This window comes from Falco rusticolus, chromosome 1 (genome assembly GCF_015220075.1).
Source record: "Falco rusticolus isolate bFalRus1 chromosome 1, bFalRus1.pri, whole genome shotgun sequence".
Classification (NCBI taxonomy): Eukaryota; Metazoa; Chordata; class Aves; order Falconiformes; family Falconidae; genus Falco; species Falco rusticolus.
The window spans coordinates 3193257-3263248 of NC_051187.1; the positions used below are offsets into that span (position 1 = coordinate 3193257).

Here is a 69992-nt window from a genome sequence, read left to right on the forward strand (position 1 = left end):
CTCAATTTTTTTCTGCTTTTTTTTTCTAACAATAATTTAGAAAAAGAAATGACTGAGCAAACTGAGATGGGTTTAGCACAAGGCAATGTCACTTTGCGTCAGCTGGAAGGACCTTCAAAATCTGCAATGAGTATCAGTGTTCACACCATAGACAGACAACGGCCCCACATGGAGATAAATTCCACATTAATTATTCCATATGGCCTTACAAAAAAAGAAAAAAAAAAGCAAAGCATTTCTCACAGGAGAACAAGATGTGGTATAAAATTAATATACTCATCCAAGAAGCACATCCTGGTGGTCTTGATACAGATGTGGAAGCCAGTCATTCCTGAGCTCTAGTCCAAGTTTTAAAACTAGGTGATCTTTGCGGTCTTGACACAGCTCTCATCTCATCTTCAGAAATGTGGAACACTGCTGAGTTTCTACAAGTCCTCTCAGAACAGTAGTTTTCAGTGAATGAAAATCCTATCAAAGTTTCTCCTTTTGTGCTTCTTGTCTGCAAAGTGAAACTGGTAAAAGCACTTTTGCATTCCTTCAAAAAGGTTAAAGTTCTTGCTAAGGGAAAGTGAACATTTATTGCCTCTTAGTGAAGGAGAAAGTTAAAAACAAAGGAACAAAACATAGAAACAATACTGGTTGCTTACTTTTTGAGAAGCTAATTAACACCTACCAGCGAAGTATAACCAAAAAAACACGTGCCATAAGCAGTAGAAGCAGATTAAGAAAATCATAGCTGCGCAGCAGGGAAGATAACAAACAGCCAAGCTTGCACAAGGGTGGCACGAGTCCTTGCCTTCCAGGCCAGCAGCAAGATGCACCTAAAACCTGGACTACAACAATAAAGGATGAATGAATGAAGAGTAAAAGCTGTTTTCTGGTGTCTGGCAACAGCAGCATCACCTTCCTAACCCAAGGCATCTCTTGCCAGAGGCCAGAGCTGGTGACGAACAGGCTTGTCCTAGGGCTACCTGTGCTTCTGACTCTGGTTGGCCTCCCTGGTAGTCTCAGTTTTGCCCTTTTCCTGCCTCTTTTTCCTCTTTTCACTTCGCTTTTCCCCATGGACTTGCCTACCTGGTGACTTTGCTAAAGCCTCCCTTTGTTCTGGCCTCTCCCTCCAGCTGCCCTGCGTAACCATCACACTCCAGTCATCGGCTTCCTGCTGTCCCTCTTGGCACAGGTCCCTCCACTCCTGCCTGCTGCCACCCTGCTCTCTCAAATTTGTCACCTTATTCTCTAATACTGTCATTCCACCTACCCAGCTGCCCAAGTCACCCGAGTCTTGGGTAGCTCCCAGCCTCTTCCCTCCTCTCCACATTCCCATTGTCTGGGGAGCCCTCCAAAACCTCCTAGGTATGCCATTCCCATCTCCTGGCACAGGAGCATGGCTCTCAGCTGCTGCAGAGGGGAAAGGGCTATTCCTGCCTGAGGATGGTGGTGTTCCCTGGAGAGGACACTGAAGTGGGCTCAGCGTCACTCAGCTCAGCAGCGGAAGCCAAATAGCTCAGTCCTGAGTCAGGTGTTAACCCAGCTGCATCCTCTTACCCCAGCAGCCAGGCTTCATCTCTAAGGCAGGGTGCATAAGGTCTTTCTCTGTTTTGCTTTTTTCCTTCCTCTTTGCCACTTCTTTCCTAAGCTTTCCTGTCCCTGGAAAGTCCAGGAGTGATGGGAAGCAAATGTTGCCCATTTGCGCTCACAGCTCTTCCCATGTGGCTGCTAAGGAAGCATCTCATTTTGACTGCTGTGCCCTACCACCCTACCAGACAGGACAATGGACTCTGGAGATACTGCTTTAACTATTGCCTTGCTGGGAGACCTGAGAGTAAGTCATATCTCTCTCTCTGTGCCACGGTTTGCCCTCTTTTTGTTCTGGTGGTGGGGTATTGTTTCTTTGTTTGGGGTTTTTTTTTTGGTAAACTACTTTGAAATCTTCCTGGAAGGAACTGTGTACTGAAATTCAGCCTCCGCTTGCCACGCTTGCAGTACCATTCTTGTTGCTTCACTTATGCTACCCCCTTCCTTCCCCTCAGGGCTGTCCCCAGTTTCCTTAGATAGAAAGGTAGTTTACTCACCGCATGCCTCTTTTGTTGTATGATTCAACTTCTGATGTGTGAAGGAGGGGCAACCGCGTAGGAAACGTGATCTTTAAAAAACGGGGGGATTCCCTCTGCAGTGCGTTCCACAAGAGGAACTGCTGAGAATTGCAAGCGGGCCTGTTGAGAGCAATCACAGCTTATGGAGGCTTCACAAGGAGAAGAGGGAGACAAAATTCACCTCTTGCCAGACCTTTCCCCACCTGGGACACGTCCTGTGGCCTCAGGTGCAGGTTTAGAGGAATCTGTGGGCCCTGGAGAGCGTGCGGGTGTGCACTGTTGCCCTGTGACACATTGACCACATGTGTATTTTCACTATAGCGTCACATACCGCCTGCATAGCGTATGAACATCCATGTAAACTTTCAGTTACATAAATAGCGCTGCATTTACTGTAAAAAGCAGGCACTGGGAGGCAAAGTGGACTCTGCAGGAAATGTCTTTCTTCGTTATCTGGGGTGCAAAAAAGCCAGAACTTGGGTAGCCAGAAATCAGCAGGGAGACTGCACCACTGCTGCCGGTGCTGTCTGCCACTGTTCCCCACTGTGCAAGTCCCTTGCTTTCTTGACCGACAAATTCACACAGAAAATGGCCAGACTGGGTCAGGGACTAGAATTGTTTGCTTTCCACAAGTGCAAGCCCTGGAGTGTCTAGCCTTCACAAGCTTGTATAATCTGATTTAAATGCCTCGTGCTTCACGTGGCAGATCTGCTGTAGAGCGTTAGCTGCTGGGGCAGTTCACCTGGGCAGCAAGTGAAATGCGGTTCGTCTCTGATTTTGTGCTAGGTGGTTTGGATCATGTACAGATGTTAACAAAGCTGAATTTACATGGGACATCTTCTAGAGCAAAGACACAAAGTAGCTTTGTCACAGAAAGAGAAATATCCATATTCTTTATTTTAGCTTGTCAGAGAAGACTAGAAATGGAGAAAAATCCATGCCTGATCTACAAGGAAGTGTCTGTGGTGGGCTGGCAGGATTTAAAATTACTGGGAGCTTTGGAGTTCAGCAAGGTTGAAGAGCTCATACCTTAGCTTGAGCTCTTCAGAACTATTTCTCCTGGATCTCCTGCAAGAAAATTTTATTCTTTCTGAATTCATTTTAGACCCAGTTTTCAAATGTTTTTCATGGATAAGACACCTATATTCCTCACTGGAACTTTTAAAGTCAGTATTTTGGGATGAAACGACCATTTTTATTCCTTTAAGTATGTGGGGCACAGAGCTGGCAGTGATTGATCCTTTACTCAGGCCAGTGTCTGCACCTCACCTAGAGCAGTTCCGAGTCCTTCCACCACCTGGGAGGGAGAAGGAAAACGGCTGTTCAGAGGAACTATCTGTAGTTTATAACAAGTTTTGCTGGTTTGCTTACCAAACTAAGAAACTGAGATGAGCTACATCTTTTTGCGTGCTATTTACCCTGACATTACGTCCGAAAGGATTACTTCCACGTATAGAGGTTGCATTCTCCTGCCAGTATCGGTCTCTCTCAGAAATGGAAGCGCTTTTATTAGCTGGCATTTTCAAAATGCCTGCATGTCTTCACTGTCCTTTCCCTTGCTTCCTCTGACTCCACTCTGAATTCCCTCTCTCTTGCTGTTTGCCTCCAGAACCGCCCGTTCTACTGGAGTTTCTGTCACCTCTGCCATTTCAGAGGGCCACTGGGATCTGAGCTTGGTTTCAGAGAACAAAACAGCACCTCAGCACTTGAAATTATGAGATGCTGCAAATGCGTGAAGAACTCTCCCCCTGCTCCTTCTGGCTGTCAGCTGATACCTTGAAGCATAAGGTATGATAACTTTGATACTAACATGTGGAATGACAGAGATTACTCATAATGATTAAATCACCTAGCAGCATGGAGCAGAGAAGAGTGGAAAAGCCTTCTGGAAAGCATGGAGCATCTGATCCAGCAGCTGCTGTGACTCACAGGGGGATTTCACATGGGAATGACTGAGCAGACACAGGAGAAGGGCCTTCCAAAGCACTGGCTTGCACAGATACTGTATAGAGTGGAGACAAAGATAAAACACTTCCATAAGGGCAGCAAAGCAACCGGGAAAGCAGCCCGTGCCTTCAGGGTATTGCTATGAATGGAAAAAGCACTCCGCTCCAAGTTCAGAGCCAACATGCTTTCCTCAAACGTGCAAACCACTGATCGTAACACCAGAACAGTCACAAACACTGTGGTGGGGAAGGCATTGCCCTGAGAAACAGCTGTGCACGTGTGTAGGAAGCGTGGGTGCTCCCTGTGACTTGGAAACACAGATGTGTAGTATGTTATATACACATCGATGGGGCTATAAATGTGCCTGTATGTCCAGGGGACACACAGGAGCATGACGGCAGCATTGGGTGGGATCTGCTCCTGGAGAGTGTGGTGTGGTGAGTGCCTGCTCAGTATGTGTACACATAGCACTGTGCACGCCGAGGTGTGAGCACATGCTCCCACGTGCATTCCGTGCAGTGTGCAGGGAGGTTTGCACACACCACGTGTAGGTGCCTGTCATGCAAAAGGGCAACACACCCACGTGGCTGGCAGGAATTCCTGGGAATGCCTCCTAGGAGCCTTGGCGCAATTAGATTCTGCATGAGTGGGGACCCAACCCTCTCCCCCTGCCCGGCTGGGCTGTGCTGGCAGGCCGAGCCCTGGGCAGCTGGGGGAAACGCCACCATTTTCTGAAGAAACCAGAAAAAATGGAGCTCTGTTCCTAGCACTGCCAGCTGGGTACCGCTCCTCCTGGCATGAACATGAGCCAGCTCCATTGCGAGGAAGCACTCTGTAACCCACTGCCTTCCTCTCTGTCACCATTTCCATGCATGGCAAAGCCACCAACCCCCCCCCAAACCCACCCGGTGGGCTGCTGCACCCACAGCTGAGCTGAGCTAATCAAGAGCTCGACCAAGGCTGGTGGCATTCAAGAAGCAGACGCCTGAAGCACTGCTCACCTCCCGCACCAGCGCCACACGCCATTGCAGCAGCTGGCTCCGGTGCCCTGGTCGTTCCCTAGCTTGTACCCTGGCTCTCTACATAGAGACCAGCAGCGCTGGGGGGCGCCACCAGCTCCTGCCCTGCGCAAACACTCCCCTTTGTAAGGGCCGTTTGCAGTGCGACCCCCGGGCTGCGCGCACGCGGGCAGGGGCAGGGGCAGGGGCAGGGGCCGGCGGCCGGCACCCTCCGCCGCGCGCTCCCGCTAGCGCCCCGAGGCGGCAACCGCGCCGCCCCGCGCCTTCATGTAAATGAGCGTGGGGCGGCGGGTGGTGATTGGCTGCGGCGCGCAGCGCTGGCGCCGCCCCCGGTAGGGAGAGGAGGCGGCGGCGGCGGCGGGTGGCGGGCGGCCGCAGCCAGGTGCGCCCGGGGGCTGCCGCTCCGCCAGTGCGCTGCGCCCGCCGCGCTGCCCGGCCCGCCACCATGACCGTCGCACGGCTCGACCAGGGGCAGCGCCACCGGCCGCGGATGGCCTTCCTGAAAAAGGTGAGGGCTGAGCAGTGCGGGCACAGCCGCACCGCTGTGGGCATCGGCACCGGCGGGCACGTTGGGGGCCGCGTCCGGGCGGGGCGGAGCGGTGCCCGGGGCAGCGCTGAGTGGTGCTCCGGGCGGGGGGACCCGTGTCCATAGCATCCTGCCCGGCCGCGGCTCCCCGCCGCCCCCAGGGTGTGCGGGGTCCGAGGGGTGACAGCCCCATCCCTGGGGGTTTGGGGCCGTGGCCTGTTGTGGAGCCCCGTGGATCTAGGGTTCAGTCTTGGGGGGCAGAGAGGCAACGTGTGCTGATGTCACGGAGGAAATAAAACTGTAATTTTGTTTATTTTTGTAGCTTAGACTCAGCTAAATTCGCCTGACACGTTTCCTTCCTCGCCCATTTCTTCCACAAAGACCCTCAAAACCGTGTCGTTTCCCAGGGAAAACCCATCATCTATGGTGCCAGGCTGCTCAGTTAAGCTCTGGGCCACAGTCAGTCCAGTGTGTGCATTCCCAGTGCTTCCAGTTTGCTTTCAGAGGACGTATCACGGCCAACTGTCTGCTCTCTGTCTCTTTCCACTTTTTCAAAAATGAGCGTATTTGTGACCAAAAACAGTTGAAAGAGTGGGAAGATGTAGCCTACACTTTTGGATGCGATGCATAATTTTGGAAAGCATTTGGTGTTCTTTTTTTTTACAGCATTCATTCAAAAGTGTAGCCAGTTCTAGTATAACTGGTATCTGCAGATTTTAAAAAGCAGAGTCTTTTCTCCCACACACCTCTCCTGCCCGTGGCTTATCTTGTTGAGAGGAATTAACTGAATTTCCAGTGACAAATACAGCCAGCTAGTTGCTGTTTGAGTTGCACTTAGCTCTCCTACAACACCCACGACCTAAGGAGGATTCTGAGGGGAAAAAGGAGGGAATGTGAGGCTATTCCATGCTAAGGTACAAGCTTGGCAATACAAGCACCATATTTTTTAATACTGGAGGAAGTAAAGAAGGTATTTTCTTTGGTTCTGTGTCTTTCAAGGTAAATTTGGCTGGGGAGCCCTGCCAGAGGAAATAATCTGGGCCAAATTCTGCACTGAGTAATACTCCATGGAGTTGGATGCGGGGGTGCAGAAGAGAAGCTGTGTTCTTTGAGAAAACAACCACCAGCAGCTGTGCTTTAGCTGCTTCCTAGGAGCATAGCAGTCTTTGCAAAGTGCTCAGAGTTCCTCAGGTGGGAAGATCTGTTAAAATGCAGTGTATTGCTGTTACAGAGCACGCACCTCTCGCACTGTGAGCAGCAAGAGGGTTTGAGTAGTTCTAGTGCTTTGCAAGTCTAAGACCTGTTAGCACTCGGAAGAGAAGCTCCCAGATGGTCAGCAGAAGGGCTTTGGCTCTCATTGCTGCCTTCATTCCTCCTCTCTTTTTTTCCGAAGCTGGGTATGGAGCCTGGGCTGTTACATGGCATTGTGGTCTGTATGCAGCCAGCCATGTCCTCAGAGCTGAAATACTGAGCACCTTTACTGGTTGCCTGTGTGGTGGGAGCTGAGGATGCTCAGCATGCATCCAACAAGTACCTTTGCAGGCTTGGATCTGTGAGGAGCTAAAATCCTAGAGAAGCTTTCTTAATTGCTTAAGTCTGTGCTCAAGCTTTGCCACCAGCTGGCACATATGCTGTAACCTTGGGTTTGCTCCAGCCACACGAAGGGATTCCTGCTGTGCTGTCAGGCTGCTGGCCTTGTTCTGCCTTTGCAGCTGTGATTCATCTCCATGCGCTGGTTCTCCAGCAAGCAGCTTGCGACTGCAGCAATCCTGCCCTCGGACAGGGGGAGAAGAAAGGGGGTAGCTTTAGGGGTGGTGGGCAGTGCTGTGTACGTGCTGTGATGCTGCTCTTGCATGACTTGGACTGGATGTAGAGCTTGGTCTTCATGGCTAAACCATGGGGGAATTGGAGAGCCTCCTCTGAGGCTCTGCAGTGCCTGCTAGGCCATGAAATACTCATGACTAAAACTTAGGTTGTTTTATTCTATTTTTTTTCCCCTCCTAAACTGCCTTGGCAGGAAGAATATTGGCACAAAAGTCTGTCGGGATGGGGAGGAAGCCTCTGAAATGCATTTTGGCTGTATGCGCTTGGCCAGATGCTGGGAGAGCTTGAATCAGCTCGAGTTCTTGGTACCTCTGCACCCCCCAGCAGCCAGGGTCTGGCCTCCACTGGGCATGAGCTGGGAAAGCAGGAGACAGCGCCGGGCAGGGCTGTGCTCTCCAGCGGCTGCTGGGCTGTGTATTTTTCCTTGCTGTGCTACATGAGCTGCATTGTGACTCATACCTTGTGGGTAGGTCTGATGGATGCCACCCGCCTTTCTTCTCTGCCTCCTCCTTACTCTGGTTCCTAATGGCTCTTCCTGAGGCAGCGCTGCAACCGGGGAAGGACCAGCCTGAGGTCTGCAGCATGGCTGGAGTCTTCTCCAGCCTGGCTTCGATTCTTCAGGCTTAGACTCTCCAGCAGCTGCTGGCCCTCATCTGCCTGGGCATTTCTTGAGGTGTGCGAGCATCTGAATTGTGCTTTTGCTGGAAGGAGCTATCAATCAGACTCCTGCTCTCTGTTTGAGTGAGGCCCTGGATGTGGCTAAAGCTGAGCCTGAGGCCAGGCTGAGCCTCATTCCATCCTCCCTTTCCCCATCCCAGGCAGGGAGATGCTGGTGCTATGCGTTTCTGTGGAGCACTGCACTGAGCATGACATGCTCCAAGCAGCCCTGATGAAAGGCAGCGTGCTTGGCCCCACAGGACTGTACTTTGGTAAAAAAAAGCAGGAAATTTTAGGTGGTTAACTATTGATTTTTTTTTTTTAATTTCTTCTTTTTTCCAATCATCCATGCATGTGCAAAGCAGGATTGTTAGTTGTAGACCTAGAAAACAATTGAATTAGCCTTCTGAGACCAGAGTCATGATTAAGATTTCCAAGATCACTACCTCAGAAATCAGAGCAGGGAGGGATGACCTTTGCAAACAGTACCAGGCAGTGAGCAGGGCTAGAACTGGGCAAATACTTGCGATGGAGAAAGCAGCAGATTTTAAACATAGCATGAGGTGTGTGCTGTGAGCTGGAGCCTGCTGGAAAAATTTGTCTTTCTTACATCTGAAGCAAAGATGCCTCTGACTTGATGCTGAAAGGGGCTGAACTTCTCACCTTGGAAGTGTTTTGCTGTTGCATGGCAGAGTCTCAGCACCCGGAGCCTGACACTTCTGTGATGTGGATGCTCTGACCCTGGGGAGCTGATGGGTCCCCCAAGGGTACAGCTCAGAGAGATGCACCCAGGGTAACTTACCCAAGCAACACATCATCAGTCATCTGCCCCCACTGCTCCCTCCCATGGGAGAGCATCTGTGCTGGATCCATCCTCTTCTTCCAGAGCCATGGGTACCCCATGGCTGATCATTGCAGAGAGGACCCTCACCTGCCCTGAGGCTTCCCACGTGCTTCTGAAATGCGGTGATGTTTTTTGTTATCATTTGCAAGTTTGAGTTTTGCTGTGCACTCAGTGAACTGGTAACTTCTTGCAATCAGATGGGGAGCAAACAGTTTTCCTGTTGTCTCCTCTGTGTCTTTTGGGGTGAGGTCATCTCCGTGCAGAGTCTAGCTGATGTGAAGGGAGACCTCAGTGCGCTCATGCCTCATGGTGGCTCTGTGCTTGAGGTGAGCTCAGTCTAGAGCCTGACTCTTTTAGCAGTCCTCCTGCTGATACTTACCTCTGCGTGCATCTCCACCCATCAACCAGAGTCAGGAAGTGGCTTCTGGCTCTACAAAATTCAAACCAGACAGCGTTTCCCTGGCTGAAAGCGTGACAAAATGTGTTAGAGCCCTTAGCAAAGCAAGTAAATGTTCCCACTGTATTTTAACCAGCCCTCCTGGCCTCTTGCCGGCAGCCTGGTGTTGATAGCAACTCCTGATCAGCAGTGTTCCCTTAGGAGAAAAGGAGGAGACAGGCTGAGTTTTGATCAGCAAAGTGCATGGTTTGCAGCCAGAGAAGTAGGCACCCCCCAACAGCAGCTCCCTGGCTCATCTCACTTGTTTCTTTTTAATATATATTATTTCTCCAATGATGAGTGGAAGCCCGGCAGGGTATGAACACAAGAGTCTGGAGCTCTTTGCTGGTTGAAGAAAGGGAACACGCTGTGCTGGGAGGCGGTGTGGGTTTCTGAGTCAATTCCTCATTCTTGGCTGGTAAAGACCCATCTCTTGAGCCCACTGGGGAGCAAACAGCAGCCCCTTGCTGGGGCAGGGTGTGCTGTACTGCTTGCAGGGAACTTGCTTGTGCCTGGTGGTACCTGCCTGGTGGTCGTAGTACTGCAGCACGGTGGTGATGAGCGGTGCTGTGTTCCCCCCAGTATCCCTGATGCTGAAAAAGTGCTGTCCATGGAGCAGCCATGCCTCTACGGAGAGAGTAAGTGACTTCCCCAAGATACCAATGTTTGTTTAGAGGGAACTGAATCTGAGTTTCCTAAATTAGTGCCCTGCCTGCTGGGCCATCCTGCCCCACCTCATCTCACACAGCTACACGGGCATCTCTCCATGCCCAACTCTGAACTTGCTGAGGCTGAAATTGGGGGTTCAGTTAAAATGTCTAAAAGAGTCTTCATATTCCATTGCTTTGGTTGTGTTTTTCTATTTTAATATATTTTATGTAAGTATTTTTACAAATATTAGTGTGAAATAATACCAGGCTTCTCCATTTTAGTATTAATTTGACACTGGCTTTATAAACCGTTGAAAATCCATTTTTACTGTCAAGCCCAGAGTGCATCCTGTCACTACAGGCTTAAATTCTCACTGAACTTGGCAAGACTTAGGACCAAAGTCACTGTGGTGCCTGTGAAGACAATACCCTTTATTATGCATGAGTGTCATCAAGTCACACTCGTTAAATCCTCTAATCCTAGTTAAAAAGCTACAGCCTCACCCAAAATGAATGTGTGGAGAGACCAAATTGGTCCTATTGGACCAGTTTTGATTTAATATCTCTGGAAGCAGAAGACAAAGAGAAGAGCATTATTCACAAAGCCAATGCTGTTGTGATACTCAGATAATTTAAAACGAGGAGATGAGGTGCGTGCTCCAACTCCACCCATCCGAGCAGAGGATCCCAAGTGAAGCAGGAGGCTGTTGTGCTTCTGGGATGATGCTAGTAGGAAGTCAAATATAAGAGGAGGAAAATATGTTTTAAAATCTTCATCTTAAAAAAAAAAGATAATTGGGAACCAGAAATAAAAGAAGTCTGGCCCTGAGGGTGAGACTCGTCCTCTTTAACATGGTCTGTTAAAAACAAGTTATCAGCATCCCTCAGGGCTCAAAGGCAGGAGATGCTGCCAGATAGGAGGGTGAGTTGCTCCTGGTGGTGTGTCTCTGCCATGTCCCTGGAGGGACTGAGCTTTCTGCCCACAGGTGGGGCTAAGAACCCAAGGTGGGTGAGTGCAGCCGTCCACAGGAACAGCCAGAGTCCCTTGTACACCTCCTTCCTATAGCTGGGCTCTGTTTCTGCGTTTGCAGTCTGCTTTCCCACATGTGAATTCTGGTCCCTGCTGTAACCGGTCCTTGGCCAGCTTCTTAGAGCCTTGGCTCTGGTGGTGGCTGTGCTTTCTCTAAGGACGAGCCGTTCTTATCTCCCCTGGGGACTGAGCTTCTTGCTCAGTGCTGGAGCAAAGTGGTGTGCTTTTCCTGTTGCTCTTCTAAAGTCCTGTCTGGTTATTATCTGCAGACCAGAGACAGAACCTTTGCTGTTTGGTCTCCAGCCAAAATATTGCTTATTTGCTTGGTGCGTGGTGCAATATCTACAAGTCTGTACACATCTGGGACATTTGTGTAAAAGAAACACAGGTTTTATTTCCTCCCCTTTTTTCTTTCTTATTGCCCCAACAAACAGCCCACTGAGCCAGAGAAGAACGTTTATGGTTAGCAGAGACTTTGTTTTCTTGTTTTTTGTTTGGATTTTTTTTTTTTAAATCTCAGCTGTCATGGAGTGGTTACATCCTGTCCCTCCTCTGCTAACCCTGGCTGTGAGTGTCTTCTGTAGGAAGGAGTGACGCTGTGAGTCACTGTGAGAGCTGACGGGGTTTAGAGGTGGCATCTCTAATGGCAAGAGGAGGTTCCTTCCTGTGGCACCACTGCACGCTCCTCTGGGATGCTGCCCAGAGCTGTGGTGGTCCTGAGGCTCCCTCCTGTCCGCTCCTGTAATACGTCCCATCCCTGTCATGCTTTGCAGATCGAAGCACTTATGATGGAGATGCAAAATCCAGACACAGGCATCAAGATGCAGACACAAAGGGTGATGATCACGAGCATCCCACATGCTGTGGCAGGTAAGAGCTTCACTGAGGGAAGGGACTGGGCCAAGGAAGTTCATAAAAGAAAACTGTGTGTGGACGCCATGGCCACCCCGGGGTTACTACTGCCTGGCTGCATGCTGGAGCCTGTATGCCCAATAAATATTTGCTGTGCATCCTTTGAGATGTACCTACGCCCTTTATCTCATTCTCACTTGTGTCTCTTTTCAGTCCTAGCTCTTTGAATGAGAGACACTGTGACTGATAATCACGTGCTTTTAGCTGTCTCGTGTCAGTTTAACTCAAGTGACCTCCTCTTAGCATAGAGGTGAGTAGGTGCTTCAGCCTCCAGATCTGTTGTAGTCCTAGTGAGGCTAGATCGCAAGTAAAGATAAATGTTAAAATCTGATTAAAACGGGCAGCCTGGCGTCTGACTGAAAGATGGTACTTCAGAAATGAGCCATAAACAATTAGTCTCACTTTAATGTTTTCTGCTAATAATAATTTTTCTTCAGTATGCAGGAAAAGAACAAATATTCAGCCCACTTCTCTGCCTCTAAGTGGCAACTTTTCCTCCTTCAAGCAGGCTGAAGGAGAAACAGATGGGAAGCTGTGCTGTGTCGCGTGCAGCGTTACAGGCAGCTCTTATCGCAGTCTCCTTTGTGCCTGCTAGCTCCTTTCACGGGGCGCTGTCAGTACCTCTGCTTCCCTCTTCTCCAAGCCTCCACAAAAGCTCTTGTGAAGGATCCTCCGTTATAAATATTCACACATACTGTACCAGAGTTTCCCCCTCCTGCTTTGGTCTTTCTGCAGCCCTTTGAAATTCAGAACAAAACCTCCTGCTGAAACCAGAGAGCTTGCTTCAGGCAACTCAGGAGACAACTTAGCCAAATAGATTAATTTTTCCAGGCTGTATTTGCAAAGCCCGGTAGGCCCTGTGTGTTGTTTGCCCCAATTTTTTTTCTTCTTTTCTAATCAGAAAGCAGAGGCACTGAGATGAAGTCACTTGCCCATGGGCACAGTCAGTCAGTGAAAAAGGGTAAGGAGAACTTCGATGACATCTGAAGCTCATTCTCAGCAGCACCCTCCATGCATTACAGTACAAACCATATCCCAGCTTACACAGCTATTCTGCAGCTGAATTTGGTGGAGTGCTTTGCATCTATCTGCAAAGGAGCTGGCCTTGCCCCCCCTAGCTGTTAGTAAATAGTTAAGGCAGCGCTGCAGAAAAGATTTTCCTGTACTGAAGATAACGTGCCACCTAGATTAAGTGCAGGGGGAACAAGTACTTCTCTTGATGTCTGACCAATGTAAAATACCACTTCCCAAAAGTCCATGGCTAGATGGTGTGGAGAGAGGATGTCCATTGACACTCATCCTCTTTGCATGCTGTCTGCTTTATTTTTGGTTCATTCCCCAAAACTGCTACAAGTTCCCTCTTGCATGTCAGAAATTTTAGTCAACTTCTGATAGGCAAGTGAGTTGCAGTCTTCTTGCATGACAGTCATCACTCCCTGAACCATGATATTTTTCGTGCTGTACAAGTTGCGTATATATTGATTGGCTTCTGCATGTTGCAAAAGAGACTGATTTGTGTTTATTGAGGGAATGGTGAAGATGTCAGAGCAGTGGACACAGACCCACTGAAGAGAGCTTGGCTCTTCACATGCAGGAAGCTAACTAGTTAAATTCAGTGTCAGTAAAATGGCTCACAACAGAAAAGGCAAATAAACCTCCATGTTAAATGTGTACCTTTGGGGGAAAATGCTTACCGAGAGAGCTGTCTAGAAATGAATGATGAGATAATCCTTTAATTTCATCTATTTCAGGAAGCAGGCAGTAGGATAAGAGCTCTGAGCCCCTATTAGAAAGTTAAGTCATCACTGCAATGTCAAGAAAGGTCAACACCTCAATCTGCAATCCTAGGAGGAAAAGACCAATAATTGATCAGGGAATGAGTGCATTTTTGTGCTGTTTAGGTGGAAGGAGGTTCATGAGATTTTCCCCTCGGAACATAAAACTAAAACTGCTGGAGGTTTATGCTGACTATGGCTGGTCACACTCCAACAAAAGAACTGGGAGGGGTGAAGTGTTTGTGAATGTAGAAATCTTGTTTCCCTTTGAAATGTGCTGTTACTACTACAACTACAGCTTGGATCTGAGACTCGGGGAAGCTGTGACTCTTAAAAGGACTCGAGGGGACCAGTCACTCGTCTCTTACTAAAACTGAGACGGGACTGTGCTCTGTGAATCTGGAGATACTTTGCAGTGAATCTTTCAAGACAAGATGGTGCAAAACAAGGGGCACTTCCCCTTCCCTGGCTGTGGAAGCTGTTGCATTGCTTAAGTCCTTTCTAAACCAGTTATGAGGGTTTAAGTGTTGCTCAGGCCGCATGTGCTTCTGCGTTCTCACACTGTGCCATGCTGAGGTTGCTGCCTGCCTCAGGCTCACTCTGCCAGGGACTGATGCCTGCTTGGTCAGGAGAAAGCTGGAACGACAGCATGGCCAGTGAGGTACTGGCAGTGCATTTTATCTCTGTTTCTCTTGTGTGGTGCATTTGAAAGCACATTCGCAAGAAGGGGTCTTTGCGCGCGGTGTGATCCAGAGCACAGTGAGGGGTGAGGACTGGAGAGGTCTTGTTTTTGCCCATGGATTTGGGCACACTCCTAATTTCAAGCACCTGACATTTTCTTTGCTTTACAGGTAATGATATATTGCAGTGGATTCTCCAACGCTTGCAGATCACTCAGGAAGGTGGGTAAAAATGTAAAAACTGAGGCTTTTTCAGATTAGAGTTGTAAAACTTTAAGGTCTCCATAGACAAAACCTCTTAGATGAATTCTGTCCTGAGTAGCAGCTCACCTTTGCAGTGTTTTGGTGCACTCAGAATGTTTGCCTTCTCCATTTTCAGAGGCACTGCACCTGGGGGACCTGTTTGTCAAATATGGATACATCTACCCTCTTCAGGAGCCAAAGAATCTCACCCTTAAGACAGATGGCAGCCTGTACAGGTTTCAAGTGAGTTACACCTTCTTTAAATCCACTGAGAGGGAGTTCAGCACTAGTTTTTAGAACAGGCAACTGGGGCAGTTGCCCAGGAGCTGTAGTCATGGAGGCTATGCTGTCTAGCCGTGCTAGTAGTTCAGCATGCAGGAGGAAGGGATCCACAGAGAAGCCTCAGGCCAGTTCCTCCAGTTCCATGTGTCAGATTACAGTTTATAGGGAAACTAAATTGTTGTACTTTGTTCAACTTCAAAATAGCTGTGCTTTGTTCCAAATGTGTGTGCCTTCCAGGTCTTAAAGTAGCAAATGGAGTCGCTGGTTGAAAATAGAATGATTTGGGGAGACTGAATAATGAATATACAAAAGGCACAGTAATAATGGGATGTTATCAAGGTTTGTGGTTGGACTGTTTCCACTACGACGGGAAATGAGGGTACCCTTGTTGGTACTTTGAAAGAGGAGTCTGGTTCCCGCACTATGCCAAATCAGGCTCCAGCATCTCAGTCTGAATGCTCAGGCAGCAGTGAAAGGTTGTCCATATTAACCGACTGCAGAGCAGGAGTGGATTTGATTTGGCAGTCTCCTGACCTCAGTTCTCCTGCTGTAACTGGCCCGCACCACTGTGCAAGCTGACACACAGCTAAGGAGCTGAGGCTCTGAGTATAGCAGAGGAGAATTTTCCTCTCCCTCCAGTGTGCATGGTGCTTGCGTGCCTTTTGGCATGAGTTCGAGGCTATTGTGCACTAACAAAAGGGTTGTTTTTCTGCAGACCCCCTATTTCTGGCCTGTGCAGAGCTGGCCTGCTGATGACACAGACTATGGTAAGTGGTAGCGTTGTGCGTGTTTAGGAGGTGTAGTGCAACCCCATGTGTGTTTGCATACAGTCCTGCACTGTGTTTGCTGTTCATCTCTTTGTGTTGTGTCCACATGCGATGACCAGCCCTCGCATTTTCTTTCATACTGTTTTGTGAATAATTCTCAGTAATGCTGAACTGAGGGAATGCTCTGGATGTGACCACTTTGTGGTGGCCTTGGTGAGAGAAAGTGCTTAAGCTTCTCTTATGTTCCACTAAGATCCATCAGACTGGAACTCATCTGAAATACCCTGCTGGGTAGGGAAGTCTTTAAACACAAGGTTAGATTTCCCTGAGTAGTTAAGTGTATTCCTGGATCTGAGCCCAAGACTGTCTTCCTGTAGATTTGGATCAAGCCCTGCACTCGGAGATGGTACTTTCTTTACATAATGCACAGTGGCTTCCAGTATTTCCTGATGTCTCTTTCCATATCAATTTTTTGTTGCCTTTATAGTGCTTTTTATTATAGGACTGGTCATGAATTTGCTCCTGTGGGCTGTGCAGTTCACAGACTGATTTGTTTATACCAAGAGTGTCTTCTGTGGCTTTTATCTACATATCTGTATATCTTCTGGGGAAATAAAAAAGCCCGTTTTAGATTGGAATGTTTTTAATAGAACTTTGAGCAAAACATTAGCCTATGTTCAGAAAACTTGGAGGTCAAACTGTGAAGAACCTCAGCGTCTTAACGATTTGGTCCAGTATCCTTTGACCTGTGAAACCCTGGCGGAGTTCCCAAAGGAGGAGTGACTGCTGGCAGAAGGCACGTGCTGCCCATTCTGTGTGGCTGTTCCCAGCCTGGGCACTGGCTTGTGAAGCATCAGTGACAAAGCGAAGCCACCAAGTTCATTTTTCTTCAGTGAGCTTGGAGCTCGTGCCTGGGGAGATATTGTAGAAGACAAAGATTTCTGTGTTTGCCATGTGGGTAAATTTTTAATTATTCTTGATTTGTTGATCTGAGTGTAACTGAAAGCTTATTTGCTTCTCCCTCCACAGCAATTTACTTAGCAAAGAAGAACATTAAGAGGAAAGGGATTTTAGAAGAATATGAAAAGGTAAAGATGTTGCCCTTGTTCCATTGCAAGCCCCTCATTTGCTACAGCTTTAGCCCTCTGTTGCAAATGAATGGAGCATGGCAAAAAATTACCTCTTCAACTGCATGAAATATTACTCCAGCAGTGTCAAAAGCCAAAATTTTGGAAGTGAAAAAGTGGCCAGTACAGGAAAATACTCTGAAGTCAATGATAATTTTAGCAGGGGTAATTGCTCTCCTTGCAGTGGTATTTTTGAACTGTTGCAATTCCTGTAATTACATTCAGAACAATCCAGATTTCTTGGCTTCGTTGCTGGCCTGGCCTAGCTGAGCTATGGAGAGTCAAGAAAACCCTAGCATGGGAGTGCCTTGTCCAGAATTTTCACACTAACTGCTTTTTTATTTTTATTCCAGGAACATTACAACATGCTCAATCAAAAAATAAACTACAAGTGGGATTTTGTTATTATGCAGGCCAAGGAGCAGTATAAGTGAGTTGACTTGTGTTCCCTTATTTGCATCATTGGGGAGGGTATGAGTAGGCAGAGTGTCACTGTCTTGGTACACAGTTAAATTACAGTTTTAAAACATAAACTACAGCTTTAAAGTAACTTGCAAGTGCCCATCAAGATCGTGAAACAAACCTGCCTTGGTCAGCTTGGGTTTTTTTCATATAACAAGGAAACTTGGTTCGCTTCACAAGCTGTGAGTGAAGGAGTTCAGATGTTTCCAAATGACTGGATGCCCATTTGCAAAGCCTCACCCTCGCCCACTGCACCTGAGTTTCTCTCTATACCTGTGTTTGTCCACCAAAGATGTGCAATCGGTGTGGTTTGTGAGAGCACAGGCGGGGGTGGGTGCCTTCCCTGCTGACACAGTCGCATGCCTCTTTGCAAATGGTTTTTGCACATGCGTAAGTGTGCAAGGGGAGGTTTTGATTTTTGCACCTTATGCGACACCCTGAAGAAGCCAGAGTCTGATGCTGCAGCGTGCAAGCCCTCATTAGAGGCGGCTTCTTTTATCTCAGGGCTGTCCATGAGCATTTGTGGATCACGCTACTGGGCTTAGGACCTGTTATTGGTCTGGTTCAATTATTACTTGCACATGTCTCACAGCTGAACTGAATGGCCTGAATCAAGAAGCCATAAATGTTCCCAGCAGAGACTTCTGGAGAAAACTCTGAAGTGCATACTTAGGCACCCAGCCAAAATTATTTGATTTTTAGAAGCAGAATCCTTTACATTCCCAGGAAAGTTTAGTGAACGTGAGATGGGATTACTCCTTTGGAGATAGGATCTTTCCTACTTCTGGTGATTTCTTTTACCTTTTTTTACCTCCCAGCATGGCAGGCACTGCCTCTGCTGTTCAGCAGTGTTTCTGTCTTCACTGGGATGGTAGCCAAGTCATCAGAATACAGCTCATCAGATAACTGTCTCATTAAACACGAGACTGTTGTTCTTGTAAATGGAGGTCAGACTTTGGCTAAGGGATGCCAAATGCATTTTTAAAGTTAGATACTGAGACTGTCTGAACTAGTAAATTAAACACGTCTGAGGCTGTTTGATGATGGTGCTGGGGCAGACTGGTGCAGAACAGCCTGCATCCACCCTGTTAACCACAGCAGGGTGGCCACATGCAAACAGCCTTTTGGGAATGCTCCTTTGCCCATGCTAAATCCCAAACTGTGCTTAGGACTTTTCTGGGAAAGGATTAGTTGGTCCAAGCCCAAACCATGCTAGTGCCTCTTCCATTTAATAAAGAGGTGATTTCGGTTTTAGTGCCTGGGAACACTGCTTGGTACCATTTCCAAATCATTTCTGTGAGAAGCGCCCTCCTTTACTGTGAGACAGAGGTGAGACGTGTCCAAGGATGTACCTCTGCATGGCAGTCCTCAGATACTGCCTCGGGACATTGCAGATGGATAAGTATGAGGCAGCAGAAGTGACCACAAGTAGCAGGCTGTTAGTATAAAACTACCAAAGGGCTGTCTGTCTAATCAAAAGAGGATGTGTCTGCTCCCAGCTGAGCTCAGGAAGATGATGATTTCTCAAAAGCTACAGTCATGTGTGGCCATGTGAACAGCGTGATCTGCAGTCCAGAATTAGCTGGGGTAAGATGTGGTCAGGAGGCTGCATCAGAGCATCACGTAGTCAGGCTGGGACCCATGGGGCAGGGGAGACTGGAGGTGTGCCTCCTTTCTCATCCCACTGGTTTTAGGAGAGTAAAACGAATGAATTCCCCTGGTAGAATCAAATCCTGTTCTTGGCTTTGCAGGGCAGGGAAGGAGCGGAAGAAGGCGGACAGGTATGCCCTGGACTGCCAAGAGAGAGCCTACTGGCTTGTGAACCGAACTCCTGTAAGTAGAGGATGACAGTGTGTGGCGTTAGTGCCTTAGCGATGCCCTCCCTGCAGCCACCTGGGACAAACTCCTCCACACTAAGAGGACGGCTGTGGGCAGGGCCGTCAGGCTGTGCCTCCTGTCGCTTCTCGTCAGGGAAGGGGCCAGCCCAGGCCTGCCCTGGATCCACACTACCTTTCTTGGTTGCTCTCAAAGGTGTCAGCAGGGGCTCCAAAGAGGTGCTCTCAAAGGGAGGGAGGTCTGGCTGCAGCACCTGTGCTCAGAGCGGGGTGTTCCCAGATTCAGCAGGCAGAGCTCCCCCAGGGCACTGCTGCCCAGGAGCCCTTTGGGGCTCAGGGGTCTCCTCATGCATTTGCACGAACCACAGACTTTACAACAAATGAGTGACAAAGCTGTTGGTGTTTCTTGTTTGTAACAGCCCGGCATGCTAGATGTCCTAGAGTATGGATTAGACCGCGTAACGGATCCCAATGAAAATAAGGTAAACCAGGTGAGACAGTTTTGTTTTGTATCTTTTTTTCACACCTACTGAATTTGTTTGGGAGGACCCAGACAGTGTCCCTGGGATTGTTGTTTTTTGGGCACCGCAGGCCGAGTGAGTCAGCTCAGCTGTGACAGCCGAACAGGCCAGGGGTTGAAGCAGACTCATTATCTGGGGAGTGGGGGCCTCAAAATAAGCTTTGGCAGCTCCTCTTGGATTGAAAATACTTAGTCAGCTTTCTTGCCACACCAGTTAGTGTGAGTACTTGGCTACAGAACATGCTTTCTTTGCTGGTGAAGCTGAATTAAGGAATTCTCTATCTCCAGATGCTCGTTGCTGCCTTCTTATTAGTGCTGAATGAACTGTGTGGGGCTGTGGGGTGTAAAGGATCAGTGGAAAGATCCAGGTTTAAATTAAAATGACAGAATACCTGCAAAAGGGTAACGTGTGGCAAGAAGATGGAGAAGTTGGTGTGGTGGATAGGAGACACAAAACGTTACATAAAGATGCATATTGTGTAGCTAGACCGTAAGGAGACAGAATTGATGAACTGAGACCATGGAGGCTGTAACTGGGTGGGACTGGTTCAGAGTCCACTGTAGGACAAATGCAGTCAGTGGATGAGGAGCTGGAGCTGCTCTTCTCTTTCTCCATCAGTCCTTTTAAGTGATCCTGTATTTGTGCACTTAATGGTGTTCATTTGGAAGCAAAGTCAAAGTCTCTCTCAGCAATTCAATGCAAATGTTACTGCGATCACACTCACTGTATTCCCACAACTTCTCATTTTTGTAACAGCCTTTAAACATCTCAACAGCCAGAAGCAGAGTAATTGCTTTGGCCAACTGCGTTCTGTTGCTATAGAGACTGAAAAAGAGCAAAATGTAGGGTTGGGGTGTATTTTATTTTTTCTTGCTCTAAGTAGCAGCTGCCAAAAGCCTTTTTTGTATGTGTTTTGTGTGTAAGAGAAAAGGAGTGGTGGAAAGAGAGAGGGATAGAAGAGAGGAGTTAGCCAACTTCTCGCCCACAGTTTTACAGCTGACATGGAAGGAGATTTTAGGTTTGCAAACGGTCTGAAAGCCCGTAGCCATCTGCCAGGTGCTTGGTAGCACAGAGGAAGTGAGTAAGGAATCTCTGTTCAGTTCCCATCCTGGACATAGGGAGATGGCCAGTTCCCCCTGTTAGCAGGGGCTCCAAAGAGGGCATGAGCCAAAGGACACCAGTTTTGGGGTGACTTCACTGCCTTTCTCCTTTAAGCTGGTCCCTGAGCCATGCCTCCTCTCTGGAGGCTGAGCTGAAGATAGAAGGTTCTTGCTCCTTTTTTTGCTTTTGAACAAGTGATTGACAATACATGAGACAGCCAAAAGTCCACATAAGCCACCTTTGGACTAGCAGCTCTTTAAAAATTTTATTTCTGCAGGCTGCTTTCACAAACACCTGTGGCTCAACAGCCTTTGGCAAGCAGAAAGGGTGGGCCAAGCTCTGCTGGTAAATGCTGAGCTGACTGTGCTTTGTGGGCTGTATCTCCCCCCTGCTGAAGGCAGTGCAGAGTTTTATTGATGTTTTCTGTGGGCCCAGCCTCTGGCTCTGACATAGGTGAAACAATGGGAGAAGAAACTGAGTGCATGAATCCAGCACCCATTTATTTGATTTGTGTCTCTGTTCCCGCTCAATCTAGCCTCGCTTTGTTGGTCAATTAGTTGTCTTTATCTTGAAAGCTGAGAAGGAAAATATTCCTGGTCTTAATTAACTTCTGACTTCAGAATGACTTATTTGAAGCTGGTATTGGCATGAACATCTGTCTTTCGCTTGCCTCAGACCTTCTGGTGGGCTGCTCTCTCCCTAACTGATAATGTCCTCTGGGGTTAAACAGGTGCTCGCACTCCTTTGAAGGGGACTTTTATTATTGACCCATGGGCATCCCTCGGGTTATAATGAGTTAGAAGTTGTAGCTGGGCAGGAGGAGTAAGGCAGAAGTAGCCATTCATTGGACAGCTAATTAAGAGATGCTTTAGCCTTTTGTTACCCCAGGTCTCAGGCTCCTGGTTGAGCCTCACTGCTTAGAGAGTTACCAGGCAACTGCCAGAGGCCGTGTCTGTGCCTGCGGGTACACACTCAGCTTTTGCCTCCTGTAACCAGTATTTCTGAAAGATGCTTTAGCTTAGCCAGGTATCACCGCACTGTATTCCGGGACTACTGAATGAAATGCCCTGGCTTCTTATACGCAACAAATCAGCCACAGATCTTCGTAGTCGTTGCTGGCCTTTAATTTCATAAGTCTCTGTCAGTTTGGCTGCCAGATAAACACCTAACTTCTGCTGCATCCATCACATCTTTTGAAATAACAGGGTCAGAAGCGGATAGATGGGGACGACCAGCAATTTGAACGAAACTGGGTATATGAACTGTTACAAATTTGATTTCTAGCTGTTGCGCTGGAAGCACTAGCACAGTGGAGATGCATGTTGAGATGATCTTATACTAGATGCAGAATTTTCCTCTGGTGTGCAGGGCTCTCAGCTGGCTGTGTGTAGGGAAAGGCCCACACGTGCAGCAGAGGAGAGGTGCTCATGTGCACAGAAAGAGAGCTGTGTGCATGCCGGAGTGCTGTTTGCCACTGCAGTGTCAGAGAGGCAGTACCCACAGGTTTTTGCAGTAAAGTGACCTGCAGAGGAGGCTGAGCTGTGCTGGCACTGTCCCGTGGTCAGTGGCTGGTGCTCTGTGCAGGGTCCCCAGGCTAATCCTTGCAGCATGCCGAGCTGTGGGCACGGACAGGGAGCACTGCGGCATTCGGGGCAGAGTGCAGGTGTGATATGCAGTGCCCGAGTCCAAAATGAGCCCTGGATGACAGTGGCCTGTCCTTGTTCTTCACTCCGAGCTCCACCTGGACATACACACAAAAGCTGTTGTCCAGCTGTTGACGACCTCTGTAAACACAGAACGGTGGCCAGACAGGCGAAAACGTAATGACTGTTATCTCCACGATGTGGTCAGGAAGACCCACACTGAGAGCAGAGGAGGTCCGTGTGAACGGTTATCTGGAAATTAGCAGATGTCCCAACTTTTGTAGGAGCTGGTTGCTTCAGCCATGTGGATCAGCTCTGGACACAGGGCTCTTGAGCAGGTCCTGGCTGGCTCCCAGCTCGGCTTTGCAGCCGCTGCCTGCATGCATGGGGAGTGCTCAGCTGGTGGCAGTGGGGTGTGACGAGGCTGTGCACGGTGTCCAAGTGCTGCTGTATGTTGCAGGGAGGAGGATGTTGAACAGCACGCAGCACTTGCCTGAGACAGGCTGAGGTCTTTTACTAATTGCCACTTTGATTTGAAGCCTGCAGGGCTGGGGAGCTTATCCGTGGTAATTGCGATAAGTCACTTGTTAAGGGCATTGCAAAATTAATCTCATTATAAGAAATGACTCTTTTGTTCCAAATATTATTTCCTTCCAAAGAAGGGAGGGTGGGTGGAGGGTACAGGACGCTTTGGTGTTGCTGCTGTCAGTAGCAGGGGGTAAGGATGGATAGGATGGGGGGGGCAAGTGGCAGTGCTCATAGGGCACAGAAGGTATTCAGGGTCCCTTGTACCAGCAGCTAAATTGGCAACTGGTCACAGGAGCACCATGGGAGAAAGGGAAATGAAATGATGTTCAGCTGTGGCGTGAAACAGCTGAGGTCTTTCCCAGTTACTGTGGATTTGAGAACTGGAAAGAGCTGAGCACAGCCAGCATTTGCACCCCTCAGTAGGATGTTTGGTGCTGGGCTCCCCTTTGATTCTACTCCAGTTCAGTGTGTGCCACTACTCAGTGGTGCTCAGCCCTTCTCATGCCATAGCCCCCTTTTCTGTGCAAGCCTTGGCAAATCCCCTGCCCACTGTGGACCACCCCCACCAAAGCTTCCCTGATTTTCCCAGGACCAACTATCCAGAGGGCTGACTTGCATGCTCAGGCTGAGGCAGGAGGGGATCCTTGTTGTAGGATGCACTTTAAAAAAAAATAAAAAATCTTTCCTTGTTTGCAGATGTGGCATTAAGTTTGATTTTTACTCGCCCACATAGAATTTTTCTGTTGTGATGGCATTTTTCTTGCTCTATATAACATTTAATTTACTGTGTTCTTTTTCTTTTTCCCACCAGCTGTTTGTCTTGTGTGTGTGTGTGATGTGCTGCCTGCCTCTAAGAACCCTGTAGAAGATAACACAACTTTACTACCACGTGAACTGCCTTCAAGCCACTGTGCCAGCATCCACCTTTCCTCACCCTGCTGCACCAGGCCTGTCCGAGGCACCCACTTGCCAAAACGGAGGAAGAAATGAGGGGCCTTTTCAAACCATCTAATGATTTTAATGTGTTGATTTTCCTAAAGTAAATGCCCTAGCCACACTTAAATTCCATCAAATGAAACAGTTCAACCAGCACTTATAAATCTGATGGGGCCTGTTTTGTATCTTGGGTTCCCCAAGGAGGCAGGGAACTCCTATTGTGCAGGAAATAGCTGGCCTGAAACAGAAACAAAGTTCTCTAAAGAGGACACTTCTAGGACAGTAAATGCAGCGAATTTCTCTGTGCCAGCAGGTGATTTTTGTTGTTTTTTTTTTTTTTTTCCTTCTGTTTCTACAGTCTTATCTGAAACAATGATGACACTGTAGAAATGGGGGGAAGAAATGGTGTCTGCGTGGAAGGTGGCCTGGCATCAGGGGTGCAGCTAAGAGCCGACAAGGGTGAAAAGCTCTTCCTTAGTCCATGTGTCTGCTGTCATTTTATAAGATGTCCCAGGAGCCTTTGAATCAGCAAGGGAAGCTGTACAGCCCTGTGACCAATGATTCTGCTGTCCAAGAGTTTTTTTTCTCCCCCTTGATGTGTCAGCCCTTACCCCCTCACATGCAGTTCCTTGTATGTGGCCAGCAGAGCGTTGCAGCTGGTGCAGCTACTGTTTGTTTTCCTGTTTTTCCCTGCTGAGATTGTGTGCACCACAGTCATTCAGAGCTGGTCATGGTATTTCCAGCAGACAAAGCTTTGTCCCCTTGCAATGCCACAGTGAGGTTTTCTGTTAGTACTACGCTGGCCAGGCTAGGTTGGTGTTGGGATCAGATGGGCTGGCTTCATGGTAGTGCTACAGGTTGGCTGATCTGCTGCATATCTGGCTCCTGCTGCTGAAATCGTGAGTGTGCCTTCTCGAAACCAACCATGTTTCAGCAAAATAGGCATATTTTTCTTCCATATAGAGAATAGTCTCTCCTTCCTGAGCAGGACTGACGACGATAGTTAAAATGCCAAAGCAGATCTGTACCAGTGTCCCCGCGATGGTCCCCTCACAAAGCAGCCCTGGGAGAGCATCTTGCCTTTCCCAGAACAGGGGTAGCTCAGGGTGCAGGCTCACTGGTGAGAAGGTGGGAGAAGCAGGCTGCCTGCGGCATTCGACACCAAATGCTTCATCCCTCATCACTCGCAAAGTGTGCTTCACCAGGGCACTCGGCAGACCTGTGTCTGCCACAGGGTTACTTTGGAAGAATAATTCTGGGATGCAGATCTTGTTGGCTGAAATGGGAGGTGAAGAACTGAAACACTGCAATAAGCCTTTAAAGCCTTGCTGGGAGCATCCCTGACTTAGCCTGTCTTTCCTTCTGCCTCCTCAAGTTTATTTCACACAAAGTAACTGTGCTTCAAAGGAAGCTGTGTGAATAAACACCCTGCAGTTAATTTCTTCCCTTCAATTGCTTGTTCATTTGTGGATGACATGTAACATAGTCTGAGTTATTCAAATCACAACGTAAACACCCTTTGCACAGCAGATACTGCTTCTGAGGCTTTTAATTGTGGTGTTTATATTTTGCAATGTGTTGGTTCCTGTCTCCTTTAGCTAATATTGAATGATCTAATCTGTGTCTCGTAAATGAATCTATTTTAGCTCCATTAGAATAACCCCTTAATTGAAGGCATACAGGCAGCCTGTGATGGAAGAAGCGATGCTAAACAGCAAATATGGCTAATGGAACGATTAACAGTAAATATGGCTAATGGAACGATTTACGGTGTGTGGATGCTCTTAGCTTTGATGATACCCTGATTAGCTGAGCTGCTGTGTTTGATTTTAATTGTAATGAGAATTAATTGGAGAGCACTGCACAACGGCAGCCCTGCAACTGTGTTTTCACATCTCAAAAAAGGCGAGTTAAAGCACTCGTCCCAATTTAATGATTTTTGTTCTTTATTTTACAGAAAAAAACTATGGACGTTTATAGAAGAGAGGTAAGTGGTGGTCCTTCCCTCACTTCTAGGTGTTCCTCCCGTATGTGTTGGTTACATCAGTGTTGTATGGAGGCTGAAACCCCCCTTTGCAGGGGATGAGCTGTTTTAAAAATGCCTGGGTTTGGCTGGCGGAGTCTCTGTTCAATGGAGCTTTTGGTCAATGTGCTTTCAGGACATTTCCTGCCTCTGCACCTCCCGCTGCAGGCAGCCAGCAGCTCTCCCAGTGACGGGAAGGCTCAGGCAAGGACAGCAAAATCCAATAGATCAAAATTAGTGGTGGGGAAATCACAGGAGATGCATCAAGTGGCGCCAGTGTAGAGACAGCCAAGGATCAATGATAATTATATGCTAAATTATCCAGAGCATTTGTAGGTGCCTAGAATGGTAGATATTATGCAATTTTTATATAGCATGGAGAGTGCTTTTTAATTACTTGCACATTGCAAAATGCTCTTCTGGCATTTGCAATAAGCTCAGTGAAAACAGCCATTTTACTAAAACAGTTTAGGGATTCTGTGATTCCTTGGATATCCAAGAATTAGGGAAGAAGCAGTCCCTGTTGTAGGTAGCCTCAGTACCTGGGAGAGGGCATGTCTGAGGTTCAGATGGAGGTGGCCTTGTCTTCACACCTCCATGCTCCTAACTGGACATGTCTGATCCCTCTCAGATCATGTACTATCAGCAGGCCATCATGAAGTCCAGAGTGAAATCTTCTGTCTCTCTCCAAGGGTAAGTCCTGATTTCCTTCTGTCCACATGTTAATTAGTCTTCAGTGCTTATCTCATGAGATGATGAGGTTATCTTCTCCAGCAGCTGGTGACTCAGTCAGGGGAATGGATGTGGTGGCCACACGCAGTGTTGTTTGTGCTGTTCGGGCCGTGCCATTGCCTGGGCCAGGAGGCGCAAGGCAGAGGAGGGATCAGAGTCCCAGTCATGATGAAGAGGCTCCCTTGGAGCTAAGGAGAGGATTGCTGTGAATGTCTGCCGAGCAGCACCAGCCTCTTGGTTGAGATGCCCTATGAAATCAAGAGATATTCAGACTGGTCAGGGCTGGACCATGATGCCTGGAACTTGGTATATTTCTGTAGTTTGGAAAAGCGGCTGCGTGGAGGCTGCCTTGGGAGGATGCAGCAGTGTGTCTGTCCTGTGCTTGTTCCTGTGAGGGATGAGTAACCGGCGGAGACAGACTGATCCTCCCATTCCTAGTCCCCAGCCTGCTGCGCTGGATTCAGCCCCTGTGTGTGTTCTTGTTCATATAGTGATGCTCACCAGAAGGCAGCAGAGCTAGGGAGATCTCTGGTTATTCTGTGTTAGGAAGGAACACATGCCTCTCCACGAACATCCAAGCAATTAATTAGCAATTCCTCTTCTCAGTGGGGGTATTTCCTGATCAGTTTCTTAATGAAGCCAATTAAGTGCAAAGCTCCCAGTCCTAGCATTAGCCATTAGTGTGTTTGCCACAGGCATTTCTTACCTGGAATCTTAAGTGCTGGCCAGTTGCCTAGAGGTGCAGTCCCTATCTGTTTTACATAGTCATTGCCACCCAGAGATTCATATCAAATCTAAGATAAACTAGATGCTCAGCCTGTTCCCTGGGAGAAGGCAGTCGAGGATGAATGAAATTGGAGGAAGAGTCTGGGAAGCACTGCTGTCTTCTGGCGCCTTGCAAGTTGTGGTTCTCAGCAGTTCTGCTCATTTCATCTGTCACTGACTCCCAGGTCACTTAAAACTCTCTTGCCTCAGTTTTCCAAACTCTGAACTGGAGCTGGGGACACCTGGCTGCCTTCAGGAATTTTTTTGGTACTAAACTGTTTGGCAATGGAGCTTTTCATTCATTAGTTCTAGTCTTCTGACAGGATAATGCCTATCACCTAGATGAAAAAAAATCCTCAGGAAATTTGGGTCTCAGCTGCAGGATTGGGTCCAAATCAAATTATTATTGATGAGGATGTGAGCAGCAACTAGATAGTATGCATGCACCAGAGCATTCCATTGATTTAGGAGGAGCTGCGAGGCACTAATCATTAAAAGGACAGAGCAATGTTACTTGAGTTGACAGGTTTAGATTTGTAGCCTGATTAAAATATATGGATTGGAGTGAATTATGCAGGTGCTGAATGCCTTGGCATTTCCAGTGAGAAGATAGCATCGAGGACTTCTGTGCCAAACCTATGGTATGCTTTGTGCAGTAGCATTGGATAATTGCAGGATGTGTGCCAAGGTGCCTGTTAGCAACGGGCCCTTGGACAGTGCGCTCCAAGCTTTGAGCACATGAAAGCAGTTTGGCCTGGAAGGAATTTTAAATGCAGAAACCAGATGATTTTTTTCAAGAGTGAAAAAGGGAGGAGAAATCTAAAATTCCAGGACGTTAGTGAAATCCGTTGTAATTACGAGTCTGGCCAACTTAGAAGGTAGAAGTGTTTGTCTGGTTCCTGCTAGGATAGAGACATTTTTGCTTCATGCCAAGCCCTCAGAGTCATTTGCAGAGGAATGAGCTGTGCGGTAGGTGAGCAGAGGAAAGGAGAAGCCTGGATGTGCCCTCAGCGCTCCCTCGCCTCTCCTGCAGCTCCCTGGGCGCTCCCACGCCCCATGGGAAGGCTGTGGAGAGCCCACCCTCAACAAATACAGCACTTGCTTTCCTTTTCTCTGGCACTTTCCTCTCTGTAATGTGTGGCATAGCACGGCACAGGATCAGGCCTGGAGAAGGAGGCAGAAGGCATTTGGGGGTTTAGTCCCGCTTTCCTTGAAATGAAGAGGCAAAAGGAGGTGATGGAAGAGAGTCTTGTATATACCTGCACTTGAACTGACAAAATGACTGCTTTGAAAGACAACCAGGAGATTATTGTTTGGGAAATGGAAAAGATGAACTGAGCTAATGAATCAATTTTTCTAGGAAGGCAGGGGCTACACTGCAGGTCCCTGTGCTGATAGGGCTGCACCTCTGAAGATACCTATCTATGGTTGGTGCAACCACTTATTTGGTTGTAGTGGGGCTGGCTGCAATTCTGCCTGCAAATTAGTATTTTGATTTTGTTGGATTTGCTTGCAGGCTTGTGAAGTACTCTGAGCAGTTTCTCTCCAATGATCCTATCCTGTCTGGATGTCTCCCCAGCAACCCCTGGGTAACAGATGACACTGAGTTCTGGGATCTCAACTCAAAACTGTATGTATTGGTATGCTTTTGTCAGCTTGTGGTTTACACTGGCCTTTATGCTGATAGAAATCAGAAAAGGGAACTGCTGATTTCAGTGTGATATCTAGTCTCTGATCATAAGCAGGGAAGCAATTCCCTTTCTGACATAGCTTGGCCATGCTAAAGAAACTGTCTCTTGGGAATACTCCGTGCTGAACTTCCAGCGTTATCTTCCTCAAGTGGAGCCTGCCTTAACATGACAGAAATTCCTAAACTCATGATGGAAGTATGCGCTCAGCCCCTGCTGAGTGGGTCTAATCCTCCCCTTGCGTGAGTCTAGTCCGCTTTTCCTAGCACAGGAATGGAATATGACCAGTTACACTCAGGTGTAGCCCTTGGTTTAGCATTAACATTGCTAAATTAGGTGCTGCCAATGGTGTAGCAATTCTAGGTTCAACTACTGGCCCTTGGTCTTTGCACACACCCCAGGAGAGAGTTTGGGCTGGAGGCACATACTGGGAGTCCATCCTTTCTCTGAGGTCTCCCTTGGATTTCCATTCAGATAGTGTTTGCTAATTATACAGTGGCATCTCTGGGCTTGAAGCTTACAACATATTACTGGTTCTCATTTGAGACTGGCAATCCTGTTAGACTGATGGTATCCCATTAGACAGCCCCAAAGGATACTTTCACAGAATGCCGTTATAAGAAGCAAAGCTTTGGGCAGCAATCAGTGCCTCCTCCAGAACAGAACTGAGCGAAACCTGCAGCAAAGCTGGGCTGTCATTGCAAGAGCAGTGTAAATCTGAGCTAAATCCTCATCCCACTGTGTACCAAGTTGTTTAATTCTGGCTTACTTAGTGGGGGCTGACTTCAGGAGCTCATTACAGCATTCTGGAAAACAGGATAGTGCTGAGAAGTCCCTTGGCATTCCAGCAAAGGGCATTTTGGTTTTAATTAATCTGCCAATTAAGTGGGCGACTTGAAACTGGCCATGCTGTTTGTTTTCAACCTGTGCAGAGTGGAAGTCCCCACCAGAATGCGTGTGGAGCGATGGGCCTTCAATTTCAATGAGCTGATACGAGACCCGAAAGGTCGGCAGAACTTCCAGGTGTTCCTGAAGAAGGAGTTCAGCGGTGGGTCTGCTGTGTCTCTGTCTTTCTCCCTGCCTGCGCTACAGAGCGGTGGTGGAAATCCATGCCTTTGCAGTAGGTGCTGTGAGCCGAGACGATGACAAAGTCGCACAGTAAAGGCAGTAGAAGTGACTTTGGAGGCGATGGCTTTGCAGCCAGTGCATGCAATACCATCTAGTGGCACAGGGCACAAAATACAGCCCAGGGCACTCCCCGCGTGTGGGGATTGCTCCCAGGCGAGCTGCAACTGGCTGAATTCGCAAGCTCGCTTAGGTGTCAACGAGCAGAGAGCAGGGGAAAGCTGTATTCCTCCTTCAATCCCAAGGGGATTTTCAAGGTGGTTGTAAGAACTGCAGAGACTGAATCAGGACCAACGCACTGAGTCAAATACATTCAGTTTAGGAGTTAATAAATGGGATTGTGTTTTTCTCAGTCTCGCTCTCTGCTGACTGCATCCCTGTTACGCAGGAGAGAATCTGAGTTTCTGGGAAGCCTGTGAGGATCTCAAGTATGGAGACCAATCCAAGGTCAAAGAAAAAGCAGAAGAGATTTACAAGTGAGTGTGATGATTGCAAAATTTCTTGATTTCTTAAGCTCTTTGTACATGAATCCCATAACCTTCTTCCACACGTTGTCATTCTCCGCGTTATTTATTCCTGAGACTTTTCTTTGTAAGCTCTCATCAAATGTGACTGTCCAGTGTCCCTATGTAGGAAATGAACTTGTGAAGATGAAAGCCTAAGTACTGTTTTGTTATATAGTTACTTTTCCTCTCTGTTCTCCACTATTACGTTTAGGTCTTAGCATGTAATCGAGAGGTGTGGAACAGCAGATATCTTGGGGCTGCCACGAGGAGAGTGGAGAAGCCCTTTTTGCTTCCAGTGGGCTCAGATTTGGTTTATATTGTGTGTTAACAGGGCAAGAGGAAGTGACTACATGTTGTAGTGTTGAAGAGGAGACTGACTGCCCAAAATCAGGACAGCAGATTGTAGTGGGGAGCTGAAGGGACTTTTCCTTTCATGCACAGACAGGAATCTCCAGGAATTCTCCAGCTGTTAATGGCAGTGTTGATTCCTTCTCGTTGCAGGCTCTTCCTGGCTCCGGGAGCAAGGCGCTGGATTAACATTGATGGCACAACAATGGGCATCACTGTCAAAGGCCTCAAGCACCCTCATCGTTATGTTTTAGATGCTGCTCAGACCCACATTTACATGCTGATGAAAAAGGTTTGTTATTTGTTTCCAAAGCCTTAAGGGGATTCCAGTCCTCTGGGCCTTTCCGTGCCTTTGTGTGCTATCAGCTGTCACTTTCAAGTGGCCTTTGTTTGAAAATCCTTCGAATTTGCTGACTTTAGCAAGCACTGCTTCAGGTCTTTGTATTCTGCTGCTTCTTCTTCCCTCTAAGGCAGCTGTGCCCAGGGTGGTGGAGGTCAGGTGTCTGCTGGAAGTCCTACTTTCTAAAATACCAGCTTGGTCACCAGCTCGTTCAAAGCTTGAACAAATCTTTTAACTTGACTCGGTTAGTACCACTCTGTGCCGCATCGACTGGATTTCAGCAGTGGATGGGAAAGGTAGTAGCAATTGTGATGTAACTGCCTGAGTTTTGTACCAACAGCATTGGCAGACATGACCCATCTTAAGTTTTACCGAGTTTTTTCACACATTTTTCTGTGGTTGTGTTTATGGACACCCTTTTTTAGGTTTGACTGATGCAGCGGACTGTGGGCTGCTATCAGCATACAGTATGTCATGGCTGTCATTAGATCCTGGTAACTACAGATAACCTGTAACTCCTCCTTATGAGTGACACAAAATACACTTAGCCGGAAGGAGTATTATGGGCCAGAGCAGCAGCTAGTGCATGTTGACACTGAAAGCAGCAGAGCTGCACTGGTTTTCACCAGTTGCTGAAAAAGGTCCGGCTCCTGAAACATAATCACGTTGCCTCCCAATGACTGTGAGACACCGCTGGCTTGGGCTAAGCTCTGTTCAGACCTTTTGGTCTGGGTCTTACCTGGGAAGCTTTATTGTGAGATGGAAAATCCTGGGAGTTTTACACCAAGATGAAAGGGTATTGGTTTAAATAGCTACATTTGCCTGCAAGATATAAAGTCCCTTGGGCTGCTGGGGGAGATTATCCAGTTCCCAGCCTCCCTGGCTCCTGAGCAGTTGTATTTGGTGGTGATTTTAATAAGGGTGTTTGCAGCCCATAACTACCAGTTTCTCTTTTTTTTCTCCTAGTAGGACTCCTATGGCCGCTATTTAAAGTCTCCAGTATACAAGGAAATGCTGGCCAAGGCTGTTGTGCCACAAGAGACTGTCAAAAAAAGGCAAGTGAAACTGGATGTAATTGTGGGGTTTGTTTTTCTTGTAGCAAGGGTAGAAAAAGCCTGGGTTGCAGCAAAATTACTATGATTTAGACGTTTGTTTAATGAAATAAGATTTTTCACTAAGAAGATGCCTTGCTTTGGGACTGATTGTGCTGTTTATTTGTGAGCCCTTTGGAAGCGCCTTGTGTGCAGTCAGGATCAACTTGACAATTGCTTGGCTGCCTTGTCTGTTGGGTCTGTTCAGAAAGGCTGTGATTGTTGAATTAATGACAACTCCTTTCCTGGAAGGAGAAAGTGCTGTGTACTGGGCATGGGAAAACTCCTGCCCACAAAACACAGGCTGCCGAGGAGACACAGAGCCACTGCAGGGTCCTCCGTGGGTTCTGCTCAGCTCTGCCCGGACAAAGCTGCTTGCCCCCTGCAAGGCGAAGGTGACAGGCAGCCACATGGGAATAAACAGCATCTTACTTGTGAGGGACTGCTGGCACAAGGTAGACGGCGTTAGAAGCAGCAGGCTTGAAATGGCTCTTTCCCAATCAAGAGTTTGAAGTGTAGTTGCTTCTTAAAGCTGAGTGTACAAGGTCATAGCGAGCCTGGGTGGTGTGCTTCTTTCTCTGTTCCTCTTCCACTCATCAACCTAGCAAGCAAGAAAGAGGAATCATGGACTTTCACGCTATTGTTTCATCTAAAGCGCATTTCAAGTCAGTGGAAAAAACCCTCCTGCTGACTTGCCTGGGGTTTGGTTAGTTTTTCCCTGAGCCACACATCACAAGATCCCTGGTAGATGCTGGTTAATCCTGGCGACTAGCTTTGTGTTTATCAGTGCTTGTTCTGGACACTCAGTGGTCAGCATCCTGGTTAAACTAAAGAGCTAGTACCTCATCCAGAGGTGGCTCAACACTTGTTTCCCCTGCTGCCGGTGATGGCTTTGCTGCAGCAGGTAGCAAGTGGGTTTTTGGGGTATCATATCACAGGCACCAGAAACGCCTATACTGGTCCCTATCTTGATCCTCTGAAAGCATTAGAAAAAATTCCACTCATGGCAGGTGTTTGGCTTCACACTGAGAGTTACGTGCAAACACGACAAAAGGAGTGAGGTACCGGCCATCTCCTGGCCCTGGAGTCACTTACGAGGACCAGGACCGCCTGGATGCTTTTAGCAGTTCTGTAGCTCATGTGTGGGACCGTGTCACTGAGTCCTACTTTGAACCACCTCATCCACAATTGCACTTCTTTGTTTTTGTGCAGGTGACAGTGGCACATGTCTCCGTGTCTGAGCTTGCCCTCCTGGTAAATTTGCTTACTGGGAGTGAGTTTTTGGTGCCTTTTGACTTTTCAGTAACACCCTGCTTCTTTCACTCCCTCTCTGCCCAGCTCCCCTTTCCCGTTCAGACGCCGTCACCTGCGCTCCAGCCCCAGCCCCATCATCCTGAGGCAGCGGGAGGAAGAGGCCAAAGCCAAAGAAGCCGCCGCGACTGTGGACATCACGCAGGTCATGAGCAAGCTGGACCGCAGGAGCCAGCTCAAGGAACCTCCCAAATAGGCTCTGAGCCCCGCAGGGCACAGCCCAGGGAAAAGACAAGCCGAGCTGGTGTTGAGCTTTGTCTCCCCTTCCTGAAGGTGTCAGTGCTGCTTTAGGTTTGCAGGCCGGCTCTGCCAACAGCCTGCTTCCGCACGTTGCCATGGCTTCTGGAGCCGCGGATGTCGCTTCCCAGGCAGGTTAGGCATGGGAGTGCTGGTGGAGCCTGGCTGCTGGCTGTGCCGGACTCGGGGTGCAGGGCCCGGCTCCCTCCCTGCACCCCTCGGAGAGGAGGGGGTGCTTCCTGGGTGCCTCGAGCTCCCTGTGGAGGTTGGGTGGCCCAGCTGCCTCCCCCTGCCTCCTGTTCCTCCAGGAGGTGGGGTGGCACAAGGCAGTGTAAAGCTCAGCTGTCCCAGTCCTTTGGGTTCAGGTCCTTGTGACCCCGCAGGGAGCAGGGTGAGGTGGCCCACCTCGGAGTGCGTCCACGCTGGTGTCCATCCTCTCAGAGGCGTGCGTGCCCTCCCAAGGGGTGTATCTTGGCCACCCACTGAGAGGAGTACACTCCTCACTTCAGGTATCCTGCATCTCCTAGCCAGTGCAGCGGAGCCAGAGGCAGATCTTGAGGGTAATCTTCTTGTGAGAGTGGTAGGATGAGTGTTTCTGAAGGTTTAGATGACCCTTTGAATTTTGATGATGCTCACAAGTGCCCCTGGGACATAGGAGATCTCCCCCGTGACTCCCCTGCACAATGAGGTAGGTGTGCAGGTGTAGCAAGCCATTGCTCACAGGAACCTGCAGGAGGGCTTGAGAGACGCAGCCATGGCTTTGTGTTTCTTTTATCAAACCTTTCCTACCTCTTGTCTTGTCTTTTTCCTGCTCTTCTATTTTCTGTTGTTAAAAAAACCTAACGGGGTACTTCCAGCTTGTAGCCCAGAAGCAGGGAGGAACCAGGGTAGAGGTGTTCAGAGCTGATTTCAGCTTTAAGTAGTGGTATGTTTTGTGTGTGTGTGTTTTTTTTTTTTTTTTTTTCTTTTGCTCTTTAGAATGAGACAACCTAAAATACTACCTTAGTGCTAAAGAGCTCAGGGAGATTCCAGGCTTTGTTGGGAAACCAGAGTGTCACTGGACCAGGCCAATGATAACCAGAAGTGAGAAGATTCCTGCAAAGCCCAGTAGAGGGAATTGGGGGGCAGAAAAGCTTTCTTGTTTGTTAAAACTTAGAGGAAACAGAGGAACTGGGTGGGAAGCACTGAGATCCAGGAAGCTTCTTTACTCTGGTTTGTATTGTACCAGCAGTAAGAACAGATGATACGATTTTAGAGGAAATGGGAGGTGGAGGAAGCTGGATGTGAGTGGGAGCCCTCAGGTACTGGGGTGCATGCAGACCAGCCCCTTGTGAGCAGGCAAGATAGTCAGGCAATAGCTGTTCCCCCACAGCTTTGAACAGCGATTCTAGCCCTCCCGGTGTGTGTTGTCAGGAGGAGGAATCGGGGCTACCTGGTCTGATCTGGTATCACTGCAGAACTAGTCTCCTTTGCTTTGCAGCTGAGCTACGGAGATTTTCTTGACCTCCATTGACCTAACGGTGATAAACCTTCTTAGAGGAATTGAAACCAAGTTGCATGAGTCTTTTGCTCAGATGCCCTTATTCCCAGTGGGAGCAATGGCAAATTTTGCAATGCTGTAAGGGTGAGCGGGCTCAGACTGTAATTTCTTTTGAATTGATGTCTAATACTGAGCAGCATCAACCTACCTTGACATAAGAGCACTGAAAGATACTCAGGAATGTAGCAGGGTTGGTCCAAAGCTACTTGGATGTGATGAGCTCTGCAGTCTCTTCAGGGTTTGTTTAACAGGGAGCACTGAGCATGCTGGGACTGCCAGTATGTAGTAACATGAGGAAGATCAAGTCAGAGTATAAATAATAAATAACAAATCTGTGTGTTCCAGTCAGTCCCTCTGATTCTACTTCTATTTTGTCTGCAGCTCTGCTTTTTATGTTCCCTCTATCCATTCCTTTCTCTTGATTTTTCATCATCTCAGCTTTTCATCGTTGTCCCCCTGATGTGGGTTAATGCTGCATGCTCTGGAGTCACTGTGCTTGTGAAACACCAGGCCTGCACTTGCAGGCAGAAGCTGGCTCTGTTCTGCTTAGAGGCTGAATAAGCTGGCATGACCCAGCGTACCGCTCCTCGGTCCCTTGCTGTTCGGTCCCTGAAGAGGAAGGTCGCTGGTACAAAGTGTGACCATGGTACAAACTGAACCTCACTTTGTGCCAGCCAAGAAATTGTTTGTTTCCATTGGAAATCAGAGCAATATGTTGTTTCATTTCTTGGCCATGGCTTCCATGCATTCATCTGTCTAATAAAAATAAATGTAGAAAATGAAAAAAGAACAAAGTTCATCCTTCTCTGTCTTGTCTCAGTGTGCTCACCCTTCACTGTGTCATCTTTCTGCCATGCGTGCATACATTTTCTCTGTGTTCCTCCACTCTCAGTGCTTCTCTTAGGACACTTGAGCTGCGTTTCATTTCTGCTGGGAATGAGTCCTTGGGAAGCAGGGTGGGGGGCACCCCGGCATGCAGCGTGTCCTCTGCTGATGCATCTGTGCTTGGGCTTGTCCTGAGGGCTGAATTAGCTGAGCTGGAGACTTCACAGCACCAGCCAGGGACACTGGGGGCTTCAGCACAAGATGTGGCTTCTTGTATTATCAGTCGTCAGGGTTTGGAGCTCGGTGTCCTATTTCTTGGCCGCCGCGGCAGCCGGCACAGTGGTGCTTTGGGTATGACATGGTTATACCATTCATAACCAAGATCACGTTCTTGGGGTAACAGACTCCTCCGTGCCTAGAGCTAATTGTTGTAAGGAATGAGTCAAGCTGGTGTCTCCTACAGTGTCATAGCGCGTGTGGGGCCGATCTGTCAGCACCGCTGAGGCTGGTAGCAGCGACCCCGTTGCTTTCCACGGGCAAATTGTGACACCTCCGCTCTCCCGCTGCGGGGGAGCAGGGAAGGGGACAGAGCTGCAGGAGAGGGGGGCACTGGCCCAGGCTTGGCCAGGGTAGCCATCGGCTGCCTCCCAGCTCAGCCCTGTCTCTCCTGGTAGCAGCTGGCCCTTCTCCTCCTGACGAAGCCTGGGGAGGCCAGGCCAGCCTCCGGCATGCTGTGCCCCGGGGCCTGACCGAGCCTCTCTCCTTTTCCTCCCCGCAGCCATCCCACCACACCTCCCGGGCCCCCCGCCCGGCTGTCTACGCTGGCACCAACACCCCGCCATCGCTGCCTGCTGCCTCCCCCGGCCCCCCGGCCCAGCCCCACCGCGCCGCCTGCCCCAGGCCCGCCAGCGAGGCCCCAGGCGGCGCCCAGCAGCAGCCCGAGGGGGCCGGCCCCGGCCCCTTCCCCTCCGCTGGTGGCAGGTCCCGCACGGCCGCCCTGTCCTTCGGCCGGTTCCTGAGGAGGGGCTGCCGGGCCTCGCCCGTGTTCGCCGCGCTCTCGCCCAGGTGCCCGGCCGTGCCCCACGGGAAGGTGCAGCCGCTGGGCGAGCGGGAGCGGCGGCTCCGGCCGGACGCTGCAGCGGTGAGCAGGTAAGCACCGCGCGGGCACCTGAGCCCCCGTGCAGGGCTCGCCTCCGGTCCCGTGTCCGTTTGTACGTAGAGGTTGAAATGGCGCCAGCTGAGCCCGTTAAAGTGGGCCTTGTGCTTCGTATTGCAGTCAGCTGCTGCCGCCCCCCGCCCCGTGCGCCGCTGTTGGGGCTGGTGTAATGGCGGCTGTGGGAGTGGGCACCAGCCCTGCGCCTCCCTGGCGCCAGGCGAGGCAATGGAGGCGCTGCACCTCCCCGCCGGCCCCAGGGAGCTGCGGGCCATGAGGCTGCTCGGGGTACCTGTGGCATAGCCAGGGACGTGGCCTCTCCTTCCCCCTGGGGACGCCAGGCACCTGCACTGGTGTCCCCCTGCAGCCGTGCCACCCCTTGCCCGCGTCCCCGAGCCCCACGCGCTGGGGCAGGCCGGAGGAGGTGATGGCCCCTTGCACGAGGCAGCCCCAGCTCGGCATGAAGTTATGTTTCTCCCCACATCAAGCACCTTCATGGGCTGTGGGGCCTTGCGGCACAAGCAGCAGAAGCTGTTTGACCAATTTTGTTATTTTGGTGGCTTTGGAGATGAGCTCCAGATCTTTGCACCAGCAAAGATGGTGAGATGCTCCGGTACTGGGGGGCAGGGCCCCCGTACACCCTGAGAATGTGGCCAGCCCGGCTGATGGTGCCGTTCCTACCGTTGCATCTCAAACCCACCACTGGCGTTGGTGCTGCCTGCCCCAAATCGTGGCCAGGCCTCCAAAAGCATCTCTTCCCCTTGGCTCCTTGCACCTGCTCCCCATATTGGATGTGGTTTTTGATGAGAAACAGGCAGGAGGCCACACCGGTGGTTTCTCTCTCCTGCACTTACACCTTCTGTTTTGCTTTTGAGTCCTGAATTTGGCAAACCGCTCGTACGTTTGTGTTTGTTCTCGAGCATTGGTTCAGGTTTGGTTTAGTGGTTTGAAAGTCAGAGGAGACACAGAAGTAACAAGGGAGGAGAAATCCTGAGGGGGATCGTGAACGTTTGTCCTGCCAGAGCAGGATGTGTATTCATATTCATATTCATAATCTGGGGATTTGTTGCCTGGAGAGACTGTCACTGTTGAAACTAAATCCTGGCCATGTCCCTCACCAAGAGTAACATGTCCTCAATCTCTTTTAATCCACCTTTGCTGGTGACCAAGTGGACGAGTCCACGTTATAAATTCAAAAGCATAAGTCTGAGGGCTCCTGCTCCACCTGGCTCTGCGCTCTGGCTGTGCCAGAGCTGGGTCACACAGCAGTTTTGCTTCAAAGGGCTGGGAGTGCACATTTCCTTCGTTTTCCATCTCTGCAGGCTTGTGCCCAGGAGTTTTGCTTTGGGATCTGGGGTTTGAACAGTGGAAAACTCAAAGCCAGACTCCATGCTGCGTGTTCGCTGTCTCCGAGCGCACATCAAAAAGTGCTGTATGCGTGATGAGTTTTTATTTCACAACACAGCTTCTTCCAAATAAAAACGGATGCTCCTTTGGAGAGCCGGATCTACCCCATAGACTCTGAGGAGGGAGAGGACAACCGCCACCGAGCTTGTAAGGACTCTGCGAAGGAGGTGATCTGCCCGTGGGAGAACCCCGCGGAAGAGGGGAGGGCTGGGTAACGAGCAGCCCAGACACGGACGCTCTCTCCAGGCCTGAGAGCACAAGGTCTGCCATGTACAGCTCGGTATACGTGCCGCGGTGTGAAGAGGCGCGTTACGGCCATCCTTTAGCATCAAGGAGGCTCCGGCTCTGCAGCTAGGAACGGCGGACCCTGCCGTACCCATCTGCTTGTGGTTCAAGAATCTGAAGCATTTCTGGACTGGTTTTCTTGGCTGTCTTTGGTATATTCTGATCTGTTCATTACAAACATCTTGATAAATGAACCTCGTTTCTTGCCTTACAGCAGACGGAGAATTTATGTGTGTGTATATCCTGGGAAATAGCGTCTTATCTGAACTACTTGCTTGGCCATGAGGTGTCAGCACACTGTACACAGCACAGCTGGAGCAGAGCTTGCAGGCATTTTTCAGAGTAGGACTCAGACTTCAGTGCCAAGTCTGGGGCATGTTTGCGCCCCCAGCTTGGGTCCACCTCTTATTATTACTATTTTTTTTTATTTTAAAGCAAGTTCATTAAAAGGTAGCTAATTGCTGGGGAAGGTAAATTGAACCCCTCGCGAGAAGCTGTGTGCCGAATGGCATAGCATCGTTCCTTAATCCAAACCAAAAATGATCCCAAAGAGCAAGCAGTGCAGGAGAAGAGCAAAGGCTCCAGAGCAGTTCTGCGTTACCTCCCGTGTCCCTTCTGTGGCCTCTCGGTGCAGGGATGGGTTTTGAAACCATGACTTGAGCTGCACCCCGGCAACACCTGGGAAGATCCAAACCAAACCTGTGTTGGTGTTTTGGACCTCCCCAGACACAGACTGGTGCATTGCCACAGTCTTTACTCGTGTTGTTATCAAGAGTGTTAGAGCGTTGCTTTCCCTATGTCGTGTCAGTGTTGAAGATGGATTTTTGTTCACACTTGGAGGGTTTCCTAGATGTGCGTGGTGTGGGTCATCATTCTGTAATTTGTCCGTGTGGCCTGTGACTTTTGGTGTTGTTATTTTGCACTTTCTAATTGTAAACAGAGCTTTGCATGTGTGGCTGACATGGTTCGTCATGCCGATTGCTACTGTGGGATTTAGTCTCTCCTCCCACATGCTCAGTGGTCCCCATTTCCCCCTGGTTGGGGATGACACTTCTCACTACAGGGCAGGTCGGGAAAACCAAGAGGCTGTTTCTGTTTCCCAAGTCTCTTTCCCAGAGGAGCAGGAAGCTGCACTGCCCCAAAGCGAAGGTCGAGCGGGAGGGTGCTGGCCCGCGCCGCCTGTGATGTTCCCTCTGTACAAATGCGTGCCTGCTTGTGCTGGCTTTGCTTTGTGGGAAGGATCAGGCTCTGCTCTGGCAGTCACTAGTGGTGGCCACCTGTTACTCAGGAGAGACAAGTGTGGTGTCTTTTGCGATTGTTTTTGTTGATATTGTTACTCAGCTGCTCCTGACGAGACACTGGTAATGTATAATCCAGGCAACACAAAGGAAGACATTGTGATGTGTAAGTTAATAATATCATATGTAATGTTATGTACATATTATAAGAGCTATCCTACTATTAATATTTGTCTCACTGGTTTGGGGTTCCTCCTGTGCACCTCCTTGCCTTCTACTCCAGAGGCCAACAGCAGCCACGGATCAGCAGTGTGTGGCTGGGGCTGGGACGTGGGTCATGCTCCGTGGAGACAGTGCGTGGCGTCACGTGGAACCCCGTTGTCTGTGGTTTCCTCCTCAGCACTGCTGGCGTGCACAGAGCCATGGTGGGCACTCAGCACCAGCTCCCCAGCTGGCTTCCTCACAGCTGTGGCTCCACGTGTCCTCGGCTCGCTGCGGAAGACGCATGCCTTGTCCCGCTTTCACAAGCTGATGAATGCGTGCATTCTCCACGATGAACTCGGGCACTACTCTTTATTTGGTATGTGCTTAGCAAGAGCAACACAACTAGTGCTAACTAATACCCACCTACCATGAGAACCTCTTTGTAGTGGTGTACAGTTTGCTAGCCACAGGGGAGAGGGAACTTGCCAAGAAACCCTTGTCAAAGAGGTGGGTCTCACCCATGCTGGCCCCACTGAGGGGTGGCCGCTTCCTTTGCTGCAAAGAAGCGTGGAGGGTTTTCTAGAAATATCTCCGGGTTTATTTTCAGTGGCCTGGGGTGGAGGCAATCAGCCTTTCCTCTGCAGGCAGAGCTTGGTGGTTGCCGAGTGGGGAGCAGGCTGTGGCTGTGCTGGCTCTCCCGTGGGGCACGCGCAGGCGATGGAAAGCTCATACTCGCTGGTGACCCGTTCTGCTCCTTAGGGAGTGGAGCGTGAAGTTCTCCCCATCTTCGCCAAGGAATCAAATAGTGCCTTGGCCTCATGCTCATCTTCTAAACCAGAGGAAGGGCTTCAGGGTCCAAAACAGGCTGTTCTGTCAGGGCTCGGACACCCTGATGCAATTGCATCCAGACAGACAGGTACATACAAGTCCCAGAGGCCAGCACTGGGGGTTCCCAACATTTATGTCTTCAGGGCACTGCTTTTTTCCGCCACTATCTTCCAACTTGAGGACTCCTACAGTTTTTTTGCCTTGTGGGGGCACAGACCCCTGCGTCATGCATCTCAAGCCCATGCCTTGCTTTCCTTCCTTCCTCCCTTCACCTGCAGACCCCCCAGGTGCCTGCTGACTGCAGGTTGAAAACCGCTGCTCCGGGGGCCCTGGATCCCTCCTGTCACCTCGCTGTGCTTGCACGGTGACATCTGACGATCTCTCCCCCGCTGGAGGCCTGGCATGCCGGAGTCGGGAGCGCTTTCAGCTCTTGCAGTTCAAATCCCCTCGCTGTGCAGGAGCCCATTTAATGCTGCCTGGAGTCACCTGGAAGAATTAGCTCACTGCGGCAACTTAGACATCCAAGGTATTCCGATAATGTGAGGGATGTGTAAGGTTAATGACTGGAAAAAGTGATCGCTCCCTGGGGGCAGTTTCTCAGAAAACTCCCTGCTGCTTGGCTGACAGAAGAAAGGAGACTCCAGCAGCAGCAAGGAAGCCCCGTGCCCTCTCCGCAGCGGCTCTGCTCTCCTGCCCCCCACCGCTGCGGGGGCTTGCGGCTGGCACAGACCCACGGAGCAGCCATGGCCCCGCTCGGGCTCGTCGGTGCTGGAAGAGCTCCCCGCGCTCCAGGTCTGAGCTGATGTGCTGCAGGAGGGGCCACAATGGTCGGACTTTGGATATTGTTTGCGAGAACTTGGAAGGAAGATGCTTAATTAGCTGTGTGGTCCTCCAGCGTGCTTCACTGCCGCGTGGGGAGGTCCCACACCCCATGTTAGCGCGGGGTCCTCCAGCATCCTTTGCTGGGGCTCAGGCTGACTCACGGCTGCTGGGATTTGTTCACATCCTTGCTCTGCAGCAGTGGGCCAGCCTGGAAAGCGAGAGCAGCTTCTGAGGTTTCCCCAAACCTCCGTGAGGGCTCTTCCCAGGCTGCCTCAGCCATCAACCTCAAGGGGACACTGTTGGGATAGGATGGGAGCGAGTCCCAGGCTGGTGAACCTCAGGCTCTTGCTGGAGCTTTGGGCAGGAGGTGGATCCTGCGGTGGGCTGCCAGCTCTGGGGTGCTGCGGCTGGGGCTGCTCACCGCTGGTGCTGCGGGGCTGGGGTATGGGCAGCTGGAAGGTGTTGGCAGGGCTCAGGGAACCGGTTCAAATGTCCCGCTTCGAGATCTGTTTTCCAGGTGGTCGGCATCTCTCGAATCTGCCTTCAAGCTTGACATTTCAGTCTCTCCTCTCCGGCTGGGACATACGGCCAAGGCGCCAAAAGCACCGAGAGCCTTTTTCTTCCTCTGAAGTCTTGGACTGTGCATTGCTCAAGTCTCGTTAATTTAAAAATGGAACAAAGAATGCTCAGCATCCAGCAGGATCAGGCCTCAGGAGCAGGAAGTACCAGCTGGCTCAGGAGAGGGCTTGTTCCCCTGAGATTCCCAGCGTGGTTTTGGCAGGCGGCGTGGTTGGGATGGCTCTGCGAGCAGCCTCGTCCTGCCTGAAATGCCAGCCGTGGCAGAACAGCTGACTCAGAGCATGACAGCTCTTCACAGCATCCCCTTGTGAAAGGAGCTGTCAGAAACGTTCCCGACACCGCTGCCTTCACATTTTGTGAGGGTGGCTTGAAAGCGGAGATGTAAGCGGAGCCCACGTCATGATGCTCTTGGAAACGGTGCTCCGTGGGTGGAATTCACCTCTGTGCAGGGGCTGCACCACGTTACATCCTACTGGGCTCCCAGAATAGGATGTCAGGTGAACAGAGGTGGTTCACGGTACATTCACCCTGACATCTGAATGTCTGAATTATGATAAATGTATTATGAAAGAGTCATTGTGACTTGGCTTCTTGGAGTGCAGGAGCCTCAGGGATCCAGGAAGAAAGCCAGTCACTGGGGTAATTTTCCCCTTGCCACGAGGGATATGTTTTATGCATTTTGCAGCGCACCTAGCCCAGGAGCAGAGGTGAGCACCTCACAGGATCTCTTTTAGGGCAGAGGTTCCTAGATCTGTTCTGCACCACGCTAAACAGGAAAAAATAAGCTCTTGCAAGTCAGTTTACTTTTTAAAATTCATGTTGCCATAGCAGCTTAGCACACTGTCTCAAGTCCTCCTTGCAAAACTTTGATCACCATGAAAACAAAATTATGTTGTTCTCCAACGTGTTCTACATATAAATATATCGAAGTTCCCATAGTTCATGCCTCAACGTCTCTGCAAAGACCTCTTTTATTTCTCACTCACAAAAAATTTCTCTGGCCAAGGGACAGTATTTTAAATCCTTGAGGTGCATCAGGCTCAGTCTTGGTGTGAAGCTGGCTCCTCAGCATCTTCATGGTCCTGCTGCTCGCGTTCCCAGCTGAGGTTCTGGTTCCAGTGGTTTCTAACACACTCTGTACACCACAGCACTGAAGCCCAGACACCAGCTTCTGTCCCCCAGACTGTGGGAATACCCTCCCCCCTTGGCTCTGCTCTCTGGACATCAGCCTAGTCTCTTCCCTGAAGTACTGAAAGAACACAAATTCCCCTGAAATATCTACCTATTTGTTGTTATGCAGCAGGAGCACCGAGCTCTATTATCCTCGCCCACCTCTAGTCCCATCATGCTGGATTCCCTCTGTCCCCAGGGAAAGAGTTAGTCACCCCTCTTCAGATGGGATGAATTCACTTTGGAAATGGTTTATTCCCTCCGTTGGCTCTAGGGGAGTAACTCTGCACTGGACGCAACTTTGCTATGGGTAGGATGTGATGACAGCTTATACATGGTGGGGTTATCCAACACCAGTGGCTTTAGTGAGAGTTAGTGCATCCAATGTGTTGTGTGCAGGCACCTGCTGCAACTCCAGGTAGGGTGGCCTGGCTCTTTGCAAGCTCTTCTTTAAGCCGTAGGAGACCTGAGTTTATTCTCATTGTTACCCAAGATGAAGCTGCCTCGTTCTTGCTCCTAAGCTTTCCCCTGTTGTGTGTGCAGAAAGCAATGGAGGGAACATTGACAAACACCAACACTTTAAATCCCGTTTAGAGCAATCCTTCGGTTTCCATCAGGTGGCCTATTTTTCTGGCTACATTCATGTTAGCAAGATTGGAATAGACCAAAAATAAAAAAAGATATCAGGCTAGATATAGAAAAAATTTGTAATAACAACCTACACAGTCATTTGGTTAAACAGCACATTACCCCAAGCTACGCTTTTGCTGTTGTTTTTCATATGAATCCATCTCCTCACCCAGAGAAGACCCTTCCCGACCAGGACTGCGAAAGGTCAGTGGGGTTTTTATTAATGTTCATAGCCAGACTTCTTCCAGTCAGCTTTTTTTTTCTTTTTTTTTTCTTTCTTTCCCAATCAACTGAAGGGGGGGGGGGGGAGAAGAAAAAATTGGGGTAAAAGTTGAAGAACACTTTAATTTATAAGAAAAAGAACTAAATAATTGATGTAGTCATGGTGCCAAAGGTAATTTCTGCTGCTCCCTCTATCTCACAAAGACATTTAGCATTGATTGAGATCAAAGTATCAAAAACCCCTGCTGCTGAGCTGAAAGGCAAAACTTTCGGCTGCCTTTCTCCGCTCTAATAATATCGTCTTTATGTAGTTAATAAACTGCACACTTCAGTCAAACTATATCATTACAGAAGACTTAGGGAGCTAATAATTTAAAAGCAAAGAATTGCCTCTGTTCTTCGCTTTGAACTAAACAACATTCTGTTGAATGAGGGGGACATCAAAGCTTTGTTACTATTACCAATGTGGCTGGAGCATAGGGCCGCACAGAGTGTGTACTTCAGTCATCAAGAGAAAAAAAAAAAAAGATTAAAGATACTGGCTTATCAACCCACAGGCAGAACCAGGTGTTTTCTTTTCTGCTGTGCAAGCATCAGGTGGTTTGCTTATCAATGAGTTTTCTTGTTAAATAGATGTACATGACTTAGGTTGATCTCTCCAATCCTGTGGCCCTTTTATTTCGTGAGCAATCTTTGGAAAAGTTGGGGCGAGGGGCTGTTTGTTCGCAGGAGGACAGCTAACTGGGCCTTTTGTTGAGCGCCAGCTCCCGTTTTCGCTCTGCTGACTCCCCCGGTGTGCTGTGCCGTGCTCCACTGCGGCGGGTCTCCTCCCTGCTCCCCACATCCCTCCTGCACACGTGCCGTGGGGCAGGCGCCTAGGTGTGTGGCAGTCCCATCTTCTGCTGGATGCACCTTCACCCCCCGCTTGCCATCCCATCTCCAGGTCCTCCGTGCTCTGAGCGGAGCAGGCTCAGCTCTCCCGGGTCAGCAGACGTGTGTCCCTGCAAACCCTCTGGCGTGGCTGGGAGTGAGGACGGCACGGTGCTGCTCCACTTCCCTCTGCGTGGGGAAGACCGAGAGGATCTGCCGTCCTGCTGCCGCCTTCAGCTCTACCACAGCTGAGAACCCAGAGGTTTGCAAAGATCTGGCCGCTGCCAGGAGTGGGTGTCCACAGAGGGTCTTGAGCATGAAGATCCTGAGCTCATCGAAGAGTGTGTGAATCACGCATGTTCATGCCAGCGATGCTTCCACACCAGATGTTTTTTCTCCAAGTATGGCACCAGGAGAAAGAAAGGCTTTCTTTGATAAATCCCACTGAAAGACAGAGTTTTTCCTGGGATGTTTGGCAGGGATAGGATCAGCAAAAACAGTCCAAAGAGACTTCAGGAGGTGTCCTCCCATCCCTTCCCTGCCATGGCAACATCTGCCCATGTCGTGCGTCTGGGCTGCCCCCAGGTCAGACCTCCCACGGGCTTGGGCAGGAGATGTTTGGTACGGGGCTGTGGTGTGAGCCCCACGGCCTCACCAGGAGAAACAAGGTGAACCCCGAGGTCAGCACTTGAGAGGACAGGGCCTCTAAACCCTCCAGCTCTGACCTCCTGGGCTGGATGGACCCCTGGATGCTCCAGGCACGTCTGGGAGCCGGCAATTCAGTCTGGGCTCTATTATGGGATACTTGCACTTTTTAAATGCTGCTTTACACTTGCATCAAAAACTCTCCTTGGTTCTTGGCAGTCTGGATCTCATCCCCTATTAAAGACTGGAATTTAAAAAAGCAGAAAATAATGGCTTATTTCAAAGTAACAATTCGACTGCTTTTTGAAATGCTGTCCTTATTCAAAACCACTTAAATTTGTACATATTTCTAAGTCTTTATTATCCTCAGGGGCTGAACCAATATGGATCTTGATTTCTGCAAATGTTCTCCTTGATTTCTGTGTCAGAAAGTTGAGAAGTAATGTGAACAGATCGGACATTAACCATAGGTAAGAAATGGTTTCCTGGGAATTACTGCTTAAGTTATTCTTTAAAATACTTTGCAAAGCCTATTACTATGGGGAGAAAATTTGTAGCAGAAGACTTTCAGAAAGGATGGTCTTGTCCTTTTTATCCCGTTGAGCTGCAGGCTGGAGCGTGTGCCTGAGCACATGTGTAGACATGTGTGCATGTGTGTGCTTTTGTAGGCTTCATTCTTTTTCCAGTGGAAGTGGCTTTACCATGCAGTGAGAGGGATATTCTAGCCCTGCTGAAGTGTTCAGAATTTTCATCTTTGATATGGAAGACAGTTTTCTAGCAGGTACACGCACAGCTGACATGCATTTTATGACCAGAATAATGTAAACAGCCCTGTAAACAGAGAGAAACTTGTCCATCATCTCTGCTGCAGATTAATGGGTGACCTGCAGATACCACGTGCTGGTGGTGCGTGTTGCTTTAGGACAGCAATAATCAAAGGAGGAGGTGGGAAAAGGTCTTCTGCCTGCTCTGGCTGAGACAGTGTGTGATTCACATGCAGACATAGGGCCAAGGTTTTAAGAAGTGTTTTCTGAAATGTTGACTTCATCTGCCAGGAAGGTTTTGAGTTTGTCTGAGCTCATCCGACTGCCACCATCCCGGCAGGGTGAAGTGTGTCACAGTTAAGTCAGCCTGATGGGTTGTCTCTCAGAGGCAACCGTCAAGCCAGAGGAGACCCTGATGTGTTCTGCTTGACTTGTTTGGACTTTCACTGGCGGGACCTATGGGACACAATACCCAAGATTTGCCCCCAGAAATCAGAACACAGTGGGTAGTATTTAATACAACCTCTAGAGCAAAGTACCTGATGCACATTCTAGAGCACAGTATCTGCCTGCCTGTCTGTCTCTCTCTCTCTACATTCATGGAATGACTATTTCTGCAGAATTTAGGAATGCTCCCTTGTTCAAAACAGTGCTGCAACCCAGTGCGATGCTAAGAGAGGCTTTCCAGCTGGACAGAGATGCAGAGCTAAAGATTCTTGAGCCAAGCTTTGCAAGATCTGGTAATACAAAGATAATAAAGTGACTCTGATGGGAGTGCAAGGCAGAGTGAAGCTGTCTTTAGCCTTTACCAAAACCACTGTCAGTGCCTTTGCCTTTTCACAGCACAGCTCTTTGCAAAGCTAATTGGGTTAGTGCCTTGCAGGGGGTTTTCAGTGTCTGCAGGAGATGGGCTGCTGCAAACACCTTCCCCTTCAAGGCACACAGCGTTGCCTTTTTCACACCACAGCTCTCTCCCTGGCTTCTGTTCTCGAAAAGCAAAAGTCCCAGGCTGTTCTTCAGTATCAGCCATTACAGTGTTTCAGTTCTTTCCTCCCAGCCATTTTCAAATGTTCAACTTAAAAGGAGAATGTTTCATTTTAGGCCAAATTCCCCCCTCCTCTCCCTTTCCCCTCTCTTCTCCTTCGTCTTCATTCCCCCCGCCCCTCCCCCCCCCCCACCCCCCCGGCCCTTCTCTGGAAGAAGAACAAAGTCATTCAAATCAGGAAGCTGAGGAACTCCATGTATACTTTCCACTGGGACCTCAATCCCTACTGGTTTGGCTTGATTTGATTGAAGTGTAATTTAATCCTTCATCATTTGTCATAATGTCATTTATATATAAAAACAACACTGCATCCAACCTTCAGATCAGCACCGAGGAGCTCTCCAGGAGGCATGAAAACGAAGTTGAGGAGCAGGCTTTGCTGACTGCAAGGAGGGTGTGAAGCTGGCAGGCAGCGGGGCAGGGAAGGCACTTGGATGAAGCGTGTCACCTTTGAGCCAGGTTGCATTGTGTTAGTGGGGATGGGTCTGGATTCACAGCGAAATGAAGGGGCGATTGTGAGCCCACCTACGCAAAATAATTCAGGTTGAGTAGGTGAAATACCTGGGAGGAGGTGAACAACCCGGCTTTCAGCGTGGGCTAGAAGCTGGAGTATATTTGCAGGTGCACTGGTAAGCGTGGCGATGATAATGTCACTGCCCTCTGTTACCGGCTGGAGCAAGGCAGGGCTGGAGCCCACACACCTCAAACCACGTCTTTATTTGTAATAGAGGAAGGGGAGGAAAGGGAAGGGCCTCTCATGGTGGGAAATGTCTTCCTAGCTCTGCTTTGCTATCATTGTGCGGGTTTCCTCCATCCCCTCTTCTTTAGAGTGACCTCTGTGTCGCTGGTGCTTGCCTCAAGCACTGGGGTGGGGGCTGCAGTGCTTTTTTGACACCGAGTCCCTCTCATGGAGCCTGTAGGTGAGGCAGCAGAAGTCACCAGGCACTCATCTCAAGGCTGTAGGAACCTGAACCTTCATCTTTTGCCTCAGGTGTCTCATGTTTAGCGATGTACAGCTAAAATACTGAGCATCTGAGCTCTGGCATCTCTCTGCTCCGTCATCCCAGCGGTATGATGGGGGAGAAGGCAGGCAGGGAGGAGAGGCTGGCAGCTCTGCTGTGACTCCAGGGAGCTTAAACGGGCTGGTGGCTCTCGGTGGTTACGGACATGGCTGCACGCAGGTGCTGAGGGGGCACGTGGTCCAAACCCCGTCTGGACTCCCCTCTGAAACCTCGCCCCAAGTCCAGCTCTCAGGGTCCCCATCCATGGCACGGGAGCTCACTGACCTGCGGTGAGGCGTCTGGAGAGGCAGCGACACACCTCTCCCTGCGTTACTGCTCCTGCTCTTCACTGCAGCTCTCAAATAAATGGAGCCTCGTCAGAATAAAAACAGCTTCTGAAGCTTTGGTGCAATATGCTACAGACCAAAACCCAGTCCAGCACAGGGATAACTGAGAAGCGTTGGGAAAACTCTGCACTCGAGAGCCCCGAGGCTTTTGTTCCGCACTCTGTGCCCTGCGCGGGCAGGGCTTGCTCCCCGCGGTGCGATCTAACACGCAATCCGCGGCACCCACCTGGCTCGGCACCCAGGCAAGGATGCTCCTCATCCTCTTTCAAGCTTGCTGGCTCACTTCTCCTTGCCTGAGCGTTTTTGGCACGGTCTGGCCTCACAGCTAGGCATGTCCTGGAATGCTCCGTGGCACGCCCTGCTGAGAGGCACCGCGGGGCAGGAAGGTTATGGACAATCTGCAAATGTCGTGTGAGGTGGTTTTACTGGAGGATTTTTTTGAGAGAGATGCTGAACACCTTTGCTTTCCCCTTCCTATCTGTTCCTCCAACACCCTAAAAGGAAGTCTGAATAAGGGGAACAGATAAGCCTTATCCCTCCGAAAGAAAACATTCCTGCAGTCAGGGTATAGAAGCCAGACACCGCCTGCCTTTCTTCAGCCCAAGCCGTGCGGGTACCGCAGCAGCCAGAGCCTGGCTCTCTGCTGGGACTTAGGACAGGAGCCAGAGGTCACAGGGCTGGAGGGTGACAGTGCCCAGCGCAGCCCTCCCCGAGGGACCAGGCTGCCTGCCATCTGCTCGGGGGAGCTGGAAGGGCCTGTTGTAAAACACAACCAGTAGAGAGGGTTGTGTGAGGTCCCCGCTCACCCTCCCCGCGTCTCGCTGCAGTCGGGGCTCTGCTCCATCCCTTCCCTCTTAACAGCGCAGCAGAGTATCTATTCACAGCACTTGTCAAAAATTAAAGCAGAACCTTTTTTTTTCAAATGCTCCATCTGTACTTGACTGCCAGAAAAGCGATTCTTCCTCCAAAAAAATTTGCATTTAAAATTCCAAATATGCACTTTTGCTCAGACGAAAGAATGTGTGTTCCTGCTTTCAAGTTGGGTTCTCTGTGACCTCTAGGTTTTAATAATTTCAGCAAAGTGTCATTTGACAATTCAAATACAGTCGGTAAGCACAGGAAAGTAAATGTCCTTTAAGATAAGCGCATATTATATTGAGAGTTGATGATGAGAAGATTTCACCTGCAGCTAGAAACTTCAGAGTAATATGTATGACACTTCTGCATATTAAAAAAACGCTTCGGTGAAATATTGGTATTTCCAGATTTCAGCTTTGCCAGTGCTAAAATATTTCTACTGTTTAATTCATAAGAAAGTGTGATGGCCTTGTATGCAGAGGTTTTGCTGTTTAGCTTTTGCTTTCCAATTAAACATAAATCAGTGTTCAAATCCTGCTTTCTGCTGGTCTGAAGGGTAAAGGACCCCAGGCTGGATGGCCACCACCTGCTCTGCCAGCCCACTCCCTCACCTCGGCGCCGTGCTGCCTGCGGTGCCGCAGTTGGGTGATGCTGCAGCGGGCCCAGAGGTACCACTCCTGGTCCAGGGATGCAGAGCAGGCTGGAGCTGAGAGTGGGGCTGACCCCCCCAGCTCTCAGCCCCAGGTGAACGTGCTCGTTTGGCTTTGGGCTCCCCCCTCATGCTCTGGTTTCCTCAGATCCTCTTGACTTTGTTGTGTTCTCCCAAAACCCTTGCACAGAGAGGACTGTTATCGCACGGACACCCACCCCTCCGCACGCAACTCAAGCCACCAGTCAGCAAGCAGATCAGCTTGTCACAATAATTAATAGGCCTCCCTGTGGTCCCTGGTAATCCATCCCAGGACTGCACAGCACTGGCTCTGTTTTACTTAGGTATATGTAAGCCTTCGAACTGCCCCAAACAGAGCCTTTTTTCATGAAACTCCTTCATTCAACACCTTATAAGGGCTGTGGGCGCAGGGAGGGGGCAAGTTTACACAGATGCTAGTGTCTCAGGACTTGCTAGCAGGTGTCTCCTAACTTTACACAGACCACCCTCACACTAAAGGGACTCTTTTGCTTTGAGCCTGTTTGAGTTACACGACTTTGGTCTTTGAGTTCCTGTTCAGCGGGCGATTTATGACTTTCCTTATTGATAATGCTCCCGTAAGCAGAGGGATGGATCGTTAGCCGGCGGTGTGGGTCTCATGGCATCTTCGAATAGCTCAAGTTCCCTGACCATGCAATTCCTCAGGCTTTCTAGGGAAAGGAAAACAACACCACCACCCCTACGGGCTGTGGGGCTTTTCATTTGTTTGTTTGTTTGTTTAAAAAGGGGGTGGGGGGTGGGTTTGAGCTAATGATAGGTTTAAGCAAACAGTTTCCTCTGAATTTGGCCATTTTCTCTCGCTGAGGTCATATGACAGCTGAGATTACATGATTAGAAAAGTTTCACGGCATTCCTCCAGTCTCAAGAGGGGAGGAGGGAAAATGTTTAGGGTTTGCTGTGTGTAGTTCAGGGAACAAACCTCTGAAGAGCCGTCCTACATAGGGGTGATCACAGCGGGCATTGCCTCTTTCTCAAGGGACGGAACTGGGAGGCAGTGGTGAGCTCCAGCTGCTGTTCCTGATGGAGAATTCAAGGTCCCTCAGGCTTTGGGAAGTTTGGGTTGGGACAGGCTGTTGCAAAATTGGGTCCTTTTTTGCAGTGCTCTGAAACCTCTCCAATTCTTGCTAGGGGTTAATGGGGAAGCAGTGTTATTGGGGTGACTGTAGTGCCCGGGAATCCCACAGCAGACAACCTCTCCTTCATCTCTGCTGTGCTCCCTGCTGGTGCTACTGCTCCTTGTCACCCCTGCAGCCCTCACAGTTGTTCCCTCACACTGGGAGAAAGAAATGAGTCTGTAAGCAAAAAGCAAAGGTTATTTCTCTTGCACATCAATGTGCAACACAGGATGGCAAACAGGATTGAGACATCTGGACCTGCTCCATGATGGATCCATCACCATTACAGCTAAACACTTTGGCCAGACTCCACCACCTCTCCTCTCTCTGAGTCACACCTTTAATCTGTTAAAAATTCCACTAAAATTCACATACTATCCCCTTACAGAGGTGGGAAATGGGCACATCACCAGGAGTCGTGCAACTTTCCGAAGATTATGTAAAAAATGCTGGTTTGTTGCTGGCCAAGTTTTCTTCCCACTTTTCTGCACTAGCTCCCTAAACATGAAAATACCCCTGCAAAGCAGCGGAGAGGATGTTTTTGCAGATTGCAAGCCAATTACTATCAGTAAAAGACAGAAAATGTAATTAGTAATCTCTGAAGTATGCCCACCTCTTGCAAACATTTCTGCATAGCACGGGACGTTTCTGCTGACTTCAGTTTGTCAGCGCATTGCAAGGTCACACTGCTGAACAGTTTAACCCCGCCGTGCAAGGGTGGGTTTCACAACACTTTCACACTGATGAGGCCAGTGAAAAAGTCCTGTTGGCTTCCCAGGCTGGACATCTTTCCCTCAACTTGGATTTAGCCACTGAACTTCCAATACTTGCCTGGACACACCTGTACTCTAAAAAAGGATCCAAGTATTAAAATATGCACCGATATCTCCCTGCAGTGGTATCTGGGATTATTCCCTCTGCCACTGTTTTGATCCTGGTGGAGGTTTCTTGATGATCAACAGCTGTTTCCATGGCATGACCAGTCAGTGGGCTACCTGCAATGAGCTGGAAGCCTCAGTCCTTGTAGACATATATCTCCAGTCAAGCCCTAATATTATAGCTGCACGTCACCGACTGATTCGCAAGCAATGATAGGTGCTCAGTGATATAAATGATATTTCTAGTTCAAGTCCTTATCTGGTGCAAGGAGGAGTAGCCATAATATTCATCTCCTTCTGCTTTATCAGCTCCCAGTAGAAGGGAAGGTCTTCTGCTGATCATAGGGAGGTAACTAGCTGAGTTTATTCTTGGCTGCTTGATAACTTCACGCTTCAGCCCTCATCCCTCAGGTCATTTAATATTTTGCTCCCGACAGAGCTGTAGAAGCACCAGCTGAAGCCCGGACTATGTGTGTCAGGTACTGGATGGCCTCTCGAAAGGCAGCTGGTGCCATTTGTGAATGGCTCCAGCAAGCTGTAAGGATGTCTTCCCACACCCCTAGCCCCCTGCCTCTCACGCACATGCTTTATAAGAGCTGTGAGGAGTTAGTTTGGATAGGCATGATAAAAAATAAATGACTTTGTTGTGCTTTTGGAACCAAATAATGCTTTAATAGCAGAATCCTTTTTCAAAGTTAGCAGTTAAGAGTAAGCAGTACTTTAGGCAATCCAGGCATCTGCTGCAGGGACTTTCCCTCGTAATTAGTTAATGAGCTTGATGTACTTTTCCCATCTAATTAAGATGCCATCTTTTTAGCCTCGTTAGGAAAGGTAAACTTTTGAGACATATTAGAGGCAAGTTCCCTGCCTGACCCTTGACTGTGTGCTCTGGTGAGCTGGCAGCACCCTGCTGGACGGCTGCCCAGGGCGCGTGGGGAAGATGTCTGTAAGTCTCTGTGTGTGCAGGGTCGAAGCAAGGTGTGCGATATTCACCTCGCACAGGGAAGCTGGCGGACTAAAGGAAAAAGCCCATGCAGCTCTTTTCTGCGCAGTCAGTCACGCTTCCTTTCCACAGCTGAAAGTTTTGGTCGCCTGAACAAGCTCTTTGTTCCCAAATCCCACCTGTACGTGGGGTGCAAAGTGCTGCTGGTTCTGCACGGTAACCTGGGTGATCACTTCACCAGGACACCCCTTCTGTAGGGCTTGTTCATCAGTCTTCCTTAGGAGTAGGGGCTGTGATAGTCAGTGGTGGAGCTGGCCTTCCTAAAGCCCAGTATTGGGGATTTACAACAAAACTGTCCGTGAGAAAATGGATCTTTAGGAACATATGGAAGCTCGTTTCTCTCACAAGCTCCCTAGTTCCTGAAGCTAGAGGAGGCTGTGTCACCCCAGTCCCATGTCCATTGCTAATATTTTCTGCTTGGATATTCTGTCCTGCATGGAGTGATTACAGGTGGGTAGTACCTATCCCAGTCATTTCTCTATTCACATATTCTCTATTCACAAGGCTCAAATAAAAATTAGTTTAGAAACACTAAAATGGAATAATTTCATGAACTGGAATTTCACTTGTGACCCCCTTTTCTGCCTCCCTTGCTGCTGATGCACTTTGGGAGCTCGCTGCTTGCTGCACACCCTGATTGACATCCAATCCAAACCTGCCAGGACCGGGAGATGCAGAACTTCAGGGAGGTGGAGTTCCAGCCCCGATTCCCAGCTTTGACTCCACTTGGGGACTAAATATGTGTTCATCTTCATCTTGGGCATTATCCTTACTGTGATTCACAGGACAAAGGTGCCCAGGAGAGCCTAAGGGCAGGGCTGGGAGGTAGGACAGCCTCCTCCCAACTGCCTGCAAGCTAATGGGGGATTTGCTGGTTTGTGAGCACCATCTGCACGAGCAGAGGGAGTCATGCTTATTCAAAGAGACACCCTGGACCCAGAGAGAAGCAGCAGATCTCAGCAAAGCCATTGGTTTCACCAAACTCAAAAGAGTTACTTTGAAAGAGCTGGGAAGCTGCAAGCCTGATGGTTGGTCAGGGCTGCAGGCTGCGAGTTTTCTCTGGCAGCAAATGAAAGCAGTATCAGCTACAGTAGCTGGAAGCTGCCTGTATGCTGGAGTGCCAAAATACAGGAGAGAGCATTGTGAGCATGAATCCAAAAGAAGAAGGGCTACGGTGCTTGGCAGAGGGATTGCTAAGCAAGGAACCTGCTGGCTTTTGTGCTGAGTTTGCATGGGCACCGTGACCACCACCAGGGTTCCAGGAGGGAGAGGCACAGAGGGTCAGGAGCAGCACGGGGGACCATAGCCACCATTGTTTGCTCTGCCTGGTGCAGAAGTCACTTTGGCTGACACGGGAGAGGACAGTCATGGGCCCACACGACCTCCCATTGATACTACAGCTCCACTCAGTTCTGTTGCAAACCGCCGTAAGGCACAGGGGTCTTGGGCGTACGTTTCCCCTGCTAAATGGGGGAGCAGCTCCTGCTCTTTCACAGAGCAGCTGGTGCCAGATCCACATTAGGATGAAGGAGTCCGGGTAGAACAGAGTAACTTACTGACTTTCAAAACCAGAAAGTGAACTGGTGGCCACACTGGGGTTTCTGTCAGCTTCTTTTCCCAGCTGACCCCATTTTTATATGTTCCCCCTTCATAGCTGGGCTCCAAAGCCTGGATATATTTCCTCCTGGCCTGCCATCGTGCTGATGGGATTTAAATATGAAAAGCATTGCTCTCTGTGCAAGTTAAGCCTTTGGTTAAAAGTGCAGGATGTTAAGAGGTGCAGGATTTTTTTAGTCTCTTGTAAGGTCTTTTTCAGTGTCTCCTTATGAGATGGCGTTGAAAGTCTCTGTAATATAATGATCTCACACACTGTATATGCAATATCTCTCCTCCCTTTATGTAGAGTTTTCCTAGCTAATTTCACAGTACACTCCATTAAATCGCCATCCTTTGCTGTGAACTCTGGAGGTTCTTGCTGCCACATGGTACATGTGGCTGCTGCTTGTGTATCTGCCTTGAATTAATGCGGACAGCCTTCATCTCCTGCAGACCTTTTGCAAAGATCAATGGGCTTAATCCTTAGCCTCCAGAATTGGGCCCCAGAGCCACACAAATCCCCTCTAGTGAGCTTTCTCTGCCTCTTACCCTGTGGTCCAACGTTTTCTTGGCAGTCTTTGAGCAAAAGTTTGACCTCCTTCGGTTTGGGAAATGCCAGCTCCTAGAAACTCAGACGAATGAAGTGGGATGTGTCCCTCAGCCAGCTTAGGACCCTCTCCCTGCACCACAGCCTGCTGGGGCCTTGAGGCTGGCATTCCTCCTGGGCCGCTGCAATTACCAGTTATCCCACACCTTTGCCATTGCTCATCCGTGCCCAGGTTTGGAGGACTGAGGTTGCAGAAAGCTCCCTTCTCCCCCAAGAAGCTCTTGTGAGACCCACCCTGCAGCACTGCGTCCAGCTCTGGGGTCCCCAGCATCAGAAGGGCATGGACCTGTTGGGGCGAATCCAGAGGAGGGCAGGGCCGTGAGGATGCTCAGGGCTGGAGCACCTCTCCTGAGAGGACAGGCTGGGACAGCTGGGGTTGCTCAGCCTGGAGAAGGCTCCGGGGAGACCTTAGAGCAGCCTCCCAGTACCTAAAGGGGCCGACAAGAAAGCTGGAGGGGGCTTGTTACAGGGGCACGTAGCGATAGGACAAGGGGGAATGGTTTTGAACCGAAAGAGGGGGCATTTAGATTGGAGAGAAAGAAGAAATTCTTCACCACAAGGGTGGCAGGACACCGGCACGGGGTGCCCAGAGCAGCTGTGGGTGCCCCATCCCTGGCAGTGTCCCAGGCCGGGCTGGATGGGGCTGGGGGCAACCTGGGCTGGTGGGGAGGGGTCCCTGCCCAGGGCAGGGGGTGGAACCAGATGATCTTTAAGGTCCCTTATAAGCCAAAACTTTCTGTGGTTCTATGAATAAGGGTCAAAAGCAAGAAAAAGGGAGCAACTGTGGATTCAGAACTGCCAGCACCACTTTTACAGCTAAGGTAATTGTCATCTTCAAGCCTTCGTTTATGTTTTCCCAAATCAGTCAGCTCAAGGCTTCATCCAAAATCCAGTTTTTTCAGTGGTGCCTTCAGTGGGCCATAAATCCAGCTCCCCAAAGGTGACCCTCAGCTGCCACTCACCTCGGTGCCAGGCACCCTGCCGTGCCCCCTGGGGTGGCATTTCTTGGCTTAGGAGCCCCAGCAATAAGGCAAGGACAAGGAGGCCACCACAGGTCGAGCTGCAGGCTTTTGCATTCACGTGGTATCCTCTGGCCCAGCCGAAAAAAAAAGGATAAAGCAGGGATGAGAGGATGAAGAAAGAAGAAGCAGGGCAGAAAAACAACGGGAGGAGAAGGTTATGGCGATAAAACATACTTTAGCATAAGCTTCTCCAATAAACTGCAGATACAATGCTCTGGGGTGAGCAAGGAGGGAAATTCTCTTCTTTCTCCCCAAACCACGCAGACCTCGCTCCTTGCAGTGACACTGCTGCCACCTCGGTCCCCCCCGGCAGCTGGCCAGAAGGGAGGCTGCCAGTCAGCCGGTGGCGCTTTGATGCGGGCATAAAAGAACAAGTCATTTGAGACGCTTCCTGACTGGTGGCCTGTATCAGCTTGTGAATCATCTGAACGCTTCTGCTTAATCCGCTTGTGTATCTTTGAAGCCTTTTCTGTCTCGCAAACAAATGATCAACTGCAACTTATTTTTAATCCATTAAAAGCTTCCAGATATTCCCCTGTAAAAACAAAATACCCTGCCTCAGTACCTCGGGCAGGGGTGAATTTTGTATTGATTCGGTCTCCACTGAGCACAGCCAAATATTAACATCAATTTGTGAGTTGCTTGCTAGGAAGAAATGTCAAAGGTTCAGCTTTTACTGCGATCTAATCCTAGCTATTAAAATACTGCGGTCTCAGGGAAAGTAGCTACAAGACGGTGTCAAAGTGACTTGGACTTCAGTGTTGGGTATGGCACCCTTGATCCAAGGGGGCTAGAAAGTCAGGTCTGGTGTGCGGAAAGAAATCCTGGCCAAGCCGTACCGGGACAAGCTCAAAGCAACACTTCTACTGTTGTCTTTCGTTTGCAGCTGGACATACATGGAAGGACACCATGCTCTTGCAAGACATTTATATATCTACCCTCCCATTAAGTTTTATGTGAATTAATTACTGCTTTCCATTCCTTATTCTGTGTTTTGCTCTAACTCTCTGAACGAAAAACTAAAATTACAAAATCCAGCTGAAACTTAATTGAAAACACCAAGTTCCATCTGGCCTCACATAAATTATGGTCAAAGTTGCCATTTTAAAGAACGGTTGTTGTTGTTTTTTAATGCCAAACTATAAATCAGTTCAAATTGTGTTCAAACCAGCTCAAAATTGGGACCAGGTTTGCTCAAGGAGTTTGCAAACTGGAGCAAAAAGCTTTGGGCAAAGCTCAGCCGAGCACTGAACGTGCAACAAGCCAAGTGAGCGTGGGGTTTTGTGCCAAACGTTTCCCAGAGATGTGCTTCTCACACAGCTCCGTGCTGATTTATGCCCGGTGGAGAGCGAGGAGGGTGGTGTGGGCAGGGATGCCCTTCCCTTTGCAGAGGAGGAGCGGGAGGGGAAGGAGCTCAGGTGGGCACGTTAAGGGAGGAGGGAAGGGCAGCACAGGTGCCTCTTGTTTTGCCTTGATGGGGCTGTGAGCCTTTCCCAGGGACCTCGCTCTTAAGAGCGGTTGCAGCACAACCTGGCTCCTTCCCTGGGACGTGGGGTGCTGAGGACCCCAATATCACAGCCTTCTACCTGGCAGCTCAGCTGCGACAGCGGTGGTGGCATAGTCCTGTGCTGTCCCTGCTCGGGTGAAGCCAAAGGACGGCAGGACCTGCTCATCTGTGTCTGGTACCAGGCTAAGGGCGGCTGCGCAGGTGAGCGGTGCGTGCGGCGGGGTGTGAGGGCTGGTGACAAAGGGTGAGTGGCATGTGTCCATGCTGGTGTCCCCTTGCCACCCTGGGAGTGCAGGGAGAGCCTGGCCCCTGCCGTGTGTTGCGTCTCGCTACCTGTGCAAGAGCAGGCCGAGGGCTCTGTCTTCCTCCGAGTCATCTGCTGCTTTATTTAACCTGAAAAACTGTCGGGCTGGGGGTGTTTTTAACCACGTGGTCTGAAAATCCCTCTCACAGCACTCGCTTTTGATCATGTAAACGGAGCAAGCCTGTGTTTTAGATTCTTTCTTGGTTTTCCTGGTGCTGAGGAGGCGCAAGCAAGCTTTCCTTTGCGGCCCCCAGCCTGGTCTGTGTGCTGTGGTGCCAGCCTGGCACCAGTGTGATGCTGTCCCATGAGCTGCAGCCAGTGGTGCTGCTTGAGTGTGGCCTGACGGGTGAGGATGAGGCCCCGAGACACAAAAAGCGCCTCTGCAGCACGGCCCTGCCGTTCAGCTGTAGTGCTGCTCTTGAGAGGCTGTAAATAATGCAGGAGAGATCGTGCGGGATGATTTTGTAAGAGCAACCAGAAGTGAGATTACTCTGTGAGATTGGGGATGAAAACACTTCTTAAATGTTTAGTGAGCAGTAGAGTTAGTAGTTGTGTAAAAATTGAATGTGAGATGTTGCTGCCCTTGGGAGGTTGACCGGGTTACATTTTTGGTATTTAATGCCTGCGCATCTTTGAGACACAAACACTCAGCTGATCCTTCTTCCATTTTGGCTGACTGTGCCTTCTGGAGTTGAGCATCCTCCTGTGATGTGTAAATGATGAGTGACTTCTGATGATCAAAGAGGACTGGTTTGATAGACGTATTTCAGCTTCCTATTTGATACAAAATGCCATCTGGGTATCAGCCCTCTCATCCAAACCTATCTCGTTCAGAACATGCGTTTACTGGATTAATTCTCATCAGGCAGCCCCTTAAACGGGAGCCATTCCTTCTCCTGGCCCTGCTCCTGCCAGGCTTGTGATGGCAAGCACCTCTGCTTCTGTGAGTAACTGTAGGCACCCCAGGGTCCCCCAGGACGTGATTCAGATGTGCAGATTTTGTTCTGAGCAAGAGTGGGGGGTTAGGGTCAAGTTCCTGGGAAAAGCATTACTCCCGTGTCGCAGTAGTGCGAACAGAGCAAAATCCGCATCTCCTGCCATGTGGGAAATGGGACGGGGTAAACTCCTCGCAAATTGCCTGTCCCATCCCTGTGTGTGCAGGCTGTGGTGCTGGGGAGGCAGCTGCCTGCCCTGGCAAAGGGCTCCTGCCTGGCCATCCCTCACGGCAGGGCGGCGGGGACCGGCACGTCCTTCGGTGGGGTTGCTGGAGGAGTCTGAGGGAGTAGGTGCTCTGAATCAAAGCTTTGAATTCCAGGTGTGAAGTGAAGCATTTCTGCTGTAGTTGGCTGGAAAAGCACAGTAATTCACATCAGAGGGTGAAAAAAATGTGTGTCTTATTTTTCATCTTTAAAAAGACAACTAGAGCTGGTGTTCTCCTCATTGTGTCAAAGGAAGATACTGGTCTCCAGTGTGTGTGGAAACACTTTAGCCTCGTCCCTTTCTGATGCTTCCTTTTGTCTTGAGTCAGAAAGAGGAGGCAAACCAGCATTTGCCCCTGCCTCAGCTTGGAGAAAGTTGCTGCAAAGTAACTGCCCCCTGTGTGCAAACCTGTAGTAAAAAGGGAATGATAGATGATTTGTATTTGGATCCGAAAGGTGCTTTATGTTGAGAGAGGGTTGATCTGCAGGAGCATTGTCCAGCTTCACTTTGCATTTGTTCCTGTCCACTGGAGTGTAACTGGTGTGGCTGGGAGCTGGCTTTGGGGTCTGAGGTGTGGACGCAGCCTCTCCCACCGCTGCTGTTACTGGAGTGTGATGCACTCCAAAATGCAATGGGCAAAAACCCAAGCGAGAGGCAAGTGATGATGGTTAGACACTGTCCTCAGTCCAGAGAGCTCTGTGTCCTCAAAATTACAATATGGTGTGGGCTTTGGAAGCTGTGGCTTGATTTTTTTTGTTTGTTTGTTTGTTAGCTGGGAACTAAAGGGTTTTCCTCCACAGTTTCAAGAAGTGAGGGATGGGGCAGCGAGACCATGGCACTGTCAGAAGTGGACACTGCTTGCTGCAGAAATATTGTGGTTATATGACCGGTTGCTATCATCCCATTGCTTAACCTTCCAAAGAGTAAAAATACTTCAGACCCCTGAAAGCAGCAGTAAATGGCTGGCTTTGGCTCCAAAATGTTATGGGAATCACAGAGACTTTGATCCCCCATCACTCCACCCCCTTCTACTTTCTGTTGTTTAACATTTACCAAACATTGCATCTCTTCACATAAAAATTCACCTTTGTGTTGCTACATATAATCATTGAATAGTGATAATAACAATAAAACTCCTAGGAAATCTCCCTGTGGCAACAAGTAATTGACCCAAGAATTTTCACTACAAGGAATTCTTTTTAATAACCACACAGCACTAGAGATGCCCGTTCATCGGGGGATACACCGCTATTGTTCTCATCAGTCCTGATGCTTTGCCTTCACCCTTTGAGTTTTCTCAAAGGATTGAGATTATTTGGTTTCTTTGAAGAACAAAGGATAAAGAATTTTTTTTAGATGACTGGCTATTTTGATCTGCAAGGTCTGCGCGCAGTGTGAGGGAACAAACATCACTAAATCATTAAGGGAAAAGGGAAGGGTATGCATAATGGAAAGGAGAAACACAAAAGCCACTGAGTCCAGTGGTTAGAGGAAGGTGCTGGCAGCCAGTGCCTGGGTGTTGCTTTCAGCCCTGCCGCTGATCCAGCGCGAGGGTTGCTGCCTTGCTCCTCTGGACCTTGGTTTCTTTTATCTATCGTTTGGCAGGATAAGTCTTACAGCCAAAAGACTTTGTCAGATTAAATTAGTTAGTTTTCAATTCCTTGGGCCTTTAGAGAAATAACAGACGTTAAGTTGTGCCTGCACCTGTCTTCAAATGCAGCCAGTGCTTTGCTGCAAGATATAAGATGTCATCAAGGTGTCTAAAAATCCCGCTAGGCTGCCTGACCTCCCTGTCTGCAGCTGGACGTGGCGCTGAGGATGCTGACCTTGGGTACCTGATGCGAGGCTGCGGTGAGCAGCGGGATGAGGGATGCTCACCTGGTCTCTGCTGCTGCAGCAGTGCGCGGTCCTCAGTCTGTTTTCTTCTCCTGAAATCTTTTGTCGCCTTCTTGGCGGCAGGGGTTTGCAGCAGAAGGGTCTATGCATCAACCATTCAGATAATGGTCAAAGCACCTAATTTAGGAGCCATCGTCCTCAGGCTTGCTGATGGCTAGTGTCACATAGGACACCTTGAAGGGGACGTAAGGCAGACCCAGGAGACTTCAGCAAGGACTGGCCAAACCAAGGTGCCGCCTTTGCCCCTCCAGGCTGTAGTGCTTTAGAGTTTGCCTTGCTGTTTTCCAGCAAACAGCTCTACAGAAAATGAAAATCCTTCTGTGAATCTGTACGTCATAGGATAACGCAAACGTACTTCCCATTCAAATGTGCCTTTTCCATTTTGGGAGATAAGAAAAGATCACATGTCTAAGGAAATAGGATTAGCCTGTAATTAAGGAAAAATCCTTCTACTTAGCATAACAATTTTTTTAAACAGTGAATATTACCTGCTAATTATGGGGTACATGACATAATAAAACGATGTTTAATTTGTACACGAGTGTGTATTTTCATTCTATTTGAAAAAAAAGAATGTTAATATAGTCATTCACCCAGATGCATAAATAAAAGAAATCTTCTAAAATTCCAGCTTAACAAACAGCATCCTGCAGAGTCCATCGCTGCTCCTGCTGGGTGGGATACAGCAGATGATGATGATGCTCAGCTCGCGGTGGTGGTGACTCCCAGGGTGTGCACTTACCACGAGGCTGTCACAGACTGTCTTTGGGTTGAGCAAGGTCTGTGCAAGGGCATCGTAGAGCTGGAGGCTATAAACCATGGAGAACAGATGAGTTCTCCACTTTAGAGTTTTGGTCAGAATCAGAGCGCTGCAGCATGACCCTTGGCCAGGGCCTGGAGCCGTGCTGGGCTTGTCCTTCACAATTTTTTCACAAAACCAGACCACACTAGGTTTTTACAAAGTCCGGACTTGTACAAGTGAGCTTGGACTATGCTGTAGTTGAACTACACCCTTCCTTAGTGGACCTGGGGAAATAGTTTGCTTGAAGCTATGGAGGGCAAGTGAGCTTATTCTCATCAAATATTGGTCCCCCTATTACCCATCAGTTTTAGATTTAGTCCTGAATTCTGCGAATGCTTAAACACATGTTTTGCTTCACACACTTAACGGAACACTTACTTACACACAGTTAAACATTTGTACTGGTTTTCACAGGATCCGAGAGTCTGCCACAAATATTTCAGTTTCAACGTCCACTTCACATCCCTCGAATTGGAGCTGGTCTTGTTTCAGAAACAACCCACTACCTTAACAAGTCACTTTGATGCGCTAATCCCCTTCCTGCCCTCTGGACACATCACACGAGCATGTCCCTAATCTTCAGTGGGGATTTTTTCTGGTGATTTCAGGTTCCATATGTTGTCTTGAGATGAATGAGTGCTCCTGACACACAAGACAGTAGTAGCGGTGGTGGTTGTGGGGTTAACCGGAACAACTTCTGAAAACGTAGAAAGGGAGAAAACATCACATCTGCTGAAGTGCCACTGCCATGTGTGAGGAATTTCCCAGCTTTGGCAGCCCGTCCTTGAAAAATGAACAGCGCTGCTGTGCTGCAGTCCACGCCGGGCAGCACGGTAGCAGGGCAAAGAGGGTAGTGGTGGAAGGAAGGCAATGCTGGATAACAAGAGACCTGTTTTTTCAGAAATATGGAGTAATTTCCAAATTTCAGCAGTGCTCACGCCAGCCCAGGTTGGCATCTGAGCAGGCTGGTATCAAGGCTGCTCTCCTGCCTGAGCTCTGGGTGCAGATTGCAGGGCATCGCCCTCAGGCTGGGGGCAGTTGGGGCAGTTGTCCTGTTCCCCATTCCAGGAGGCACCATGATGGTCCTGGGCTCGGGGCCAGCTGGTGCTGTACCTGGTGAGCAGTGCCAGCCCAGTGCCTCGGCTTCCTGGCTGTAGAAGAGAAATACTAAAATCTATCTTGCAGAAAAGTGAGGCTTCCTCGATTAATAAATGTGCTCGCAGGCTTGCCAGATGAAAGAAATGTAAAATACCTTGATAGCTTCTTTTATGATCATTAATAATAGTATAACTTACCTGAAAGGCACTGTGCATGTCCCCAGTGAGTTTTGATCTCTTGTCACGCCTGGGTATGTGGGATGGGTAAGGCTCTGTCTCCTTGGGGAGTTGTTAGATGAGAAAACAGGCGGCAGATATTTCTCCACCCCCTGCTTCGCTCTATTCCCAACACTGCTTCGCTCCCAAGGATCAATATCTGAACTGAGAAATTATATTATTAAGCTGCATATTGTAACCATACATCAAGTAGAGTCCACTTCCTCCCCTTGGCACGCATTAGCATGCCCTGGTGGAGTGGTGCTTCTTTTGAAAAGATTAAGAGCATCAGCCATGCAAAATACGTGGTGTTGTAGGAGTGGGACAGTCCTTCTGCAGAGCATGTCTGACTACTTTGTGCGGATTGCTCCCTCTCAATTTGCATTACAGAAAAACAATCTTTTATTTATTTAAGTTGGAAATCCCTTTGCATCTGAACTTCAAGTGTGCAGCAAACACACTTTGATCATTTTAATGCAGAAGTCACTGATTTACAATAAATATTGTGTTTTCTTTTCATTCTTCCTTTTGTTCTTTGAGGAGATTAGAGCCAAGGAAGGAAAATAATTTTGACCTCATTAAAATTGCCTGGTGAAAGAAATGTGCAGAATGAGGAAGATGCTGGGCTTCAAATTGTCCCAAGCTAAGGACAGAAATTGCAGCATTGATTGCTCATTAATTCCTGGTGCAGTTTATAAGACTGGGAGGAGAAGTGACTCTACTCGCAGTGCCTTTGAATGTGCTTGGGGGGAGCCTGGCTGTTTTCTGTGAAGCATCAGGAGGGAACGATGCACCGAGATGCATCGTGGCTTTGGGTGGGAGGCTGAGGTAGTGGAGGGGGAGCCCAGCCCCCACCCTGTGGAGGGATGGGGGTGCATGCGTGGGGTGCGCTGGGTGATGTGCCCTTGAAGGGTTCCAGACTTGTGGGTACCTGGCAGCCCAATGACAGTCAAAACCCACAAAGGTGTGCAAGTGCTAAGATAGCGAAAGCTTTGATGTGGATCCTCTCTGAAAGTTGCCATGGAGCGGTGTTGGGAGCATCTGCCTCCTGTCCCCTCTTCCCGCGGCGGGTGATGCACGGGGGAGAAAAGCCTCTGCCCAGCGTGAGCATCGGTGGCTGGAACGGTCGCTGTGTGGCTGTGCAAGTGGAGCACTGCTCTCATGGCTTCCCGGCTCTGAGGATGGCCGGGATTGGTACCCAAACGCTGATTTTATAAATACACTAGCTGCTGAAACCCTGGTCCCCAGAGCCCAGGTGACAAGTGGGATGGCGGTGCCCTGTTATGGACTCCTGCACGTGCCAGCTCGGCTCTGACAGGGCTGGTACAGCAAAGCAGCGCAGCGCTGCAAGCGTAACTGGTTTCCTCTTTCCTGCAGTTATTCTGTGGTGTTAATTGCACACATTTTTGATGTCTACCAGGGTCTGAACTTGCACTGCCAAGCTGAGAAGGGGACCAGGATTAAGTGCAAAAAAGGGCAGTGAAGTACTAGAAAAGCAGCAGCTTTGCTGGAACACTAGACGTGGTACCATCTCCAGGTTAGAAATTTTTTCTAGTGAACAGATTTGGTGGTGTTTATGTGAAATCAGGGAGTGGAGTTTAGGATCAAATCAGTCAGAAATTGATCCACGGTGATCTGTTAAAGTTGGTACTTGGGGCTGGGCAGTTTGCTGGGCTGTTGTGGCGTGTTGGGCTGTGCAGAGGCTGAACCCACGGCAGCACAGCCTCCTTGCTGCTGCCCAGGGAAGCTTTAACGTGGACTTGCAGAACCCCTCTCCCTTCTGAGGACAGAACTAGATACAAAGTGAGTACTTAAAAACCCCCAAACCCACAACAAAACCCCCCAAAACCATTAAAAAAAACCAAAACAAACACCAACCCACAAAAACCCCCAAACCCCAAACAAAAAAACCCCAACACTCCCCTCCAAAACCCAAAGCCTATTCAGCCCACCTCGAACAAATGCAGCTTTCTTCTGGAGTAATCCAGTGTAAAGGGAAGGGCTCAGCTCCCTTTATACCCCCGCTGCACTGACACTGATCCAAGCTGACTTGGGTCTTTGTGGCCATCCCGATGCCAGGAGCAGCAGGTCCAGCTTACAGGTGTGAATTCCAGCTCTGTCCCTTTTAAAAGGGGGATTTTCATGCTGGGCAGGCTTGGACAGAACAGTTAAACAAAAAGAGCAGTTTACTTTGCCTGTGGTGTGCTCCTGCCTTCCCTTTCTGTCCGTTGCTGCTCTTTTAGTATTTCCTTAATCAGTGTGGGTTCCTTTTTGCTTCATTCAATGCTTTTTCTTCCTTTTTTCATCCTGGCGCAAATCTATGAAATCATATTACTGGGCTAAATTTCTAAAGGAAAAGCCATAAGGAAACTCGAGTTGCTAGAGCTTTACTTGAGGTTGTAACTGGAACCAGCAAGAGCAGTAGGTGTATTGGTTGCACCAGGTAGATCGGTCACTTCAGGCCATAAAGGGTTATTTTGTACTTGGTTGGAAGCTCCCAACTGCTTAGTCCATGGCGTGTATTGGGTTTGCAGTGCTGAGCATCGGGGACAGATGTGGCGGAGGGGAATGATGGGTTTACTTTTTACAGGGAGGGCTGTGAATAAAGAAGCCTGAGAACATCTTTGGGTTCTCCTAAATCAGGCTTTCCTCCAGTGCAGCCGAGCCCAGAATCCAGCCCATCATCTTCCCTTTTGCTCCACAATAATTTATTATTATACAGGATTGTAACCAGAACAGTTTAGCTTAAGTGATCCACTCTCAATTACATGCTACTGTGTTACTTCAGATACAAAGAGACCAGAGACACATCCCTTTATCCAGAGCATCTTAAACAAACAAAGCAGGGGGGTTAGTGGCAATGTAAACACATTTAAATTACCCTCTTTGGAAAACCCTGATCACTCATTATGGTCAAATCCAGCTGGATGGAGCCAGAGTGACACTTCAAGGTTTCTGTCTGCTGGGAAAACGCATGTTGGGGAGCATGTGAACAAACGTACACACAAACTCACCATGCTATCTCATATGGAAAAGTTGTGTGTATTGTGTTGTGTTTTTTTTTTTTATTATTGAGGAAATCCTGGACTGGTTGGCAGTTGTCCTGCTCCATCCTGCGCACACCAGGGCCTTCCAGTGTGCCTTGGTGTTGTGCCTCTGGCTTACAGCAGAGATGAAGCTTTGCACAAAATTATCAGTATTGCAGCTGACAGGATGATTTTTCTAGTGGAGGCAAATCTGGGGAGTAATAAAATAGCAGGCATCATTTCTGACCCCTTTTTGTATCCGAACTCATCTTCTCCTTCAACTTCAGCAGGTAGGAAGGACCAAGAAGGGCATCCTGGGAACATGTTCCTAGCTCTTTCCCACTGCTTTCCATCTCCATGGAGAGACAGGCATTGTGATGTGCCCATGCACTAACAAGTTCTGTCCAGAGCACGTCTAACCCTGTCAGCAAACCTAATGGCTGTGACCCTGCTGGTGTCCCAGGGAACGTGGATGGTCAGGATGCATCACCCCTATCATATAAACCCAGGTTGGGGAGCTGAAATACCAGAGGGGCAGTGGGGAAAATCATTCCCACCAGCTCTGGTGGAAAAGCAGTCACCCCTGGCTGCTGCTTTATCCCCTCCATCCTGAAAGTGCATCTGACCTTGTTCCTGTTGCACAGCTGCACGAGGGGAGGTTTCCCTGCCTTATTTGTGCCTCATTTTGTCTGCCAGCTGGGAAGATGCTGGGTTTCATGTCATCCCAAGCTAGGGATGGAAATCACAGCATCCCAGGGAGACTGGGAGGGTCCCAAAGCTCACGTGAAGGGGTTGGCACGAAGCAGTGTGTGCCCCGGCGATTGCAGCGGAGCATCAGAGGGGCTCACAGGGCACAGGGCTCCATCACTCACCCCGTGTCTCTGCGTGGGAAAGAAAAGCCCAGGTCCCTTCCTTTCTCCACACTGCTTGCTGAGATGTTTAAAAATGAACACTAGTTTTCACTTAAGCCTCATTTCCTGTCAATGTAATGGGATTTGATCATGCAATTCCCTTCATACCCAATTTACAATGAGCATGTTTTGCTGGGAAAACTCTGGATCTTGGTGGTGTTACAGTGGGTCTGAATTCCTCCTTTCCTCTAAGTGGGTTTAGCAAGGCTGTTTCCAGGGACAGCACCAGCACGTCCTGAGAAAATTCCGTCAAAGCCCAGACAACATTTTCCAGTTATTATCCAGTAACTGACTGAGTAGGTTTCCCATTGACAATAAAACTGGGTAAAAGGAAGTGATTAACAGCTTACAACTATATCTAGTTCCTTCTGAGTGAAGCTCTTTGCTTTATTTTGAGACTTGGAAGATGAACTGTACAGTATATTGTTTGAAAATGCATCCTCTGTTTTGGAAAATCTCCATATATTTTGTTTCCATGTTATCTGCACAGTTGTAATTAGAAAATTATGTGCCTGCTACATGACCCCCTCATAAAGAACATATTTAAAGTGAGACAATAACATTCAATTCCCTTTCTAAACCATCAAAAAGAAAATGGTTTTCAAGGCATTTCTTCCTCCTTCCCAATTCCCTCCCTTCAGCCACTTGGGTGGTCTCATTTGACAAGTTTTACAATAGAAGACTTTTTTTTTCTTTTTTTTTTTTTCTCATGGACAAACATGTAAGTGCACGAGAAAATCTGGAACTGGGAAACAAAATGCTCCCCCACACTCTTCCCCCAGAAAAACTCAGAGGCTGAATATTGGCAGCTCCTTCCACTGCTCCTGGCAGAGGCAGGGCAAGAGGGAGACCTTGCGAAGGGAAATCTGCTCAGCATGCCCCCCATCCCCCCCCCCTTTTTTTGTTTTTTTTTTTGCTGCTTACCTCTGTTGCTGCTGCAAAACTTCCCAGTCCATGCCTATAGGAGGGAGGAACACACGTGTCCAATCCCAAGGAGAGTTAGGGACAGTGATGGGGACTTTGTACTGCTACAGGCTTCCCAGGCTGGGGCCAGGTCACCTGCACAAGGGGCAGGAGGAGATGCCCATGCAGCCAGAGCTCAGCTTGTCCTTGCTCCAGAGCAAGGAGAAATGCACGGCGGTGGTCACCAACAGGGTGACGGGAGGCTGCGTGTCCGTGGGTAACATTGCATTGCAGGGACAAGTTGGACCACTGTATGTCTAAATGTTTTTTGGAGGGAATAAGGAGTAGATCTGGACACGATACTGAAATCAAACAGAAGGAGGTAACAGACCTTCTGTGAGGGGCTCATTGGAGCAGTGCTGGAAATGTGAGAAAATGCTTTTTTGCATATGTTAAGGATGCAGAAGATGAGGTGGGATAAATTTGTTGGTGCTACCCGTTTTTCATCAGTGAAAATCCTCTAGTCCACAAAATCACCTGTTTCTCTCGGTGCTTGCTGTGCACCCCTTGCATAGCTAATGGAGAGCTGGGAACAGGGCACAGCTTCCCCTGACCACGCTTTTGTGCACACCACACAGACGATGGTGCGCTCCCCACGCAGTGAAATGCTGCTTACAGAAGTCTACCCCCCTCGGGAGCTCCATCTGGCTTTGTAGCACCTTCAGACCTCAGGAAAACTGTCTGTAGATGTGATGCAGTCCAG

General features: G+C 49.2%; 2 protein-coding genes across 3 annotated transcripts; both read left to right on the forward strand.

Moving 5' to 3' along the window:
- The first annotated feature begins 5383 nt into the window (after positions 1-5383).
- RGS9 (regulator of G protein signaling 9) lies at positions 5384-36343 on the forward strand. Of its 2 annotated transcripts, XM_037404973.1 has the most exons (17): positions 5385-5567; positions 11800-11896; positions 14565-14615; positions 14773-14879; positions 15634-15685; positions 16715-16773; positions 17166-17242; positions 19026-19107; positions 19529-19591; positions 25796-25825; positions 26493-26554; positions 28875-28988; positions 29979-30094; positions 30560-30647; positions 31179-31317; positions 32335-32420; positions 33795-36343. In XM_037404973.1, the coding sequence occupies exons 1-17, from the start codon at positions 5505-5507 to the stop codon at positions 33961-33963; spliced, it is 1455 nt and encodes a 484-aa protein (XP_037260870.1). In that variant the 5' UTR covers positions 5385-5504; the 3' UTR covers positions 33964-36343. The 2 variants fall into 2 exon arrangements, with proteins under 2 accessions (XP_037260877.1, XP_037260870.1); XM_037404980.1 differs by lacking the exon at positions 33795-36343 and having other exon boundaries at positions 5384-5567; positions 32332-32420.
- A 573-nt stretch (positions 36344-36916) lies between these two features.
- Positions 36917-39430, forward strand: LOC119153649 (regulator of G-protein signaling 9-like; the record flags this gene model as incomplete). Its single annotated transcript, XM_037400341.1, has 2 exons — positions 36917-37518; positions 38988-39430. Coding segments are annotated over 2 exons (759 nt in total), but the record flags the coding sequence as incomplete, so codon positions are not given.
- Positions 39431-69992: the final 30562 nt, after the last annotated feature.

What these genes read in the sequence shown, in the direction of transcription:
- RGS9 (XM_037404973.1), top strand. Translation starts at nt 5,505, where the DNA reads ATGACCGTCGCACGGCTCGACCAGGGGCAGCGCCACCGGCCGCGGATG. An exon ending in CTTGCAGATCACTCAGGAAG is followed by an intron (nt 14,616 to 14,772) that starts GTGGGTAAAAAT and finishes CTCCATTTTCAG; the next exon opens with AGGCACTGCACCTGGGGGAC. An exon ending in TGGACGTTTATAGAAGAGAG is followed by an intron (nt 25,826 to 26,492) that starts GTAAGTGGTGGT and finishes GATCCCTCTCAG; the next exon opens with ATCATGTACTATCAGCAGGC.